This window comes from Oncorhynchus clarkii, chromosome 23 (assembly GCF_045791955.1).
Source record: "Oncorhynchus clarkii lewisi isolate Uvic-CL-2024 chromosome 23, UVic_Ocla_1.0, whole genome shotgun sequence".
Taxonomy (NCBI): Eukaryota; Metazoa; Chordata; class Actinopteri; order Salmoniformes; family Salmonidae; genus Oncorhynchus; species Oncorhynchus clarkii.
The window spans coordinates 17,960,349-18,032,164 of record NC_092169.1 but is presented as its reverse complement, the minus strand read 5'-3'; the positions used below and the strand labels follow the sequence as shown (position 1 = coordinate 18,032,164).

The 71,816-nt window shown below is 41.5% G+C and overlaps 4 protein-coding genes and 1 pseudogene across 6 annotated transcripts in view; 1 reads left to right on the top strand and 4 right to left on the bottom strand.

The window, feature by feature from the left end:
* Positions 1–5,172, bottom strand: part of LOC139381366 (solute carrier family 22 member 15) — a 10,348-nt gene extending 5,176 nt beyond the window's left edge. For 2 of the 3 annotated variants that reach the window (XR_011628547.1, XM_071124839.1), the window contains exons 1-6: positions 5,011–5,172; positions 3,110–3,253; positions 2,813–2,945; positions 2,354–2,518; positions 415–544; positions 1–232 (exon numbers count right to left, since the gene is read on the bottom strand). The exon at positions 1–232 is cut by the window's left edge and continues 5 nt beyond it. Coding sequence is in view for 1 of the 3 variants with exons in the window: in XM_071124839.1 (XP_070980940.1) it covers positions 1–232; positions 415–544; positions 2,354–2,518; positions 2,813–2,945; positions 3,110–3,253; positions 5,011–5,094 (888 nt within the window). In the remaining 2 variants the exon portion in view is untranslated. The remainder of the gene's footprint in view (positions 233–414; positions 545–2,353; positions 2,519–2,812; positions 2,946–3,109; positions 3,254–5,010) is intronic. The other variant, XR_011628548.1, reaches the window with a different exon arrangement.
* A 10,250-nt stretch (positions 5,173–15,422) lies between these two features.
* LOC139381472 (kinesin-like protein KIF11) lies at positions 15,423–33,875 on the bottom strand. Its single transcript, XM_071125038.1, has 23 exons — positions 33,790–33,875; positions 33,451–33,561; positions 31,771–31,903; positions 31,563–31,660; positions 28,159–28,237; positions 27,880–28,065; positions 27,601–27,725; positions 27,416–27,506; positions 27,027–27,269; positions 26,827–26,922; positions 26,620–26,708; positions 26,403–26,490; positions 26,103–26,291; positions 25,742–25,949; positions 25,477–25,649; positions 25,225–25,350; positions 24,969–25,127; positions 24,560–24,699; positions 23,072–23,345; positions 17,444–17,666; positions 17,187–17,344; positions 15,829–15,939; positions 15,423–15,731 (listed from the first exon to the last, which is right to left on the bottom strand). Exons 2-23 carry the CDS (start codon positions 33,525–33,527, stop codon positions 15,615–15,617), a joined length of 3,183 nt encoding a protein of 1,060 aa, XP_070981139.1. The 5' UTR covers positions 33,528–33,561; positions 33,790–33,875; the 3' UTR covers positions 15,423–15,614.
* Positions 33,876–43,212: 9,337 nt separating this feature from the next.
* Positions 43,213–44,677, top strand: LOC139381879 (early growth response protein 2b-like; annotated as a pseudogene).
* Positions 44,678–47,172: 2,495 nt separating this feature from the next.
* LOC139381808 (2-aminoethanethiol dioxygenase-like) lies at positions 47,173–49,591 on the bottom strand. Its single transcript, XM_071125581.1, has one exon. It carries the CDS (start codon positions 49,335–49,337, stop codon positions 48,579–48,581), a length of 759 nt encoding a protein of 252 aa, XP_070981682.1. The 5' UTR covers positions 49,338–49,591; the 3' UTR covers positions 47,173–48,578.
* Positions 49,592–67,032: 17,441 nt separating this feature from the next.
* LOC139381925 (protein ZNF365-like) lies at positions 67,033–71,130 on the bottom strand. Its single transcript, XM_071125786.1, has 5 exons — positions 70,696–71,130; positions 69,149–69,916; positions 68,726–68,897; positions 68,306–68,349; positions 67,033–67,985 (listed from the first exon to the last, which is right to left on the bottom strand). Exons 1-5 carry the CDS (start codon positions 70,716–70,718, stop codon positions 67,805–67,807), a joined length of 1,188 nt encoding a protein of 395 aa, XP_070981887.1. The 5' UTR covers positions 70,719–71,130; the 3' UTR covers positions 67,033–67,804.
* Between the last annotated feature and the right edge of the window lie 686 nt (positions 71,131–71,816).

Here is a 71,816-nt window from a genome sequence, read left to right as displayed (position 1 = left end):
ATACATGAGCACCACGGTTCTCCAGCGGAGCACTGTGTGGGTGAACAGGTCGAGGAAGCCAGGGCCATTGTTGCCCTGGTTACCAGTCTTGACAGAGCCAGGACACATACGGAGCTTTACTTTGGCTGCAGCATTGCTGTTCCCATTCCGCACAGCTATATACTGCAAAATCTCCTCCGCCTTCTCCGTGTAACCACGGGAATACAGCCAGCGTGGAGACTCCGGGAGAGTCCTGCCTCAGCCAGAAAATCAAGAACAAGAAAGAAAAACAGGAGACGAAAAGGTCAACTTGCTATTTGTTTCATCAGCAAACTACAGTCTCACACATGCAGTAAAATGTATTGGGAAGGGTGTCAGTAAAAGTTCTAATGCAATTGCTTTCTTGGAATAATCATCCTAAAAAAAGTGACTTACACACAAAGTAGAAAAAACAGGACGCCAGGAGAATTAGCTGCAGTTGCCAGGGTACGCCATGGTCTGATATAGTAGCCAAGGGCACCAAACAGGGCAATACCCACAGCAAAGGTCATATTAGTCAAGGTCCCTGAAAAACAAAACACCAGACAACTTTTAAATAATTTGGAAAAAAACACTTTCCAATAGTGTCAGACCACTTTCTTACAGTGCCTTGCGAAAGTATTCGGCCCCCTTGAACTTTGTGACCTTTTGCCACATTTCAGGCTTCAAACATAAAGATATAAAACTGTATTTTTTTTGTGAAGAATCAACAACAAGTGGGACACAATCATGAAGTGGAACGACATTTATTGGATATTTCAAACTTTTTTAACAAATCAAAAACTGAAAAATTGGGCGTGCAAAATTATTCAGCCCCTTTAAGTTAATACTTTGTAGCGCCACCTTTTGCTGTGATTACAGCTGTAAGTCGCTTGGGGTATGTCTATCAGTTTTGCACATCGAGAGACTGACATTTTTTCCCATTCCTCCTTGCAAAACAGCTCGAGCTCAGTGAGGTTGGATGGAGAGCATTTGTGAACAGCAGTTTTCAGTTCTTTCCACAGATTCTCGATTGGATTCAGGTCTGGACTTTGACTTGGCCATTCTAACACCTGGATATGTTTATTTTTGAACCATTCCATTGTAGATTTTGCTTTATGTTTTGGATCATTGTCTTGTTGGAAGACAAATCTCCGTCCCAGTCTCAGGTCTTTTGCAGACTCCATCAGGTTCTCTTCCAGAATGGTCCTGTATTTGGCTCCATCCATTTTCCCATCAATTTTAACCATCTTCCCTGTCCCTGCTGAAGAAAAGCAGGCCCAAACCATGATGCTGCCACCACCATGTTTGACAGTGGGGATGGTGTGTTCAGGGTGATGAGCTGTGTTGCTTTTACGCCAAACATAACGTCTTGCATTGTTGCCAAAAAATTCAATTTTGGTTTCATCTGACCAGAGCACCTTCTTCCACATGTTTGGTGTGTCTCCCAGGTGGCTTGTGGCAAACTTTAAACAACACTTTTTATGGATATCTTTAAGAAATGGCTTTCTTGCCACTTTTCCATAAAGGCCAGATTTTTGCAATATACGACTGATTGTTGTCCTATGGACAGAGTCTCCCACCTCAGCTGTAGATCTCTGCAGTTCATCCAGAGTGATCATGGGCCTCTTGGCTGCATCTCTGATCAGTCTTCTCCTTGTATGAGCTGAAAGTTTAGAGGGACGGCCAGGTCTTGGTAGATTTGCAGTGGTCTGATACTTCTTCCATTTCAATATTATCGCTTGCACAGTGCTCCTTGGGATGTTTAAAGCTTGGGAAATATTTTTGTATCCAAATCCGGCTTTAAACTTCTTCACAACAGTATCTCGGACCTGCCTGGTGTGTTCCTTGTTCTTCATGATGCTCTCTGCTCTTTTAACAGACCTCTGAGACTATCACAGTGCAGGTGCATTTATACGGAGACTTGATTACACACAGGTGGATTGTATTCATCATCATTAGTCATTTAGGTCAACATTGGATCATTCAGAGATCCTCACTGAACTTCTGGAGAGAGTTTGCTGCACTGAAAGTAAAGGGGCTGAATAATTTTGCACGCCCAATTTTTCAGTTTTTGATTTGTTAAAAAAGTTTGAACTATCCAATAAATGTCGTTCCACTTCATGATTGTGTCCCACTTGTTGTTGATTCTTCACAAAAAATACAGTTTTATATCTTTATGTTTGAAGCCTGAAATGTGGCAAATGGTCGCAAAGTTCAAGGGGGCCGAATACTTTTGCAAGGCACTGTATGTGGACGGACTGACTACAATTGACCCTTTGTCCAATCCTAGTCCCCCCTTCCTTAGTTACTGTAGCTGGTAAACATTTGTCATTGTCATGATGATTATTTGTACCTGTCATGGCCCAATAGGCCTTGCCCACATACTCCTGGGTGAGCACAAAACAGACGAGGGACATACCCCCATTCATCAGACCCACCAGCAGGCGCGACAACGCAAACACCTCATAGCTGGGAGCAAAGGCTGTGGCATAGCCAAACACCACCTCAAAGAACAGAGCTGAGAGAGAAACAGAGAGCAAAAAAGTTGGTTTGTCAAAGAGAAGGTTGCTTAAAGAGCATGTTATCAATGATGTAGCAGTCCACAAGCAAAAGGTTGTTTTTTTAAATTATGAATGATGAGGCCTAACCATAGCTCTCAGATGTTTACCAGTGACACTATTAGCTGGGCTGAAAAGCAGCCTGCAAGGAAGCAGTTCAGAACAACATTTCCTAACATTTCCTAATGACTGCTATATCATATCAGCCACTCATTAAGATCAAAATATGAAAAGTTATGAACCTCATTTGTCACCTGTTAGGAAGACTGGTTTCCTTCCAATCTTGTCAGAGAGGGGTCCAAAAAACACATTTCCTATCAAGACCCCAGCGAAGAACAAAGAGCCTGCCAAGCTGACCTTGTAAGCCTGTTGCTTTAGAAGGAACCACTAAGAGAAAATGAAGGAAAGAGACAGGAAGATGGCATTCATAAATTATCATTGTGTAGATTATTTTTAAGTGTGTTAAATACCATACACAGGTGTGAATGACGCTACATTCTCAAGCACGGCACATTTTTGCTCCTATTGAATCATGAACGGTGACCGCTCACCTCCGTCACAATGGAGTTGACATCCTCTGTAAATGTAACGTGTTTGATGAGCTCCTCATAGTTGGAGTGGTCACCTTGTTCAATGTGGTATTCTGGTATAGCGCCAATGAGCACAATGAGCATGGACTGGCATGCCATATACACCTGGAAAACAAAACCAAGCTGAGTGCCAAGCAAGTAATAAAGGCCTAGCTACCCAAGTGATCTATCCATCACTGGTATTTAATTAGCTAGCTCCTTTCACACATTCTGCATTGGAACAGCCTGACCTGCTCAAATCCTCTGAAATTCCGGAGATTGGTATGGTAGAGCTGGGGAGCTCGGAAGGTACCGGAACGCATAAAAAAAATAACCCACCTTTATAATAAAGCATTGAATGTATATCAACACATTTGCCGAGTGACATAGGGCAGAAGAGTAGAGCCACTTACAGATGTTACACACATGGGGACATTATTTTTGGGGCCGAAGGTGCCGGAATTGTTGGGGCCTTTTATAGACACATTTCATGCAATTCTTCGTAATTTTACATGAATCTTTTTATAATGCTGCTTTCAAAACTGGGAACGCGGAGCTGGAAAATCTCCAACTTCAGTACAACTGGGAAATAGGGAAAAAAAAGCTCTGACTGTGAAAATTTGTTTGGGACATTCATCTAACTCGGAATTCCAAGTGGGGAACTACCTGAAGATGGATCACTGATGTCATGATTGGACTTCGTTTACTCCCCCTGAGTTACCAGTTGTCTTGAAAGCACCATAATACTGCACAAATGATCGAAATGACAAGCTACTTTGACACCGAAACTGAGATCAGTGAAAACGACCCTGTCTTGAATCCATATCAATAGCCTAGATTTATGGAGACAATGAGGAAATTATATATTTTTAAAATGCTTTCCAGTTTCACCCAATGATATGCAGCTCACTCGCTGGTGATGGCATATTAGTGATGGCGTTAATTCAAATTTTTACATTGCAAAAAGTTAATTATCTTGAGGTAAAGTATTCAGCCAAATAGGTTCCGGAATGACACAGCCACAGGTGTCAGATCCTGTTCCAGCAGTCATTTAGCAAATGCTCTTATCCAAAGCGACTTACAGGAGCAATTAGGGTTAAGTGCCTTGCTCAAGGGCAGAAACATTTTCCACCTAGCCGGCTCAGAGATTCGAACCAGCAACCTTTTGGTTATTGGCCCAACGGTCTTAACCGCTAAATTAACGGTTGTGAAGGAGGTTGTCAAGGAAGTTGTCAAGGTAAGTGAATTTGTGTTTACACAAGTCCTCCCGCCCTCACCTACCGTCCACCAATCATGTCAATGCAGAGCTATATGAGACCTCATTTTTACCAAATTTGAGGCGCAAGGCGATGCGGTATGGTGCTCAATTTGTCCTCTGCGTGCCTCCAGAGACTTGGTAATTGCGTCACACCACCCATACAGCGCCTCCGAAACACATTTTCGGAACAAGCATAAATTGGCTCTTAGATATTGGGTTATAGGATAAACCATTTGTCATATTTCATTTATAAGTTATATTCTTCAAGAACTGAGTAAAATTAATTAAAATGGCCATTGAACAGCGGGAAATATTGCAGACTGTGGCTTTAATGGGTATGCAAATGACGGGAGAGATAGCTTGCTAGGATTCAGCAAGCTACTTCAAAGCTTCTGTGATTTCATTATCTAGCCAACTAACGTTAGCTAAGTAGCTTAGCTATGGCTGGATAACAATAACAGCGACAGACTACTAGCTGGCTTGCCCCACACTAAGTTTGACCACATACTATAATGCATTCAGAAAATATAGTAAATGTATTAGATTGCTAGCTAATACAGCTAGCTAACTAGCTGTGGCTGGCATACGTTTTCCGCGAAAAAAAAGGAAAGTTAATAAAACAAACCTGTAGCAACACAAGAACCAGCACCATCTGCTTCTGATATGATCCGAATTCTCCGACTAGTTGAAATGCCTCTTCTAAATCCATTCCAAGAGGAAACAATATTCAAGCACATCACACCAATTTGACAGACTGCGCAAACATCATTTCGCAGACGTGGATTACTATCACATGTTATCATATAGGGAAGCGTATTGGTCAAGGAGACGAAACAGAATACGGCGCATGCGCAGCAGTAACTAATTGGGCGAATTCGTTCTGAACGTATGGATGGAATGGATACACTGTGATCAATTGGAGGCTAAAGAAATGAGCGTATAGAACTCTGAGATAGCCTCCAGGTAATGGCGATCATTCAGGGCAGGTTTTGAGCCCCACATTTTTAGCATGCTATTTTGTCATTTATACGTGTCACATATCAGTTTGCATTTTTTTTAAAAAATAAAATAAAACATCATTGAGTTAATAAAGCCGCATACAAACTTGGTCACTTTTTTTATTCCTTGAGTAAGCCACCTCAAAATGCTGGTGTTTTAGCCTAGCTCAGTGCTTTCAAATCAAATCAAATTGTATTGGTCACATACACATGTTTAACAAAATGCTTGTAATGCTTTTTCCGAGTTCTGTGGTGATGGGGCAGCCAGCAGAAAATATGGAGCGTAGGGGTTGGTAATGTTCTCTAGTTGCGCCGTGATTGGCTCAGCAAAATCTAAGGGTAGAGCTTAAAAATTCATGCCCCTTCAGTGCTACCATAGAATTACATTAGAAGTGCCCATCGAAGAAGGCACAAGGTCAATGGCCACAGATAAAATTAAGTCAAATCAAGTTATACAGTGGCAAGCAAAAGTATGTGAACCCTACATGAATTGGTCATAGAATTTGATCAGATCTTCATCTAAGTCAAATCAAATCAAATAGTATTGGTCACATTCACATGGTTATCAAATGTTAATGCGAGTGTAGCGAAATGCTTGTGCTTCTAGTTCCGATAGTGCAGTAATATCTAACAAGTAATCTAACAATTTCACAACAACTACCTTATTCACACAAGTGTAAAAGGATGAATAAGAATATGTACATAAATATATGGATGAGCAATGGCCGTGCGGCATAGGCCAGATGCAGTAGATGGTATAGAGTACAGTATATACAGTGGGGCAAAAAAGTATTTAGTCAGCCACCAATTGTGCAAGTTCTCCCACTTAAAAAGATGAGAGAGGCCTGTAATTTTCATCATAGGTACACTTCAACTATGACAGACCAAATGAGAAAAAGAATCCAGAAAATCACATTGTAGGATTTTTAATGAATTTATTTGCGCTGTTGCGCCTTCTTCACCACGCTGTCTGTGTGGGTGGACCATTTCAGTTTGTCCGTGATGTGTACCTTGAGGAACTTAAAACGTTCCACCTTCTCCACTACTGTCCCACGATATGGATAGGGGGGTGTTCCTTCTGCTGTTTCCTGAAGTCCACAATCATCTCCTTTGTTTTGTTGACGTTGAGTGTGAGGTTATTTTCCTGACACCACACTCCGAGGTCCCTCACTTCCTCCGTGTAGGCCGTCTCGGCGTTGTTGGTAATCAAGCCTACCATTGTACTGTCATTTGCAAACCTTATGATTGAGTTGGAAGCGTGCATGGCCACACAGTCATGGGTGAACAGGGAGTACAGGAGAGGGCTGAGAATGCACCCATGTGGGGCCCCACAACAACAGACAAACACAGTCTGCTTAAACCAATAACACACAAACAATTATACGTTTTCATGTCTCTATTGAACACTGTGTAAACATTCACAGTGCAGGGTGGGAAAAGTACATGATCCCTTGGATTTATTAACTGGTTGACCCTCCTTTGGCAGCAATAACCTCTGTATAACCTTCTGTAGTTGCGGATCAGACCTGCACAACGGTCAGGAGGAATTTTGGACCATTCCTCTTTACAAAACTGTTTCACTTCAGCTATATTCTTGGGATGTCTGGTGTGAACCCCTCTTGAGGTCATGCCACAGCATCTCAATTGAGTTGAGGTCAAGACTCTGACTGGGCCACTCCAGAAGGCATATTTTCTTATTTTGAAGCCATTCTGTTGTTGATTTACTTGTGTTGTGGGTTGTTGTCCTGTTGTATCACCCAACTTATGTTGAGCTTCAATTAGCGGACAGATATCCTTACATTCTCCTGCAAAATGTCTTGATAAACTTGGGATTTCATTTTTCCGTCGATGATAGCAAACTTTTCCAGGCCCTGAGACAGCAAAGCAGCCCCAAGCCATGATGCACCCTCCACCATAATTGTACAGTTGGGATGAGGTTTTGATGTTAGAGTGCTGTGCCTTTTTTTCTTTTTTTTTTGTTGTGTGTTCCTTCCAAACAACTGAACTTTAGTTTAATTTTTTTGCCAGTAGCACTGATGAACATCCAGGTGCTATTGCGAACTTCAATCATGCAGAAATTTTTTTTTTTTGGACAGCAGTGGCTTCTTCCGTAATGTTCTCCCATGAACACCATTCTTGTTTAGTGTTTTATGTGTTCCAGAGATTTCTGTAAGTCTTTAGCTGACACTCTATGATTCTTCTTAACCTCATTGAGCATTCTGCGCTGTGCTCTGGCAGTCATCTTTGCAGGAGAGCCCCTCATAGCGAGAGTAGCAACAGTGCTGAACTTTATTTATATACAATTTGTCTTACAGTGGACTGATGAACATCAAGGCTTTTGGAGATACTTTTATAACCCTTTCCAGCTTTATGCAAGTCAATAATTCTTCATCTTAAATCTTCTGAGATCTCTTTTGTTTGAGGCATGGTTCACATCAGGCAATGCCTCTTGTGAATAGCAAACTCTAATTTTGTGAGTGTTTTTTATAGGGCAGGGTAGCTCTAACCAACATCTCCAATCTCATCTCATTGATTGGACTCCAGGATAGCTGACTCCTGACTCCAATTATCTTTTGGAGTCATTACCCTCATTACCCTTTACAACCTACACTGTGAATGTTTAAATTATGTATTCAATATAGACAAGAAAAATACAATAATTGTTGTGTTATTAGTTTAAGCACACTGTGTTTGTCTATTGTTGTGACTTAGATGAAGATCAGATCAAATTGTATGACCAATTTATGCAGAAGTCCAGGTAATACCAAAGGGTTCACATACTTTTTATTGCCACTGTTTCTACAGTATCTTTGATTGGACTGATCATGTCAACATCATACTTTCAAAATCTTTTTTTTTTATTTTTAATTTTTTATTTTTTTTACCCCTTTTTCTCCCCAATTTCGTAGTATCCAATTGTTGTAGTAGCTACTATCTTGTCTCATCGCTACAACTCCCGTACGGGCTCGGGAGAGACGAAGGTTGAAAGTCATGCGTCCTCCAATACACAACCAACCAAGCCGCTGCTTCTTTAACACAGCGCACATCCAACCCGGAAGCCAGCCACACCAATGCGCCGGAGGAAACACCGTGCACCTGGCCACCTTGGCTAGCGTACACTGCGCCCAGCCCGCCACAGGAGTCGCTGGTGCGCGATGAGACAAGGACACCCCTACCGACCAAGCCCTCCCTAACCCGGGCGACGCTAGGCCAATTGTGCGTCGCCCCACGGACCTCCCGGTCGCGGCCGGTTACGACAGAGCCTGGGCGCGAACCCAGGACTCTGATACTTTCAAAATCTTAGCTAGCAAGCTAGCAGTCATCATCATGAATCAAGTCGACAAGTCTACTGGCAAATCCTTTTCATTCTGAAGAGAAATAATGAAGAGAAATTATAGATAAAACGTATCAGTGCTCATCGGCCATTGAACATAAACATTACACAACATGTTGGAAATCGCAAATTCAACAATGAGTGGTTTGGAAGGAATCAGTGGCTAACTGCAAGCATTGCAAAGCAATCACTAGCCTGCTATTCAGTGGAGTTGGTGTGTGGTCCCAAGTCTGGGTTTAAGGGTCTCTTTTCCAAGTTTAAAAAGCTAAATATTCAACATTGGCCATGTTGTCAATCCAGCATGACTTCTGCCGCGCTCAAAACAACTGGAAAGTTGGAACTAGGAAATCTAACTTCAGTGAGTTCAAGACAACGGAGGAGCTCCAACTAGGAAAATACGTTTAACATTCATCCAACTGGGAATTGCAAGTCGGGAACTCTGGCCTCTTTCTAGAGCTCTGTCCTGAAGATCACAGATGTCATCATGATTCAACCTTGTTTTTTCCAAGTTCCCAGTTGTCTTGAAAGCACCATAAATCCAGAGAATGCCAGACTTTGATGACAAAGTGTTAACACAAAATTTCCCCACAAAGGACTGCTGCGCTGTTCAAGTGAGCACAGCAGAAGGTGAGTCCAAAAATGTATTGTATGCTGCTGCATAAATTATGTAATATGCTAGGGGAATACTATCTGTAGCTAGGAAAATAATAGTAAGTGTATGTTGTGTAGTAAGCTGTTAGTAACCCATGTGCCTCACCCTAATAATTTGTTCACTTTTCCCCTCATAATTTCGCCTACTGTTCTGACTTGGTGGTGCACATGAAGTCTATAGCCTGTTTTAGAGAAATGTAATCTTCGATATTTGTAAGAGCTTTCATTGTCTGCTTATATGCCCCATTCATTTATCCAATGGTTCTGACTTGCAATGACTGATTACCTCTTATCCGCTCGTTGTGACCTTATGCCATAGTTTGTCCATCTAAATTATTAATAGAAACCACATTTGTTTAAGTAAGTCAGCCATATCAGCGATGTTTTTTTTAAAGGCAGTAACTGAGGCTGAATGAACTGTTTCACTGTCAGACGAGGCTCAGCTGATAGCCAGGTGTAGCAGTGGTAAGGTGTTGGGACTGCTGTTGGGACAGTTTTATTTAGACCCAAACAGTTTGTGGGCACCGTTTGGCACCGTTATAATGCAATTAATGTATTGTTTATTGTTGTGTATTGGTTTTGCTGGCATGCACCCACCCACATTTTTGGGGTAGTTTGCCCCACCAAAGTTTACTAAAGATTTGCTAAAATCAGCGCTGGATCCAGGCACATGCTCATTGCTCACATTGAGCACTCAAAACGATATATATTTTTTGAAATGTTACACAATTCGTAATTGTTATGTAATAAACCAAAAACTTGTTTCTTACAAGTGTAGGAGGTTGTGAACTCCAAAAACAACGTTTCCAGTCCGAGAATGGTAAATGACGAATTAAAACGTGCATTAACAGAAATCAATGTAACCAAATAACGGGGGATTAACAGTACATTTCCTAGGCCTACGAGTGACACATGCAATGGGGAATTGATAAAAAAACAGTGAAAGGGTAAACAATTCACACAATGAAACATGAATGCACAAGAATTGGCGGGAGACAGCTGAGTGCATTTGGAGAGCTGAGTGCATGCATTCCGGAGAGAGACGCACCATATCTTAGCCACACACCCCTGACAGTCACAACTCAATCAGTTAGACCTATTGCCACACTCACGACCCAAATTGCGGTCTTCCCAAGTAGGCATAGGCCAACACATTTGTGATTTGAATCAATTCACAGCAAACATTTTTTAAAGAAGCTAATGATCATCTGTGGCTAAGTAATGCTCCCTGGTGAAGTATTTTGTATGAATTTTATTTAGACAGGAGTAATTATAGCCTATACTTTTGGCGAAATATCAATTCACTTGAGGGGAATCCAGCTACTAACAGTGCACCCGCCAATTGTCCTTTCCAATTCCCAAGAGACTGAAACCAGAGATCTGTATATAATGACGAAATGCTCATATATCCGCAATGGGAGTCTTTGTTCCAAAGGCGGGAAGGCAGGCGACAAGCTTAGGTCTGCATATTATGCACATGGAAACACATTGGGCTTATTCTGGACACATTTTGGCGAGTGAGCTCTCTCGTTTCGCCTTTTCCTCTCTGCTGAAACGACACTACATTACCAAAAGTATGTGGCCACCTGCTCGTCGAACAACCTACTCCAAAATCAAGGGCATTAATATGGAGTTGGTCCCTCTTTTGCTGCTATAACAGCCTCCATTCTTCTGGGAAGGCTTTCCACTAGATGTTGTAACATTGCTGTGGGGACTTGCTTCCATTCAGCCACAAGATAATTAGTGAGGTCGGGTACTGATGTTGGGCGATTAGGCCTGACTTGCTGTCAGAGTCCCAATTCATCCCAAAGGTGTTTTATGGGGTTGAGGTCAGGGCTCTGTGCAGGTCAGTCAAATTCTTCCACACCGATCTCTACAAACCATTTCTGTATGGACCTCACTTTGTGCACGGGGGCATTATCATGCTGAAACAGGAAAGGACCCACACCATTATACAGTTGAAGTCGGAAATTTACATACACCTTAGCCAAATACATTTAAACTCAGTTTTTCCACAATTCCGGACAATAAAAAATCCCTGTTTTCGGAAAATTTGGATCACCACATTATTTTAAGAATGTGAATGTCAGAATAATAGTAGAAATAATGATTTACTTCAGCTTTTATTTCTTTCATCACATTCCCAGTGGGTCAGAAGTTTACATACACTCAATTAGTATTTGGTAGCACTGCCTTTAAATGGTTTAACTTGGGTAAAAATGTTTCAGGTAGCCTTCCAGAAGCTTCCCACAATAAGTTGGGTGAATTTTGGGCCATTTCTCCTGACAGAGCTGGTGTAACTGAGTGAGGTTTGTAGGCCTCCTTGCTCGCACACGCTTTTTCAGTTCTGCCCACAAATTTTCTATGGGATTGAGGTCTGGGCTTTGTGATGGCCACTCCAATACCTTGCCTTTGATGTCCTTAAGCCATTTTGCCACAACTTTGGAAGTATGCTTGGGGTCATTGTCCATTTGGAAGACCCATTTGCGACCAAGCTTTCACTTCCTGACTGTTGTCTTGAGATGTTGCTTCAATATATCCACATAATGTTCCTTCCTTATGATGCCATCTATTTTGTGACGTGTACCAGTCCCTCCTGCAGCAAAGCATCCCCACAACATGATGCTGCCGTGCTTCACGGTTGGGATGGTGTTCTTTGGCTTGCAAGCCTCCCCCTTTTTCCTCCAAACATAACAATGGTCATTATGGCCAAACAGTTCTATTTTAGTTTCATCAAACCAGAGGCAGGAAACTGACTTGTTGGAAAGGTGCCAACCTATGAGGGTGCCACGTTGTAAGTCACTTAGCTCTTTAGTAAGGCCATTCTACTGCCAATGTTTGTCTATGGAGATCAAATGGCTGTGTGTTCGATTTAACACACCTGTCACTAACGGGTGTGGCTGAAATAGTCTAATCCACTAATTGGAAGGGGTGTCCAAATAATGTTGTATATGCAGTGCATTCAGAAATTATTCAGACTGATTGCCTTTTCCCACATTTTGTTACGTTACAGCCTTACTCTAAAATTGATGAAATTGTTGTCCTCAGCAATCTATTCACAATAGCTCATAATGACAAAAATTACTTGCTGTTTGGGGTTTTAGGCTGGGTTTCTGTACAGCACTTTGAGATATCAGCTGATGTACGAAGGGCTATATAAATAAATTTGATTTGATGAGACTCCAAATTGAGCTAAGGTGCATCCTGTTTCCATTGATTATCCTTGATAGTTTAGAAAACTATGATAAGAATCCACCTGTGGTAAATTCAATTGATTGTACATGATTTGGAAAGGCACATACCTGTCTATATAAGGTCCCACAGCTGACAGCTTGGTTTTTACCTAGACATGCACTATGAGGTTGAAGGAATAATCCGTAGAGCTCCGAGACAGGATTGTGTCGAGGCACAGATCTGGGGAAGGGTACCAAAATAATTCTGCAGCATTGAAGCGCCCTAAGAACAGTCACCTCCATTATTCTTAAATGGAAGAAGTTTGGAACCACCAAGACTCCTCCTAGAACTGGCCAAACTTAGCAATCAGGGGAGAACGGCCTTGGTCAGGGAGGTGACCAATAACCCGATGGTCACTCTGACAGAGTTCTTCTGTGGAGGTGGGAGTACCTTCCAGAAGGACAGCCATCTCTGCAGCACTCCACCAATCAGGCCTTTATCATAGAGTGGCCAGATGGAAGCCATTCCTCAGTAAAAGGCACATGATAGCCCGCTTAGAGTTTGCCAAAAGGCACCTAAAATATTCTCAGGCCATGAGAAACAAGATTCTCTGGTCTGATGAAACCAAGATTGAACTGTCTGGAGGAAAGCTGGCACCATCCCTACAGTGAAAAATGGTGGTGGCAACATAATCATGCTGTGGGGATGTTTTTCAGCGGCAGGGACTGGGAGACTTGTCAGGATTGAGGCAAAGATGAACGGAGCAAAGTACAGAGATCCTTGATGAAGTCCTGAACGCTCTGGAGCAGGTTCTCAGACTGAGGCAAATGTTCACCTTCCAACAAGACAATGACCTTAAGCACACAGCCAAGACAAGGCAGCAGTGGCTTTGGGACAAGTCTCTGAATGTCATTGAGTGGCAGAGCCAGAGACCGGACTTGAACCTGATCGTACATCTCTGGAGAGACCTGAAAAACAGGAAACAGCAAAGAGAACACGCCTAGCCACATTGACGGGACCGCAGTTGAGAAGGTGAAAAGCTTTTAAGTTCCTCTGCGTACACGTCACCGACAATCTGAAATGGTCCACCCACACAGATCATGTGGTGAAGGCGCAACAGCGTCTCTTCAACCTCAGGAGGCTCACAAACGTTTACAGATGCACAACTGAGAGCATCCTGTCGGGCTCCATCCCCACCCGCAACCGTAGGGCTCTCCAGAGGGTGGTGCGGTCTGCCCAACGCATCACCGGGGGCACACTGCCTGCACTCCAGGACACCTACAGCACCAGATGTCACAGGGAGACCAAAAAGATCAAAGGCATCAACCACCCGAACCACAGCCTGTTCACCCCGCTACCATCCAGAAGCCAAGGCCAGTACAGGTACATCAAAGCTGGGACTGCGAGACTAAAATAAACAGCTTTTATCTCAAGGCCATCAGACTGTTAAATAGCCACCACTAGCCAGCTACCACCCGGTTACTCAACCCTGCTCCTTTGAGGCTGCCGCCCTATATACATATACATGGAATCACTGGTCACTTTAATAATGTTTACATACTGCTTTACTCATTTCATAGGTACTGTATTCTATTCTACTGTATTTTGGCCAATGCCTCTGACATTGCTTGTCCTAATATTCATATATTTCTTAACTCCATTATTTTACTTTAGATTTGTGTATTGTAGTGAATTGTTCGATATTACTGCACTGTTGGAGCGAGGAACACAAGCATGTCACTACACCCACAATAGCATCTGCTAAATATATTTTGCAAAAATGTGTTTTTGCTTTGCTATTATGGGGTCGTGTGTAGATTCTTGAGGGGAAAAAAACTATTTCACCAATTTTAGAATAAGGCTGTAATTTAACAAAATGTGTAAAAAGTCAAGTGGTCGGAATACTTTTCCAATGCACTGTAGTGTGTATCCAAGAAAGCATCCGAGTGAGCAAAACAGAGCCCCACTTTTGCCCATTTATCTGATGCAGTCTGGCCAGAAATATACTGAACAAAAATATAAACACAAGTAAAGTTTTGGTCCCACGCTTCAAGAGCCGAAATAAACTCCAGAAATTTTCAATAAGCACAATTGTATTTAGTAGTCAATAATATACTATAGATATTGCCTCCTAATATTGTACAATCGGTGTGTCGCTTCACTGGCCTGGGATATTGTTTGAATTCAAGACCAGATTGATCTCAAATTGTCAGTATCAAAGTAGCCACTCATTTCAGTCGTGTGTGGGTTTAAAAAATATTCAGCTAATATCTATCATGTCAATGATGTGGAAACAAAATATGCCTACAAAGAAATGCTAGTTTGTTAACACCACCTGCTTTAAGTCACAAGCGTAAGTTACTCAAGATTTGAATGCAGATTCCCATTCAAATTATTGGTATGCAGTTTGACATTTCAACAGCAAAACGTGAAGAATTATCGAGACACGGTGTGGGCATATAGGTGGAGTATGCATTTTAAGCACCTAGTCTAGAATTAAGGAAGGCACAAGGGGGGTGTGATATATGGCTAATATACCACAGCCAAGGGCTGTTCTAAGGCACGACCCAACGCGGTGTGCCTGGGTACAGCCCTTAGCCGTGGTATATTGGCAATAAGAATTTGTTCTTAACTGACTTGCCTAGTTAAATAAAGGTAAAAAAAAAAAAAAAAAAAAATTTATTGGCTGACAGCCATTGTATATGAGACCATATGCCACAGGTATGACAAAACATGTATTTTTATTTCCATATACCACACCTCCTCGGGCCTTATTGTTTAATTATAGAAATGCTACATTTATTTTTCCAATTATGGGCTTGTGGTGCAGTTAACTAAGTGAAAGTAATAAAGTGGTGTATATTTCAGAGGACGCTGACATCTTTAAAAATATGTTTAATACAGACAAACGAACATTAAATGTTCTAGCTCATTCATGTCAGTCAATCCTTTTAAGACTGCATAATAGGAAAATAAAACATTACCAACAGAACCGATTAAGAGAATATTAAAAACCGACTCAAGACAGGTAAAATATTAAATAGTTAAGAAATGTAAAAGGAAAGTCACATTCTACAAGTTCTGACACCTGAGTGGTAATATGGACCCGAGTGGGGTATCGTGAGTGTCATTTTCTGCCATCTTGGAACGATTGAGGGATTTGTTTTCCTTCTTGCCTGCCTTCTTTTGCTGAAAGGAGAAAACATTACATTCAAACAAAGCCATAGCTGGGGCTAGGAGCGAGAGATGACAGTACATTAACAAAGAAACACTGGGGCAATCTTACCTTGAAGAATGGCACTCTTCCATTCTCGTAGCACATGAGGTTTTCGTCGATATAAGATGGCTCAGTGACATAGCTGTCGTTGTAGACGCTCAACTCGTCCTCCAGAGAGTCCTATGGCAACAGATGTCATAACATCTATTCTGTACACTGAACTTCACCCTTTCCAATGTCATTATTGCCTATTACATGCTGAATAGTCTAGATCAGTCAGTATTCGTAGTCCGTGTATCCAGTAGAGGTTGACCAATTAAAATCGGAATAACCGATTAATTAGGGCCGATTTCAAGTTCATAGCAATCGCAATCTGCATTTTTGGACTCAGATTATATTGCAATCTTTGAGGAGACTGCGTGGCAGGCTGACCACCTGTTACGTGAGTGCAGGCAGCAAGGAGCCATGGTAAGTTGCTACCTAGCATTAAACTTAATCTTATAAAAATATATAATTTTTTAAAATCAAGCTTAACATAATCACTAGTTAACTACACATGGTTGAAAGATATTACCAGTTTAACTAGCTTGTCCTGCGTTGCATATAATCAACACAGTGCCTGTTCTCTTGCATTCAGTGTAAGCAGAGTCAGGGTATATGTAGCAGTTTAGGTTGTCTGGCTTGTTGAACTGTGTGAAGACCATTTACTTTAGATTTGTGTGTTAGTGAAATGCTTGTGTTCCTCACTCCAACAGTGCAGCAATACAAGCATTTCACTACACCCACAATAACATCTGCTAAATATATGATATTTTGCAAAAATGTTTAAACCAGCTCTTCGCAATACTTGAAGCACAGCGATGTTATTGACTTCAAGCCCATCAACTCCCGAGATTAGACTGGCAATACTACAGTGCCTATAAGAACATCCAATAGTCAAAGGTCTATGAAATACAAAATGGTATAGAGAGAAATAGCCCTATAATAACTACAACCTAAAACTTCTTAACTGGGAATATTGAAGACCCATGTTAAAAAGGAACCACCAGCTTTCATATGTTCTCATGTTCTGAGCAAGGAACTTAAACGTTAGCTTTTTTTTACATGGCACATATTGCAATTTTACTTTCTTTTCCAACACTGTTTTTGCATTAAATAATGAAACATGTTCAATTTGGGTTTATTTGAGACTAAATTGATTGATTTATGTATTATATTAAGTAAACAATACTGTTCATTCAGTATGGTTGTAATTGTCATTACTACACATAAAAAAAAGGGAAAAAAAAGAAATCGGTATTGGTGTTAAAATCATAAATCGGTCAACCTCTGGTATACAGTTCCCTTAACGTAACCGTGACAGTAATCTGCGATACTTCCCCAAACCGACATGACCCAACCAGGTAAAATTGGGATCTAATGTGTACCTGATCGACCTGCTTCTCCTCCTCTACTGTGTCACACTGGAACAGGGCTGCCTGCAGCTCCTCCTGCTGGTGGCGGAAGCTGTCCAGCAGTTCAGCTCTGCTCTTCGACTTGGCCAGGAGACATGGGTACACAAACTCCCTCCTCTGAGGAGTTGTACCTGCCAGAACAAAACAATGTCAGTGACTCAGACTATACATGTAGAAGAAAAAAAGCCAATTTAACATTTTAGATGGCATTACATCCGCGTCAGGCTCACCAGTTGGGACATCCTGTTTGAGCTGCTCACTGAGGAAACTGTGGACACTGACCACGCCACCCTCCACGTGGGCCTTGAGTTCTATGTGGTGGTGTTCCAGAGTGTTCTGGTCCAGTGACGTCTGCTCCTTCAAGGCACCCAGACCCTCCTCCACCAGCCCTTGCTGCTGCTGCAGTTGACCACTCACCTCCTGGACCCTCTCCTCACAGCTCTGCTCCACCCTCTGATTCACACCACAGAGAAACACCGGTCAGGATTTCAGTTATGATGAATACTGACATGTAAGGAGCTGCTCAGGGATTTCGAAGCTAATCATTTTTGTAAAACTGAACAGTGTGGTACCAGACTAATATTTTCCGGCACTGAGCAAATTTCAGGTCTGCTGAGCGCAAACTTAAACCGTGTGCAACTTCCAGCACGTGTTTACTGTGAACAGAGGCTTTAATTTACTGTTTCAGTGGCCAAATAACCTACTGTGACTATTTGACCATAAATGTACACCTATCAGAGTGGCTTACCATAAAAAAAAATATTTATTTTAGAAAACGCATCATGTAAAATTAACATGGAAATTGGTTATATCATTCAGCCTACAGTAGCAGCCAATGTATAGTGTTTAATGTAGGCCTACATTCCATGAAACTTTTCCTTCAGACAAGGTGGAGACTGAACATTGTGTTTAATACAAGAAAAAAAAAAAAAAAAGGCATAGTTATTCCCATATCATTATTAAAGACAATCAGACAAGTTATGCTACTCTGTGCCTATTGGCTACTTAGCTTATTCAGACTCGTCTCAAAATAAAACACTTCCCCTTAAGACAAAGAAAAGCTCTTTACCTGGCACGCTTTTCAAAGATGGCTAGAAAATGTACACGTTTTGTGATCTTGTAGGAAGCACAAATTTGCTGTAACTGGGTTAATAATTTACTAACTAGCAAATAATATGAACAAAATGTGCACACGGTGCTACATGCGATTGTTTTGAGATCAAAGCGTGAGCTGCATAAATCACAACCGCTCATGCTGTAAAACAGTCCAGTTCAAAGTGAATGGCACAAATCCATATGGCAATTGTCTACTTGCACATAGGCCTACTGCAGTTGTGATTGGTTATGCCACACTGGTCTGTGTAAAGGAATACAATAGAATCCTACTCTGATGCGCGCAAATGTCGGTCGACCGAGAATAACCCGTTTGTTCTTCCAATCTGAAAAAAAAGGTGTACTTTTCCATATATAGACACCCTACACGCCGAGCTGGTCTGATGCTTTAAGTGCACTCTTAGATAAAATTACTCGTAACGGGCGAATGTTTACTGGTTGCTCAGGAGGGAAAGTCAGATCTGTGGAAGACATCGGAGATAAAGAGGGTATAGGAGCAAGCGTTGCGTGAGTATTATGTGCCAAACGGGTGCGATTAGAATACAATATTTTTTCTTATAATTTGGAAAAGTGCACACTAAATAAGTGTACCAGAGTGTTAAGGAAAAAATATGAAGCCTTTAAAACAGCAAAGACAAAAACAGTTGCATGCATTTGTGATTTGCAGTTTATTTATCGCTTAGGAAAATTATTCAAAGCTCCCTTTCTTATTCCGTTTTAAAACTAAAAGTTTGATTGCATTTCAAAGCATGAATGACTCGTATGCTGTGTCATGACATGAAGGACTGATACATACAGTAGCATACAGTGCCTTTGGAAAGTTCAGACCCCTTGACTTTCTCCACATTGTTAGCCTTATTCTAAAATGTATATTTTTTTAAAATAAAATAATCCTCAGCAATCTACACACAATACCCTATAATGACAAAGCAAAAACCAGTTTAGAAATTTGAGAAAATTATTATTATTAAAAATGGGGGGGGAAGAAAACATACCTTTACATAAGTATTCAAACCCGTTGCGATGAGACTCGAAATTGAGCTAAGGTACATCCTGTTTCATTGATCATCCTTGAGATGTTTCTACAACTTGATTGGACTCCCCCTGTGGTAAATGCAATTGATTGGCCATGATTTGGAAAGGCACACACGTCTATATAAGGTCCCACAGTTGACAGTGCGTATCAGAGCAAAAACCAAGCAATGAGGTCGAAGGAGTTGTCCGTAGAGCTCCAAGACAGGATTGTGTAGAGGCACAGATCTGGGGAAGGGTACCAACATATTTCTGCAGCACTGAAGGTCCAAGAACACAGTGGTCTCCATCATTCTTAAAATGGAATTAGTTTGGAACCACCAAGACTCTTCCTAGAGCTGGCCCGCACAGCCAAACTGAGAAATCGGGGGAGAAAAGCCTTGGTCAGAGAGATGACCAAGAACCCAATGGTCACCGACAGAGCTCTATAGGTCCTCTGGAAATGGGAGAAACTTCCAGAAGGACAACCATCTCTGCAGCACTCCACCAATCAGTCCTTTATGGTAGTGACCAGACAGAAGCCACTCCTCAGTTAAAGGCACATGACAGCGCACTTGGAATTTGCCAAAAGTCAAACACTCAGAACATAAAAACAAGATTCTCTGGTCTGATGAAACCAAGATCAAATGCCAAGCTTCATATCTGTAGGAAAACTGGCACTATCTACACAGTGACGAATGGTGGTGGCAGCATCATCCTGTGTGGATGTTTGTCAGCTGCAGGGTCTGAGAGACTAGTCAGAATCGAGGCAAAGATGAATGGAAAAAAATTACAGAGAGATCGTTGATGAAAACCTGCTCCAGAGCACTCAGGAGCACAAACTGGGGCGAAGGTTCACTTGCCAACAGGACAATGACCCTAGACACATAGCCAAGAATGCAGGAGTGGCTTCGGGACAAGTCTGAATGTCCTTGAGTGGCCCAGCCAGAGACCAGACATGAACATCTCTGGAGAGACCTGAAAATAGCTGTGAAGCAACACTCCCCATCCAACCGGAGAGCTTCAGAGGGATCTACAGAGAAAAATGGGATAAACTCCCCAAATACAGGTGTGCCAAGCTTGTAGCGTCATACCCAAGAAGATTCGAGGCTGTAATCTCTGCCGAAGGTGCTTCAAAGTACTGAGTAAAGGGTCTGAACACTTATGTAAATAGGATATTTCAGTTTTTTTTTGCTTTGTCATTATGGAGTATTGTGTGTAGATTGATTTAAATGTATGTTTTACTCATCAATTTTAGAATAAGACTGTTACGTATCAAAATATGGAAAAAGTAAAGGGTTCTGAATACTTTCCAAATGCACTGTATGCATGTATACACGCACACACACAGTACAGGTCAAAAGTAGACACCTACTCATTCCAGGGTTTCTTTTTTCCTATATTGTAGAATAGTGAAGACATTAAATCTAAGAAACATACGAAATCATGTAGTAACCAAAAGTATTAAATCAAAGTAACTGATTCTTCAAAGTAGCCACCCTTTGCATTCTCTCAACCAGTTTCATGAGGTAGTCACCTGGAATGCATTTCAATTAACAGGTGTGCCTAGTTAAAAGTTAATTTGTGGAATTTCTTGTGGAATTTCTTAACATCTTAATGCGTTTGAGCCAATCAGTTGTGTTGTGACAAGGTAGAGGTGGTATACAGAAGATAGCCCTATTTGGAAAAAGACAAGTTCATATTATGGCAAGAACAGCTCAAATAAGCAAAGAGAAACAGTCCATCATTTCTTTAAGACATGAAGGTCAGTCAATCCAGGACATTTCAAGTAACTTGAAAGTTTCTTCAAGTGCAGTCGCAAAAACCATCAAGCGCTATGATGAAACTGGCTCCCATGAGGACCGCCACAGGAAAGGAAGACCCAGAGTTACCAATGCTGCAGAGGCTCAGTTCATTAGAGTTAACTGCACCTCAGATTGCAGCCCAAATAAATGCTTCAGAGTTGAACAGACATCAAAATCAACTGTTCAGAGGAGACTGCATGAATTAGGCCTTCATGGTCAAATTGCTGCAAAGAAACCACTATTAAAAAGGATACTAATCATAAAGAAGAGACTTGCTTGGGGCAAGAAACACAAGCAATGGACATTAGACCGGTGGAAATGTGTCCTTTCGTCTGAGTCCAAATTTTTGGTTCCAACAGCTGTGTCTTTGTGAGATGCAGAGTAGGTGAACAGATGATCTCTGCTTGCATGGTTCCCACCGTGAAGCATGGAGGAAGGGGTGTAAATTGCTGGTGACACAGTCAGTGATTTATTTAGAATTCAAGTCACACTTGAGCAGGATAGCTAACAGCATTCTGTAGCGATACGCCATCCCATCTGGTTTGCACTTAGTGGCACTATCATTTGGTTTTTCAACAGGACAATGGCCCAACACACCTCCAGGATGTATAAGGGCTATTTGGCCAAGAAAGAGTGGAGTGCTGCTTCAGATGACCTGGCCTCCACAATCACCAAGCTCAACCCAATTGAGATGTTTTGGGATGAGTTGGACCGCAAAGTGAAAGAAAAGCAGCCAACAAGCTCTCAGCATATGTGGGAACTCCTTCAAGACCGTTGGAAAAGCATTCCAGGTGGAGCTGGTTGAGAGAATGACAAGAGTACGCAAAGCTGTCAAGGCAAAGGGAGGCTACTTTGAAGAATCTAAAATATTATTAGATTTGTTTAACACTTTTGTTACGACATGATTCCATGTGTTATTTCATAGTTGATGTCTTCACTATTATTCTACAATGTAGAAAATAGTACAAATAAAGAAAAGCCCTTTTAATGAATAGGTGTCCAAACTCCTGACTGGTACTAATATGAAATTCAATCTCCTACATTTTCTTAAACAATTAATAGGCAAGAACTGTTTCCTCATTCCGCTGCTGCCTCCGCCACATTGTTCTCAACACCAATACGCTGGTTAACTTTGCTATTATGTATATAGCAACATAGGGAAAGGCGCCAATTCAACGGCACACTGAAGATTGTTTCAGAACCGTGGACAGCGACCTCTATCCAACACAGGAGAAAGCGCATGTTACAAAATATTATTTATTAGTGGTGCATAATTATTTTCACATAATATAACCATGTACAATTTCAGGTATCACATGTTTTTGAGTAAAGACTGTGCCATCCCCGTGGCCACCGCAATTGTTTTGTCTACCGAAACAGGGGTGAATCAGACAGCCCGTGCACCATGAAAAAACGATTTGCGATTGCTCGACCAACAGCCTATTGACCAGTTAACTAAATGGGGTTAGTCCTAATGAGGTCTGATAAAAAGGTCTGATCCTGTTGGTATCCAACATGCCATAGGACTGCTGAACACTTGAACTGGACTGCAGACTCTACAAACCTTAGAGCACACATACAGTACATTCATGACACACACACACACACAACTAATGATTGCTAAATACTGCACAATATAAAACACTGCCACCCCCCCCCCCCCCCCCAATCCCTGCCTTCCCCAAAACACATGAACATATTGGACTATAAATTGTGCCTTCCTGTATTATAATAAAAAGTGAATTCTATTCTACTAAGCTATTTACTTTGTTTGTATTCTTATATTTTATCATTTCTTACAACTGAAACTTCTAGGCCAAGAAAATTGGCAAAATAGCAATGTTATGTTAGTACTCCATTTCATAAAGTACCACCAAGTCCCTGTTTGAGGTAAAACTGCACAATATTCTGTCTGAGTGTATAGTTTACCTGTAGCAGGGTCTGAGCAGAGGCGGTGTTCTCTCTCATCAGGGTGAGCTGAGCATGGGAGTCAGTGCTGTCCTTGGTAGAGGCACACCATTGCAGACTCCTCTTACACAGTTGGGTCAGCGAGCTGTGCAGGTGGCTGCAGTAGACGGAGCACTCCTCCATCGTATGCTGGGCCTCCTGGGCAGTCTGCTGGACCTCAGAGATAAGGCTGGCGGTGGAGGACGCTAGACGCTCCTTTTGGGTTGCGGTCTGGTTCTCAGCTGCACTGCATCTCCTGGAAGACAGAATCAAATGAATTAGAGGCTATGCACTGGCAAACATCAAGTGAAAAGAGTAATATGCAGATTCAATGGACAAAGTCAACGACATGGTAGGGCTGACTCCAATTAGTCAACCGGTCGATTGTTTGGTCGTTAGGCTGTTGGTCGACCGAGATTGTGTGTTACTGCTTTACTAAAACACACACCCAACTCAGTGAACTAATCCATTGGAGGCCAAGACTAAAAGCCAATTTATGTTTGATCCGAAAATGTGGTTTGAGGCTCCATATGGAGAGATTAACGCAATTGCGGAGCCTCCAGAGGCAAAATCAAGCTCTGTACTGCATCGCCATGCGCGTCCCAAATGTTGTAACAATGAGAAGGGATCTGTACAGCTCCGCATTGACATGACATTGGTTGACGGTAGGTGGGGGAGGTACATCCTGTATAAACACAAACTCACTTCTTTGAGAACAGCTGTGCATTGCGCCGTTAAGCGCAAGAAGTATGAATGCCCTGACATCTGATGACACACATACATATATACATATATATAACTAAATGCTGCATGGCCAATGCAGACGTCAGATTGTGCGTGCTCAATGCGCTCTCTCCCGCAGATTTGTGCACATTCATAACTTCATTGTGTGAATTGTTTGCATATATCACCAGTAGTATATTTAAGCAATAAGGCCCGAGGAGGTGTGTTATATGGCCAATATACCACAGCTAAGGGCTGTTCATAAGCGCAACGCAGAGTGCCTGGACACAGCCCATAGCCATATATCACAGACACATTGTTCGCTGAGTGCACAACCTATGCTACAGTTTGTTTATTTCATTCCATTTTACAAATTGTCAATTTAGTAGTCTTTTGTTTGGAGCTCTGCGGTCGATGTTGATTAAGGACACGCACGCATAGAAGTAGGCCTACAAGCTACCGTGAAAATGTAGGCACAAAAAGTGTTTATTTGGGGATATGATAGTATTTCTGATTGGCTTGACGCACCATCACTAATGACCTGTGGAGCTTCTCAAAGTAATCTTTTCACCTCAAACGGCAATCAAACAGCAGCTGTTTTTACATCCATTGAGAATTACAATAGACGACTTTCGGTCAACCACAAAAAATATATATATTTGAGTCGGGACAGCCCTAACGCCATGGACAGGTATATCACATCACATTAGGCCAATGGCCCAGTTAAGACAGCCCAGTTGCACTTACGTTTGCAGGGTCTGCTGAAGGGACTGGACAGGGACCTGCAGGGCGTCGGAGGCACTCATCAGGCCAGCGTAGTTATTCTGGGTCTCCATGGCCAGGAGGTTGAGCTGGTTCTGCAGACACTGGATCACTTGGGTCATGCCCTGTAGGGGAGGTGATGTCACAAGGTCAGATCAAAAAGCACACTTGTTGCCCAAACAGCCTCGATAGTGAAGTTTTTTTTATTTTTGTCAACATCCAGATGTCTAACAGGGACTGGACCAATGGTATAAAAGCAGAGTAGACATTGCCAGAGCAACCCTATTGTGCATATCAAAGTGTATTACTTTGACATCTTGTTTTTTCAGATAATTGCAGAGGGTGATAAGAGAAGACACTTTATAGACCACTCCAAATCGATCCCAGGCCGTACCGTCTGATGCTCCTTGTCTGCTCTGCTGATCTGTTTCTTCAGGTTGTTGTGCTCAGTCTTTAGGGAGCCGAGACCTGCTGTGGCAGTCTCCCTCAGGGCAGCCAGGTCCTGGGCATGGCCACTGAAGAACGACGTCATCTCCACCTTCATGGACGCCATCTGGGAAAAAGGAAAGCATTCATTAAATTGTCTAACACATGCATAAGCAAAGTATTTAGAGTATATACAATGCATTATTTCAGCCAGCTTCACTTACCTTAGCTGCCAGGGCATGGTGGCTCCCCAGTGTCTTCTTCAGGCTGTCATTCATGGCCATGATGGCACTGAAACCAGGCAACATCTGGGCCACCAGGACCTCCTCAAGCTCCAACTTGTGCTCCTCCTGTTAAAACAGGATCATATTAATCAATAAATATCACACACACACACACACCTCTTTATACAGATGTATACAAAAACAGAAAAAACACCAGAAAAAGAACCGACATGGCTTAATTTCTACCCTTACCAAAACCTGGTGCAGAGTGTTTTTGGCCTCCGCACACAGAGTCTCTTGCGCCATCAACTTAGCCTGACACTTGGTCATGCCATCAGTAAACAGGTTATTGATGCCGCAGAAGGACGCGGCTACAGTAGCCATGGCACCTTTGAAGGCTTTGTCGTTGACTGTAAGAAGACCCTCTGAGGGAGCAAAAGACATTCAATCAGATATTAATTCCTATGATGCACTCATATCACTCTTGTAAACTACCGGTCCATTTCAAGCTGCTCACCAACTGAGGTTTTGTAGGAGTCCAGCATGCTCTGGTGCTTGTTGCGCTGGTCTTCCACAGAGTTCTGCATCTGGCTGAACATAGCATCCATGTGGTCGGTAAAACTAATCTGGATTTCAGAGTTGTGCTCCTCAACTTTCTTCTTCCTCTCTAGCTTAGCATGCAGGTCAGATACATCTTTGGTGCTCACATCAACAGTTGTCAGCAACTGGAGAAAAAAAATGTTAAATCTTAAAAACAGACAGTCATACAGTACATGCTCAAATGTCATTTTAGTCATTTAGACTGAACTGTTAACCAGAGCGAATTACAGCAGTGCGTGTATACATTTTCGTACTGGCCGTAACGTCGTCACCCTAACCTTGTCTGCAGTGGTGTACAGTTTCTCCTCAGTGGTGGCCAGCTCAGACACTATAAACGCCTCCTCAGTGAGCTTCTGTTTGGTCTCCTGCAGGTCCTTGTGAGTCTCCTCCAGCTTATGGTTCTTCTCCTCCAGATCATTGATGCACTGGTCCAGCTTATCCTTGCTATCCTCAAACAGCTCAAAGACCTGGGAATGAGGGACGATCACAATATTATTGGATTAGTCATGTGGAGCCAGTAGCCATTGTTCAGCTCATCCAAAAACAGGAAGTAAAATGACATTTTTAAACATGCTTACTCTCTTCAGCTCCTCCTCCACTGATGCAATCTTCTCGGTGTATTCTGTTATATGCTCCTCTTGGGAAGATATCAGGCCCGCCATGCTCCTGTGGGGTGATAAATTAAAATGTTAAACTCCTGTACTTTCTCCTTTTGAAATTATTAAATTCCAATACAGATTTTAGTAAAAACGTGAAACATTAACAAAATATGCGTGTTGTACAATGGGCAATTACTCATAGTTCTCAGACGACAAATACACTCCATTCTTGTCACGAGTGGCAGCCAAATCCCGTTTTAGACGCTCAATTTCCTCTGTGTATTCCTGATAAAATACAATATTTTAGTACAAACATTTCACCAAATAAGATATTCTTAAAAACATACATAAAGTAAACAGAATTCTCCAAATTTCAATTTAGAGTTTCAGTTCTTATATTCACCTTGATAAGAGTTCTCTTTGTCAACTTCTGGTTCACCTCAGGCTTGTTCATGATGTTCTTGGCCCTGTTGGCATATTCCAGCGTGCTCAGAGTTTCCTGGGGATTTCACGAAATGAAAAGTTAGAGTATTGAGGCATTGCTAAAAACTAGACATCAATCTAGACACACGTGCCAAGAGACAATAAGACAGCCAGACACACCTCCAGGTTTATTGAGGCTGGGGAAACGGTGGCGATGATGGAGGTCTTGGTGCGGCCTCCCAGTGAGTCCTGGAGGATACGGGTGAGTTTGGACTCCCTGTAGGGCACGTGGGGCCTCTTCTCCACCAGTGCAGTGATCACCCTGCCCAGTGTCAACAGAGACTGGTTGATGTTGCCGGCCTCGCGCGCCCGCTTGTCCACAGCCCCCGATCGGCCGATGTTCTCACTGCCAGCAAGGTCCACCTACAAGATGAGGTCACATTAGCGAGAATTCCTGGTGGGCATCACAAGCAGGTGCACATACAGGACAAATATGTGATCTTTCTTTGTAAGTCACAGGGAGAGGATATGTGACAATGATATTTGTAGGTAATACCAGTTAACCGTACCAAATTCAGTTTTCCAATCTTGACCAGTTCCTCTCCTTCAATGGTGATCTCCTTCATATGAATCGTGACAGAGAACACAGAGTGAGAGCGGCTGAAAAACAAAAAGGGGCAGATCAATATTACACTATTCAAACGCTATAACGCCTTGCTATGAGAAGTTTAGCTGGTTAGACATGCAGGTTTACCTGGAGTAGGCATTCATAAGAGTGGAGGCAGTTTTTCTCTTGGCAGATCCACGCTCCAGAATCTGGTAAATCTCATTTTTGTTGTGTACCGTGATTTCCTCCAGGCCCTTGATTATGACACCCCTCTGATGGACAGAAAGTACATTTAAACATCATAACTAGTTTAAGAACATCACCCCATTTGGTGGAATAGCAGGTTGTCTATGGAAACAGTGACGTGTTGACACTTGTGGAATTCAACTAATTAGGAACGTACATAAACGTGAGAGTGAGTACTACCTTATTACGTGGATCATCAAACAATTGAAGGCGTTCAGTGACATCGGGACAAGGACTTAGCAGGTCAAACAGCTCTTCATTGTAAATCTCCAGCAAGGAAACCTTGACAGAAAACTCTGTCCCATTCTCAGACAGCTTCTCAAATATCTGATGAAGTGTCCGGGGAATGATACCAGCAAGAGGGTCCTGAAAGAGTAGATTCAAATCACACATTAGTACACATACAGAGGACAATAACAAAAACAGTCAACTGACAAATCTGACACAATTATGTTATACCTCTTCCCATGTAAATTCTTCATTCGGAGATCTTTCTCCTTCCATTGTGAAGGTCTTTCCTGTTCCAGTTTGGCCATATCTACATGACAAAAGCCATTTAAATCAAAAATATTTTAGAAAAACAGACAGACAAGTCTTCAGTGGCCAATGTCAGCTTCTTTTTTTTTGGGGGGGGGGGGGCACTCGGTGTTTGGTCGCTGCTCAGGTTTTTGTTTGTTAATTTGTGGATTGCGCTGTACTCTGCCACTAAATGTTGTCTATTGCTTGCTAGTGAAGGGGAATATATACATTTTAGAATAAGGCTGTAATGTAACAAAATGTGGGGAGTCGAGGAGTCTATACTTTCCGAATGCACTGTAACTGCCTTAATGCTGCTGGACCCTGCGAAGAGCCTTAATAAATAAACATATTGCTCACCATATGTCTGCTGCAGAGGGACAAGAGCCATGAGAAAACAAGTTTAGATGAGTTTTGGAAATAAGTTAATTATTTAACAATATCACACCGTTTGTACACTGACGAAATGTTATTCTTGCACCAGTTCAGTACTTTTATTTCCATGACTCATCTAAACTTGTTCTCATGGCTCTTGTCCCTCTGCAGCAGACATATGGTGAGCAATATGTTTATATTTATTAAGGCTCTTCGCAGGGTCCAGCAGCATTAAGGCAGTTACAGTGCATTCGGAAAGTATACAGACACCTACACTCCCCACATTTTGTTACGTTACAGCCATACTCTAAAATGGATTCAATATTATTTTTCTTAATCTACAAACAATACCCCAGAATGACAAAGCAAAATCAGGTTTAGACATTTTTGCAAATGTATTAAAAAACTGAAAAACTTTATTTACATACAGTTGAAGTCAGAAGATAAACTTAGGTTGGGGTCATTAAAACTCAAACTACAAACTGTAGTTTTGGCAAGTCGGTTAGAACATCTACTTTGTGCATGACAAGTTATTTTTTCAACAACTGTTTAAATACAGATTATTTCACTGTATGACAATGTCAATGGGTCAGAAGTTTACATACACTAAACTGACAGTGCCTTTAAACAGCTTGGAATATTCCAGAAAATGTCAGGGCTTTAGAAGCCTCTGATAGGCTAATTGACGTCATTTGGAGATGTACCTGTGGATGTATTTCAAGGCCTACCGTCAAACTCAGTGCCTCTGCTTTACATCAGGGGGGGCAAAAAAAATCAAAAGAAATTAGCCAAAACCTCAGAAGAAAAGTTGTAGAACTCCACAAGTCTGGTTCATCCTTGGGAGACACCTGAAGGTACCACGTTCATCTGTACAAACAATAGTATGCAAGTAGAAACACCATGGGACCACGCAGCATTCATACCACTCAGGAAGGAGACGTGTACTGTCTCCTAGAGATGAAAGGACTGGTGCGAAAAGTGCAAATCAACCCCAGAACAGCAGCAAAGGACCTTGTGAAGATGCTGGAGGAAACAGGTACAAAAGTATCTATATCCAGAGTAAAATGAGTCCAATAACAACATAACCTGAAAGGCCGCTCAGCAAGGAAGAAGCCACTGCTCCAAAACCAACATAAAAAAGCCAGACTAAGGTTTGCAACTGCACATGGGGACAAAGATGGTACTTTTCTGAGAAATGTCCTCTGGTCTGATGAAACAAAAAATAGAACTGTTTGGTCATAATGACCATTGTTATGTTTGGAGGAAAAAGGGGGAGGCTTGCAAGCCAAAGAACACAATCCCAACTGTGAAGCGCGGGGGTGGCAGCATTATGTTGTGGGGGTGCTTTGCAGCAGGAGGGACTGGTATACTTCACAAAATAGATAGCATCATAAGAGAGGAAAATTGTAGCTATGTTGAAGCAACATCAAGACAACAATCAGGAAGTTAAAGCTTGGTCGCAAATGGGTCTTCCAAATGGACAATGACCCCAAGCATACTTCCAAAGTTGTGGCAAAATGGCTTACGGACAACAATGTCAAGGTATTGGAGAGACCATCATAAAGCCAAAACCTAATTCCTATAGAAGATTTGTGGGCAGAACTGAAAAACCATGTGCGAGGAAGGAGGCCTACAAACCTGACTCAGTTACACCAGCTCTGTCAGGAGGAATGGGCCTAAATTCACCCAACTTATTGTGGGAAGCTTGTGGAAGGCTACCCGAACCATTTGAACCAAGTTAAACAATTAAAAGGAAAAGCTACCAAATACTAATTGAGTGTATGTAAACTTCTGACCCACTGGGAATGTGATGAAAGAAATAAAAGCTGAAATTCTCCACTATCATTCTGACATTTCACATTCTTAAAATAAAGTAGTGATCCTAACTGACCCGAGTTAGGGACTTTTTACTAGGATTAAATGTCAGGAATTATGAAAAACTGAGTTTAAATGTATTCGGCTTAGGTGTATATAAACTTCTGAATTCAACTGTAAGTATTCAGACCCCGTTTCCATTGATCATCCTTCTACAACTTGGGAGTCCACCTGTGGCAAATTCAATTAGACATGATTTGAAAAGGCACACACCTGTCTATATAAAGGCCCCACAGTTGACAGTGCATGTCAAAGCAAAAACCAAGACATGAGGTCGAAGGAATTGTCCATAGAGCTCAGAGACAGGATTGTGTCGAGGCACAGATCTGGGGAAGGGTTCCATGTAGCCATGGCTCTGTGGTACTGCCTTGTTCCGAGCCAATTGTAATTTGTGGCACCTGACCACACGACTGGACAGTAGTCAAGGTGTGACAAAACTATGGCCTGTAGGACCTGCCTTGATAGTGTTGAAGCAGAGCAGCGCTTTATTATAAAAACAGACTTCTCGCCATCTTAGCTACTGTTGCATCAACATGTTATGACCATGACAGGTCACAATCCAGGTTTACTCCAAGCAGTTTAGTAATCTCAAATTGCTCAATTTCCATACTCATTACAAGAGTCGCTTGAGGTTTAGTGAAAGGTACAAATCATTCACAATGCTTTTAGTTTGAAAGATTTAGGACTAACTTATTTCGAACCATTCTGAAACAGACTGCAGGTCTTTGATAAGTGTTGAAGTAATTTAACTTGCTGTAGTAGCTGACGTGCAGTTTTGAGTCATCCGCATACATAGACACACTTTACTGAAAGCCAGTGGCATGTCATTAGTCAAGAAATAAAAAAGTAAAAGGGCCTAGACAGCTGCCCTGGGGAATTCCTGATTCTAGCTGGATTACGTTGGAGAGGCTTCCATTAAAGAACACCCTCTGCTATAGTGTGGATAAAGTGTTACTTGTTGTTAGACAACATCAGATGGTATCATGAGGTCCCTGGCAATTCCCAGCCCTATGGCTAACAGCAAGTAAAATTCGGAGTATGAGTAAATGTACTTGGCAAATAAAGATGATTGATGTCAGTTATTACTTAGTACTTACGCAAAAACTGTACAGTTGTATCCACTTATCACTTCATCCAAAATGGGACAGACAACACTCTTGTAGACGTCGATTTGCTTTGCAGCTGGACCGAAAACCTGAGGGTTTGATAACATGTAACTTAAATGTCCAACCTTACAGATGGCCTTCCAACCCAAGTAGATATTGGTGTTAGTCCATTTTACACAACATTAGCTACATTAGTTACCATATCAAAAGTGTACATTTTCCTAGCTGCCTTGTCGCCAATCCCTCCCGTTCGCACATTGATCTCTTTTCTGTTTTCAACCGTATCAATGACTCCATGGGAGGCAGACTTGCGTTCCGCGTTGTTGAAGGGTCTGAAAAGGCAAGGGTAGAGAAGTTAACGAGACATTAGTTAAGCCTAGATACAGTGCATTCTTAAAGTATTCAGACCCCTGGACTTTTCCCACATTTTATTACGTTACAGTTCCCCCCCCCAAACAAACACCCCATAATGACAAAGCAAAAAAGTTGACAATTTTGCAGGACAACGCTCCCCATCCAACCTGACCGAGCTAGAGAGAATCTGCAGAGAAGATTGGGAGAAACTACCCAAATACAGATATTTCTCCCAATCTTCTCTGCAGATTCTCTCTAGCTCAGTCAGGTTGGATGGGGAGCGTCGCTGCACAGCTATTTTCAGGTCTCTCCAGAGATGTTCGATAGGCTTCAAGTCCGGCTCTGGCTGGGCCACTCAAGGACATTGAGACTTGTCCTGAAGCGAATCCTGAGTTGTCTTGGCTGTGTGCTTAGGGTTGTCCTGTTGGAAGGTGAATCTTAAACCCAGCCTGAGGTCCGGATGGCACTGGAGCAAGTTATCAACGATCTCTGTACTTTGCTCCATTCATCTTTCCCTCAATCCTGACTAGTCTCCCTGCCGATGAAAAACATCCCCACATATGGTGGTGGCAGCATCATTTTTTCACCGTAGGGATGGTGCCAGGTTTCCTCCAGACATGACACTTGGCATTCAGGCCAAAGAGTTCAATCTTGGTTTCATCAAACCAGAGAATCTGGTTTCTCATGGTCTGAGAGTCCTTTAGGTTCCGTTTGGCAAACTCCAAGCGGGCTGTCATGTGCCTTTTACTAAGGAGTGGTTTCCATCTGGCCACTACCATAAAGGCCTGATTGGTGGAGTGCTGCTGAGATTGTTGTCCTTCTGGAAGGTTCTTCCATCTCCACAGACAAAACTCAGTCAGAAAGGTGACCAAAACCCGATGGTCACGCTAACAAAGGCTGTTATCCTCCGATTGCGCAGTTTGGCCGTGCAGCCAGCTCTAGGATGAGTTCTTGGTGGTTCCAAACTTCTTCCAATTAAGAATCATGGATGCCACTTCTTGGGGACCTTCAATGCTGCAGACATTGAAAGTGCCTCGACACAATCCTGTCTCGGTGCTCTACGGACAATTAATTTGACCTCATAGCTTGGTTTTTCCTCTGACATGCACTGTCAACTGTGGCACCTTACAGACTGGTGTGTGCCTTTCCAAATCATGTCCAATCAATTTACAACAGGTGGACTCAAATCCAGTTGTAGAACAATCTCAAGGATGAGCAATGGAAACAGGATGCACCCGAGCTCAATTTCGAGTCCCATGAAGGGTCTGAATACTTCCGTAAATAAGGTGTTTTCTTTAATTTTTAATACATTTGCAAAAAATGTCTAAAACCATGTTTTTCCATTGTCATTATGGGGTATTGTGTGTAGAACGATAATGTTTTTATTTAAGCAATTTTAGAATAACGCGCAAGAAGTGTGAATACTTTCCAAATGCACTGTATCTGGCAAGTGTTGCTGTGACACCATGTCCAAATGTTTGTATTTAAGTCCCAACTGGTTTCATACAAGTCACGTTTAGCTTACCTGCATCTCACAACGACTTGAATATTTCTCCCCTTCTCATCCTTTTTGGCAACATTGAACAAGTTGTTCGAAGCCATGTTTGCAGAACACTCAAAATCTTGCCAACGTCAACTGTAACAAATAACGTTACCGTTTTTCAATTGAAAAACGCAAATGTTGTATTAGTTAGCTAACATAACGTTACTGTTATTCTAACTAGGCAATTAGGTAGTTAATTAACGGTAGCTATCTACTGTTACTAACTAGCGATTATCACTTCAATATATTTGCTAACGTTATCTTGCTTAGTTAGCTTGTTTACATAGGTTACATAGGCAACCAATCCAAATTTGTCATTACCAAATCTTTGCTCTCGGATTTCTCTCGAACAATTATCTTGTAGATGGCTAGCTAATTTTAACAAAAACAACTTGATTTGATTGCTAGCGCTCTTTCGTACGGACTGTGTAGTATTTGAAACGTTAAATACTTTCATCCGAGTTCAGCCAATCGCTAAATCGGAATGTCTCAAACGCGATTTTATTGGCAGTCTGTGGTCACATGAAAAATGGAGGAGTGATGCATCACGGGAACTAAGCTATACATTGGGACACATGCTAAAATACACTGCATGACCAAAAGTATGTGGACATCTGCTAACAGCTTATTCCAAAATCATGGGCATTAATATGGGATAGAGGTGAGGGCTCTGTGCAGGCCACTCTCATGCCATATTCCTATTGCTAACGTTATAGTTATTGCTATTCTATTACTTCAGTTCCATTTCTATAGTTTATGTAGTCCGGTGGCCAGTTAGTATATGAAAAGATAAAGATTTCCATTCTTCTCATCACGGACTGGTAAGAGTTGGGACACCAGGAGGGTGCAATAATGATCAAGTAGAACAGAAAAATGACAGTTCTCACAATCTCCATACACGGACCTCTAGCTACTGTCCTCTTAAATTCCACGAGTACAAAATTACTAGTTGATAACACAATTCATGTTTGTATTTACATCATTTAATGTAGTGCTTAGTAGAAAGTATATTTATTGTTAAATTGTAACTAGGTTTTCCCCAATAGTTCCTCTAGCTAGCAAGTGATTGTGAAAATCAAGTCGTCTGCTGTAAAACTCGTTGCTGTGTAATACGCAAAATATCGTTGTAGTGAACGGGAATATGACGTCATTACAAAATCTGTATCCCTTCTAGCCATGCTATTTTTTGGGTGGGAGGAATTATCACATTTGGGTTGGCATTGTGGCTCAAGCAGAGTTTCTAACGCAGAAATGCAACATCGCGAAATTTACGGGACCGCTTGCTGAACAGACCAAGCAGACCAGGCTGGGATTTTGGGTTTACAAAATCAGCGAGAAAATAATTTTTTCTTCCTTAGTTCATTTTCTCGAAATCTGAAGGCACAACGTAGATTCGAACCAATGTCTTAAGTACTTGAACATGTTATTACCCCAACCTCTTGAAAGAGACAAACTGACACGTTTTAATTGACGTCAAAAACAACTTTATATCAAAGGAGTGCCTTTGATTTGACGGCCGGAACATGCGCCGTTTGACTTGAGACAATCATTAGACCCGATGATTTATTTCTACGCATGAGTTTAGCTAGCCAACAGGGATTTATTTTGGAGAAGCAGTTTCTGCCTATCTTTATACTGTACTGTCTTTGATTCAAGGCAAATAACATTTACATGACAAACATTGCACGGGAAGTCAATGTCATTTTTTTTCTCCCCACATTTTGTAAAATTTGCCATTCACAACGTAAGTCGACTATTTGTTTAAAAAACAGTTGTTTGAAACACACTGTGGTCAATACAGATCCATCAGTTGTCAATTCAACCATAGTAAGTGTCTCAATTATTGATAACAAAAAATGTAGGTGGAAGTTGCAATGTGTTGTAAATTGACCAAAGGTATGGACTTTATCATACAAAGTGAGAGACACACTTTAAAATAACTCATAGATATTACCTGTTCAACAAAAGTATTTGTTAGGATATCACCTTTCCAACAAGTCAGTTTGTCAAATTCCTGTCCTGCTAGAGCTGCCCCAGTCAACTGTAAGTGCTGTTATTGTGAAGTGAAGACATCTAGGAGCAACAATGCCACACAAGCTCACGGAACGGGACCACCGAGTGCTGAAGCTGTCCTCGGTTGCAACACTCACTGCCGAGGTCCAAACTGCCTCTAGAAGCAACATCAGCACAATAACTGTTAGTCCGTAGTTTCATGAAATGGGTTTCCATGGCACACAAGCCTAAGATCACCATGCACAATGCCAAGCATAAGCTGGAGTGGTGTAAAGCTCACTGCCATTGGACTCTGGAGCAGTGGAAGCAAGTTTTCTGGAGTGGTGAACGTTTCACCACCTGGCAGTCCGTAGGGAAATCTGGGTTTGGTGGATGCCAGGAGAACGCTACCTGCGTAAATGTATATTGCCAACTGTATGGAGTGCATACAGAAATGGTTTTTTTGAGATCGATGTGGAAGAACTTGAGTGGCCTGCACAGAACCCTCACCTCAACCCCATCAAACACCTTTGGGATGAATTGGAATGCTGACTGCGAGCCAGGCCTAATCACCCAACATCAGTGCCCGACCTCACCAATGTTCTTGTGGCTAAATGGAAGCAAGTCAATGATCCAACATCTAGTGGAACGCCTTCCCAAAAGAGTGGATGCTGGTATAAAGAGCAAAAGGGGGACCAACTCCATATTAATGCCCATGATTTTGGAATGAGATGTTATACGAACAGGTGACCGCATACTTTTGCTCATGTAGTGTATATTTGAAATGTTCATGAGAAATTTACATTTTGTTGATCTGTTTATGTGACTATGTTCTGGGTGGATCTTCGGCTAGACTTGGGTAAAAAAAGATTTGGTAGGGACATCGATCTGCAAGCTTGATGTTCTTTTTCGTTTTGATAGTCCAAGGTATTCCACTGAGGAAAAGTATGTGTAATTTGATTATAATTCTTGCTAAATTTTACACCCATAAAAAATTAAAAATGATCCTATTCAGGTAGATTTAAATCATTACTTTGCCAGATACTATGCGCTATGAGAATAAGAAGGTAATGAAATCAGTACTCTTAACCTTTTCACATTTCTTTAAATGTAAAAACCTGTTATGCGTTTCTGTTTTTGTGTTTCTGTTTGTTTGATGTTTACATGATCAATTCATCAGTTATGTCACCCTACAGACTTGAAGCTGACCAAATAGCTCAGAACATAATTTCTGTTATCTCAGTGGCTACTTGACTGACTGGTGGAGGGAATCTGTATAAAAAACTATCAGGAATTTTGACACTCAACTCTTTATCACATCATTTTTTTTGCCCTTATAAACCAGGTTTCATTACAGGCCTGATGGAAACAGAACATTTTGGGGTCAACTTTCCAAGGTGGATCTTTTTGTGTCGGTTAAATTAATTATGTGAGAAATGGCAGTGCACAAATATCGATTTAGTAACCATCCATCATATTAAAGTAAAACTTGTAGTCACACTATGATATGGTGTGTGGTCCTTCCACTGTGATTATGGAAACCATGCAGTTTATTTGGCTACAAATGAAATAGCTGGCTGTTGGGCTGCAACCTGGTCTCAGAGCATTTCGTATTATTCTGCTCCTAAATATGACACACTCCATTTAGTATGATATGGTATTACGTATGGTATGTATTAAGGTGTGGATGTCATTCACCCATTTCGTGAGATATGTTCTGAATTACAATTGGCATTAAATGTTACGAATTTACAAAACGTATGATATGTTACGAATTCTAGTAAGCCAGCTAACATTAGGCACCTAAAGTTAGCTATGCTCAGGGTTAAGTTATGGCTAGCTAAAAGTTTTTTTTTTTACCTTTATTTAACTAGGCAAGTCTTATTTTCAATGACAGCCTAAGAACAGTGGGTTAACTGCCTGTTCAGGGGCAGAACGAGGGCCTTGTCAGTTCGGAGATTTGACCTTGCAACCTTTCGGTTATTAGTCCAACGCTCTAACCACTAGGTTACCCTGCCGCCGGTTTAGGGGAAGGCTTAGCTAATATGCTAAGTAGCTAAAAATTAGTAAGTAGTTGCTAATTAGCTACAATACTAAAGTTGTTTGTGATGAGATTCGAACTCACATCCAGCCACCCTACTTTCGTTTTTGCCTTAAGTAACAATCTTTCTAATGTAAACATACCAGACAAAATTTGGCAGTCACTAATGTACGTTTACTATGTTACGTCTAGTGTATGAGACCAGGCTGCAACAATTTATGACGTACTTCCCTGGATGGTGAAAGTGCACTGTGATCTTGATGCTCCTTTCCAATAAATATCTAGGGTCTGATTGTGGTGACATAAGATTTGTACCTTGTCAGGTACATGCTTGACTGCCGTTTGACAAATATTCTGGCTCTCAACCATAATCTCATCATGTAGACTAGCCTATACACACTATTTGCGAGCTGTTGGGTAGAGCACATGTGCCAAGACCATTTGGAATTCACTATTTAACCCAACAGTTTTTGTGACAAAACTATTGGTAGAGTTAAAAACTGCGATAGAAACACATTATTTCATGTACCAAATAAATATCCAAAGTGATAAAGTACATGTTGTGTGCACTACGTCATCACGCACAGTTTTTTCTATCTGCCACAAGTAGGTTTGGTGGAAACACCACCGGTGAAAAAATGTGCATATTTTATTTATGCATATTTTAGAATATTCGCATGGAAATTTGTCCCCAATTTGATGGAAACCTAGCTATAGAAACACAATATGAGCCATTTGAGGAGCACACTTCCATTCAGTGCCAATATCCTTGAACAGACATTTAGTAGGTCGTCATACAGCTATCATATTGAGGTAGATGAACAACTGTTTGAGATGAAATTTGTTATAAGCACATGCACTGGACTGGTGAAGTGTACCATTGAAAACAAGAGCCTAGTCTCTGTGCTTAATTCATGTGATAAACCTCAGCAAGAAAATAACCCATCCTTCTGTGCTTGCTCAATAATTTGCCTTCAACAGAGTTTATTTCTTGTTTGTTATGTCTGACTGTTGAAATACAACATGATTATGAATAATAGAGAAAATAGATTGGATATTCTAGAAGGGACAAGATGTATAGGACAATGTTTGATATAATTGTTTTCAATAATTAATTGTTCTAGTATTTGATCATGTTTCCCAACAATAAGTTAAAGTAACTAGCTGTGAGTCAATTCAGTTCTGCCCTACACCTCTGTCAACAGATTCTTTGTTTTACTTGCCAAGAGAAACCTCCTCTCCCTGCAATCTTTGTCTCATATTTTATGACATAACACCACCCATCAGCCTTGCAGAGCAGTCATCCATCTCCAGTGGGGCATCCACCCACTCAACCTAGGGGGGGGGGGGGGGGGGGTATTCCCTCATTTTGCTCTCTCTCTCTCTCTCTCTCTCTCTCTCTCTCTCTCTCTCTCTCTCACCACACACACACAATTTTCCTACCCCGGTGTGACTACTCAGCAATTAAGCACTTTCTTAAATAATCTGAGCCTGTGTTTATAAACGATGGCGGAAAAGGGCAACTCATCCCAGTCCTCAATGATCACACAGTCCACTGATTTACTCACTTTTAGTACAATAATAAACACATTATCTAGGTAATCAAAAGGGGGAAAACTAATAAAAGCACATTGCATGCATCTTCTGTTTTTCCTATCCAAAATCACATGGGCAGCTGGTGGAGGATATGAAGAGAATGAGGGTATATCATGAACACATGAGCACATACCCCAATTATAATGTAGCTAAATGGAGGAATCTAAAACTGTGTTGTTTGGATATGAATCCTGCATAGATGGTCGCTGGGTCTCTGAGATGAGCCTCTCCTGGAGTTTCGTCGTCATGAGAGCAGCTGTCCCCCAAGCCACGCCCCAGGCATGGGGTTTGAGTGACCCAAACACCTCCGGTTCCTCCGATCAAAGAGACCTTTTCTTTTACAATCTGCTGGGTCTAACAAATCCACTTCATTATCATAACAATTTTAACTGTGAGGGTGGAAGCAAAGTGAAGTGGGAACAATCCTATTGTTTCTTTTTTCCATCAGTCAGAGGAATAAGGAGTGATCTAGTCGGTAACTTTGGTTGATCAGACGTTAGGGGACTGCCACAGCAGAAGCATCTCTCTCTCCATCTATCTGAGGCTCTGCTATCACTGTCTCGGAGGCTATTACAGGTAAGCAATTGAGGGGCTGTTTCAGCTGTTTTTTTGTTTGTTTGTTTTGTCTCCTATTTTCTTGAACATGCAGAAATCTTAGGGCCAGTTTCCCCAGACATAGATGAAATGTAGTCCTGGACTAAAATGCTATGGAGAATCTCAATCTGTGTCCAGGAAACTGGCCCATAGTAACAGTATCGTTGTTTTATGCTTGTAAAAAAAAAGAAAGTAGAATAGATCACTTTTAAAATGCACATGTAATCAACACCTTTACAATATATACTCTATAATGTAAACTGTTAGGTATGAAATTAAGGTAGTATCATCAGGATCTATTACAAATACAACTCACTCTTGACGAAGCACAGTATGTCACTGTACACATACTACTTATCACGAGTGCCACTATGTATTGGTAGGCTGCATGGTAATAGACTATCATTCGAATGTTGTAGTTTATTGATGCTCAAAATACTTGACAAACAATCAGGCCTCAATTTCACAATAAAGGGTTCTGAAAGTAAATGTAAATGTAAATGATGTACAATAACAATACTGTACTATAAAAGATTCAAGTCATGGGTGATTCAAACACATCAAGACATACATTCATCCCATTTTCAATACATGCATTTATGAATGGATATTCTCTGGTCTGTTTTTAATATATAAGAAATTTTACTGCAAACCTCAAACATATCTTCAAATCAAATTCGTCACGCATGTATTACCTATTTTACAAAAAAAGTGTTATAAAACAAAGATTCATAATAACAAAAACCACACATGACATTTGATTAATCGTCATGCAGGGGTCTCCAGACCCCTAGGTGACACAGGCATAGGCAACACAAAACGCCCCCCCCTCTAAATCCCACTCAATGTGGCGGGGCGTGGGCGTGGGGTGCAGGGAGGGCACCATTCCCCATGGAGGCACACTGTGCAGAGTAACGACCGGACACTGGACCTGGAAAAACTCCCATCTGCCAGAGGGAAGAGGCATTCACCCAATACACTAACATTTTTGTAACTGTGGGCGTTAAAAAGGGAACTTTTGGGTTAATTTCCCCCACTGCAAGGGGAAAGGGGAGTTAGGTAGGGAAGACCGTTCCTAAACTACCCACTAGTCATTGGGATGTCTTATTTAAGTAGGTCTATCATTTTTAGGTGGACAAGTTGTTGCCTGTGTTACAGGCAACATGAAAAAGCCTATGGACAATTGTTTTTGTGTTTCCTACATAGTCATATGTGCTATAACAAATGACATACACTAACTAGCCTATTGTGGAATATGTTGAAGGTTTCACAAATAGGAATACACATAGATGATGTCATTAGGAACATGTCAGACACATTTTGTATAAGAAAAAAAGTGGGTCTAGGATGTCAGGTAAAGTAGTGGTGATATGATCCTTAACTAGACTCTCAAAGCACTTCATGATGACAGAAGTGAGTGCTATGGGGCGATAGTAATTTAGTTCAGTTACCTTTGCTCTCTTGGGTACAGGAACGGTGGGCATCTTGAAGCAAGAGGCGACAGCAGACTGGGATAGGGAGAGATTGAATATGTCTGGAGACACTCCAGCCAGCTGGTCTGCACATCCTCTGAGGACGGGGCTATGGATGTCGTCTGGGCCAGCAGCCTTGCGAGGGTTAACACGTTTCAAAGTCTTACTCACGCCGGCCACGAAGGAGAGCCCACAGTCCTAGGCAGCGGGCCGCGTTGGTGGCACTGTGTTATCCTCAAAGCGGGCGAAGAAGATGTTTAGCTTGTCAGGGTGCAAGACATCAGTGTCCGCGACATGGTTGGTTTTCCCTTTGTAGTCCGTGATTGTCTGTAGATCCTGCCACATGTCTTGTGTCTGAGCCGTTGAATTGCGACTCCACTTTGTCTCTGTACTGACGTTTTTCCTGTTTGATTGCCTTACGGAGGGAATAACTACACTGTTTGTATTCGGCCATATTCACAGTCACCTTGCCATTGTTAAATTCGGTGGTTCTCGCTTTCAGTTTTGCGAGGATGCTGCCATTTATCCACGGTTTCTGGTTTGGGTAGGTTTTGATAGTCACAGTGGATACAACATCTCCTATACACTTCCTGATGAACTCAGTCACCATATCTGTGTATTCGTCAATGTTATTCTCAGAGGCTACCCTGAACATATCCCAGTCCGTGTGATCAAAACAATCTTGAAGCATGGATTCTGATTGGTCAGACCAGCGTTGAATAGACTTTAGCATGGGTACTTCCTGTTTAGGTTTCTGCCTATAGGAAGGAGAAGAAAAATGGAGTCATGATCAGATTTGCCGAAGGGAGGGCAGGGGAGGGCCTTGTAGGCATTTCGAAAAGTTGAGTAGCAGTGGTCCAATGTTTTTCCAGCACAAGTACTACGGTCAATATGTTGGTAGATTTTCGGTAGTGTTTTCCTCAAATTTGCTTGGTTAAAATCCCCAGCTACAATAAATGCGGCCTCAGGATTATCTACTTGTGTAAGGAGAAGTCTCATTACCTGTGTGTCATAGTGGACGTGCAGGCATTTTGTTTAAAGGGCCTCCTCTTGCTTTGTTACTAACTGCCACAGCCCTTGGATCAACAACCTTGTCACATGCACAGTATGCCTACAGACATCAGCCATATGTAATTTACACTGAATGAGGGCAGCTTGATGAGAAGAGAGGAAGGAGTCCCAAGATGATCCCTTCAATAGTGTGGGATGTAGAGTAGGTGCAGCTATGTCATACATACTTTCAGTCCATAGTCTATCTAATGACCATCCTGTTCACTGGGTACAAATGTTCCAACTTTATGGGGTGATATGAAGCACATGCCTTATAAAGCATTCTAAAGCATATACCTTCATACATTTTTTGTTTATCCTACACTGATTATTTCCCCAAAAAATGTTTTAGGTAGCTATAGAACTTTGACCAATTCAAATTTCAATTGTTGCACATAAAATCGCTCTTATCATATACCTCTGTGTGTGCTTCTTCCTTCCCACGACTCTATATTTCATGTATGCAATTTACCGGATGTATTTAATATCAGTAGAAAGTGGGTGTCATCTATTACACCAGTTGAATCCATTTTTGGTGAAGTGTTACCAGAGTTCCTGTAAGCTTTTGTCAGCATGCCGATTATTATATAGACAATAAAATGGGAAATAAACTTTACATGGTAATATTTACTCAACTGAACCAGGCTAACGAATACCATGCAAAAAGAAAACTAATTTGTCGTGTATTTTTTAAATTAATTGACAAGTGTTCTTTGATGCTGTAATCAAGCTTGAGGCCTAATCCTAGCCCGGTTTTTTTCCCCGTTTTAATCACCTAGTCCTTGGATGGCCAGTGACGTCAAGAGACATTATTAAGAGACTCCCTTCAAATTCAAACTACAATATTGAATCCCCATAATACAACGATATTATATTATATTTGTCATGCGTAGGCGACACTATAGGCTATGGCAGAGAATACATCACTGGATTTGAAGGCTATATATTGAGTGCGTAAAGGCACGTAAAGGCTTGAAGCGCATACTCTTGGTAAAATAAATGACAGCTAAAACCATGGATAAAATTTGGGTACCAATCTGTGTTTTTTTTACACGACATTCACGAGGGAATTTACTCAAAGGAAGAGGTAATATCCGTATCATTGCCAGAGACGGAACTGGGTTAAAAGTTGAGTCATTGTAGAAACAGCACAGCCAATTAGATAAAGCTTATTTAGAAAATATTCATTTCTATTTCGCTGCTCTAGCCAATGGAAGGGAAGCCAGGTGTTCTCATCAACCTTACTGAAATGTCAGTATTCAAATGCATTATTAGTCATTTGAGATGATCGTAAATTGAGGAGAATAATCCAAATTATTGGTCAATATTAATCCAATAGATTCATTGTCTGCTATAGTAAGCCAATGTATTTTTTAGAAAGCACTATGTGACATGAAACTTAATTCGTACCCATTACAAAACCACAAATTGGTGCTCAACCGCAAGCGAAAAACCCATGCATAAAATGAAAAACCCGTCCGTAAAAGTCACAATAAAAAATTTTTGGCCACATATCTAACAGTACTTTTTCTTTGCTCCGCAGGTGATCGTTTGAGTGAAGAAAAGGACAATTTCGAGTTGTCTTTCCAGAGCAACTTTACGCAGCCCCCGCGCACTCAGCCTGTTGCATACAAGGACACCGGAATCCCAGGGGCTTCAATAAGTCGTTTGTGATTTAACGACAGCAGCTTCCTCCCCGGTGTCTGCCTCGCCCTCGCCTGAACCACAGAACCTTTACGCATGAACCGTGAGCTGCACCATGGCGCAGAGTCAACATGATATAAACCACATGTACGCTCCATCATCTTACTCTTGTAGCAGGGAAATGTACCAGGACCAATCAACCTACCTGGCAACCTCGACCTGCCCCATGTCCTACCAACAGCCGTCCCACTCATACACGTCACCAAAGTCGACAGTGGACAGTGCGCTCTTAACCATCATGCCTGACTACAGCGGGTTCTACCAGCCAAATTGCCAACGAGACATCCAGGCTTTTCCTGACAGGAAAGTGTTACCATATTCACTGACACCTCTGAACACAATAAGGAATTTTACACGTGTGGGACCTGCGACAGAGGGCCCTTGTCAACCCAATCCCTACAACACTCCAAATGTACCCCTGAGGCCAATACCGAGGCCGAGAAAGTATCCAAATCGCTCGAGCAAAACGCCTGTCCATGAGCGACCATACCCTTGCCCGGCAGAGAGCTGCGACAGGAGGTTTTCTCGGTCGGACGAGCTGAGCAGACACGTCAGAATCCACACAGGGCACAAACCCTTCCCATGTCGGGTCTGCATGCGCAGTTTCAGTCGCAGCGACCACCTCACTACGCACATCCGCACACACACTGGAGAAAAACCATTTTCTTGTGACCACTGTGGAAGAAAGTTCGCCAGGAGTGATGAAAGAAGGAGACATACGAAAATCCACTTAAGACAGAAAGAGAAAAAGCAATCATAATGACCCTGGCATAATTGGTTTGAACAATGTTTCCATGCAGTCCAAAAATAATTTTATAACATCCAAATCACATTCATGCTGAATTTAGCAGACATGGTTAACTAGGGCGACTACTGAATGTGGATATAAGGTGCTGAATGAATAACATCATAAATGGACAGGGCTATCACGTGTATATTATAGAAGTTAGGCATAGAGCCAGTTAGCCATAACTTAACTGTAAATGTGCACAAACACTAGTGCTCAAGATAGAACGTGTTTCAATAGAGCAAGTTAGGAAACAGTCATAGAGATGCTGAATAGCAGGCAAGGAGTAAGATTCAACGCCAATACTAAAGGGTATCAGCCGGCAAGTAGATTCTCTTTTGCCAGTGTTTAAAGAGCAGCTGAAAAAAAGATGATACCACAATAGATGAGACTGTGATGGGCATCCCTGCATTTTAGCTGGAAAGGAGTGCAATGACCAATATCACAGAGTCTAGAGGTCTGTTCTGTTCTGCTGAATATCATCACCATTCTGAGAGTGGGGGCTTGACTCCCATGTGTGCAAAAACTGGAAGCTTTGTACAGTGTCTGTCAAGAGAGACAATTAACTGAATTGATTAACCTGCTGTTTGATAACTTTTTAAAATCTCCTGTTACTTGTTGGATAAAGATGACAGTCACAAACAATTGATGCCACTTAGCCTCTCAGCTGTAAGATCATTACAGACCGTAACAAAGTAGAAAAACTTTGATACTTTTATTTTACGTGTGTTTTACACACTGAGTATTGTTATTTAACTGACTTGATGCTTCTTACAATAAATGTAGAATATTTTGACGTTGTTGGCATAAAGAAAACTGCTTGTGCAGTGCTTGTGCATTGTTCCACAAATGTATTCTTAATTAGCCTAGTACAAATTAAATTACTGGACAAAGGACATGGTTGAATATTTTAAACAACAATGAAATCCACTTTGTGTTGTAGAATATGTATTTTTGTCTTATTTTGGTCCTTTGACAGTAGGCAATAGGCTATTGTATATAAACTCAGCAACAACAGAAGAACATCCTCTCACTGTCAAATGTGTTTATTTTCAGCAAACTTAACGTGTAAATATTTGTATGAACATAAACAAGATTCAAAAACTGAGACATAAACTGAACAAGATTCACAGACATGTGACTAACAAAAATGGAAAAATGTGTCCCTGAACAAAGCGGGGTCACAAAGGGGGGGGTAACAGTCAGTATCTGGTGTGGCCACCAGCTGCATTTAGTACTGCAGTGCATTTCTCCTCATGGACTGCACCAGATTTGCCCGTTCTTGCTGTGAGATGTTACCCCGCTCTTCCACCAAGGCACCTGCAAGTTCCCGGACATTTCTGGGGGGAATGGCCCTAGCCCTCACTCTCCGATCCAACAGGTCCAAGACGTGCTCAAAGGGATTGAGATCCAGGCTTTTGCTGGCCATAGCAGAACACTGACATTCCTGTCTTGCAGGAAATCACGCACAGAATGAGCAGTATGGCTGGTGGCATTGTCATGCTGGAGGGTCATGTCAGGATGAGCCTGCAGGAAGGGTACCACATGAGGGAGGAGGATGTCTTCCCTGTAATGCACAGCGTTGAGATAACTTGTTGTCATTGCAGGCAGTCCGATGATGCTGTGACACACTGCCCCAGACCATGACGGACCCTCCACCTCGATCCCGCTCCAGACTACAGGCTTCGGTGTAACGCTCATTCCTTCAACGATAAACGCGAATCTGACCATCACCCCTGGTGAGACAAAACCGCGACTCGTCAAATAGCACTTTTTGCCATTCCTGTCTGGTCCAGTGACGGTGGGTTTGTGCCCAAAAGGTGACGTTGTTGCCGGTGATGTCTGGTGAGGTCCTGCCTTACAACAGGCCTACAAGCCCTCAGTCCAGCCTCTCTCAGCCTATTGCGGACAGTCTGAGCACTGATGGGAGTGATTGTGCGTTCCTGGTGTAACTCGGGCAGTTGTTGTTGCCATCCTGTACCTGTACCCCAGGTGTGATGTTCGGATATACCGATCCTGTGCAGGTGTTGTTACACGTGGTCTGCCAGTGCGAGGATGATCAGCTGTCCGTCCTGTCTCCCTGCAGCGCTATCTTAGGCGTCTCACAGCACGGACATTGCAATATATTGCCCTGACCACATCTGCAGTCCTCATCCTTCCGTGCAGCATGCCTAAGGCACGTTCACACAGATGAGCAGGGATCCTGAGCATCTTTATTTTGGTGTTTTTCAGTCAGTAGAAAAGCCTTTTTAGTGTCCTAAGTTTTCATAACTGTGACCTTAATTGCCTACCATCTGTAAGCTGTTTGTGTCTTAACGACCATTCCACAGTTGCATGTTCATTAAATGTGTGTGGTTCAATGAACAAGCATGGGAAACAGTGTTTAAACCCTTTACAATGAAGATCTGTGAAGTTATTTGGATTTTTACAAATTATTTTTTGAAAGACAGGGTCCTGAAATAGGGACGTTTCTTTTTTTTTGCAGAGTTTAGGTCAAGGGAGGCCTATACTGTATACAGTATTCTACTAGTCACATTGTCCTTCTCAGGTAATACTCAGTATGTCCACAAGAGGCCCCTAAGCCGCAAGCAATGAACTCAATAGCACTCTGCCAAATATGAGCTAAATTCCCAAATTGATGAAGCAAGCAAAGTTATTATGGGGATTAAGTTTAATTGGTGAAGTTTGATTAACTAACCAATGTTTAAGATAATTATTCAGTAACCCATGTCCCAATCTCAAAGAATGTAGTTTGATCCAATCAAAACATACCTATAGTAAATGATGACTTTTTTCATTTGTAAAGTCTGATTAATTCAGGCTGTAATACACAATTGGTATATACAACCTGAAAGTAATGACTTCAAAATCATGTAAATGTTCCATAGAAGCCAGAATGTTTAATAAAGTTACATTTAAACTTACTTTACTGCTTGTCTGTTAGGTTTGTCTTTCAGTTGCTTAACCAATCTTTTTAGAGAGCCAGTATATGGTTCAGTTTGGCATAGAGGTAAAGTTAGGCACTGAAAATTATATATTATGAATCAGGGGAGGATGGAGGACATTGCACACTGTATTTTTGTTGCTGAATATGAATTAATAAAAATCTCACAAAGGTGTGGATTGTTCTCCATCCTCCAAATTCAGAATATAATTTTAATTATCATGGCATGCTTGGTTCAACAGCTATTGACTAAATAAAATGTAAAATTCAATATAAACTTTTTATCTCAGTGCCTGGAACTGAACAATATACCTTCCAGCTCTTTAACAAGTTGGGTAAACAAAATTTTCCTTGGGATATTTTGTTTCAAATTTAGAGCAGCCAAAGAATAAACCACAGACAACTGGTAGAGTAATTTTAAATGTTATTTGAGTCAACATTCTGGCTTGTAAGGAACACTTACACGATTCTTCAGGCATTAGTTTCAGGTTGTATATACCAATTAATTGTGTATTACAGCGTACCCCATTTAGTGAATTCTTGTGTCCCTCAATATTGTTCTTCTTAGAAATGTTATGTTTAATGTATGGTTTCAATTCATTTTAAGACATGATAAACTTGGTGTAATTTCAAATACATTAGAGATGATGTACAATTTATCAACTGAGTAACTACTTTCATTACAGGCTAAATGCATTGTGACTGGCCAACCCCCAAACTGAAGAGACGATTGTGAGCATTTGTCCAACTTTAGTATAAGTGCTTTTAGTTCACACAACATGTTTTCCCATTCCATTACACACCACAGTGACATATCCATTCCATAATACTCCATCATTGTAGGAATTATGACCATCATACATTTATACCATGTTGTGACACAGCCCTGAGAATCAATGGTTCACATCAATTCAGCGTTCATAGTGCGCTTCAGATATTGACTTCAGGGCCGGGGTAAGGTTCACCACCACACCAAAAATCAGAAGGTTGCGGTACTTCCATGAGCCAAACTTCCTTTTGCCCCTGAGCCTCAGCCTTTTTGTCCTCCGAGTCCGTGGCAGACTCCAGAACTTTGTAATAATGACAGTCTCTACCGTCATCTGGATCATATGGTGGTGCCAGAATATCGAGGAAAGCAGTGGGTCCATCGACTGCGTCGATTTGATGAAGGTTGTCTCGGTCAGGGGTCAAAATACACGGGCCACTCTCTTCTGTAAACTCACCGACCGACCGGAGTATTGACCTCCTCAGCGTATCTCTCTGGAAAGGTAGCAGGGGCGGCTTGAATTGCGTGTCACTGGCCACGTTAGTTGATTTGTCCAACCTGTCAAAACAGGTGATCCTGACCTTGCCATACATAACTTTTAACATGCCGTACATTCCCGGGTGGTCGTGCAAGGGGATGGAAGCGCCGCTCTTCAGCAAAAACACCCCCATGCTGAATTGGTCTGTCTCGCATATGTGCATGTATGTGACCGGGGGGTTGTGTGGCAGAGGTGTAGACGCGCAGTCAACTTTCCTTGGAGCAATCTTCAGATCCGCAGCTCTGATTTCGGTCATGAGGGTTTGGAGTTTACCTTGATTATCCAGAAACGCTTTATCACCTACCAAAGATGGGTTTCTAAAAGTTACAAGCGCCTGTCTACCAATTTTCTGAACGAGGGAGGTCATGTTGTCGCGAGGCATCATTAAGCCCGTGAAGTACTGTTCTGTAATTCCACACTAGCCTCGCGTTTGCTAGCTAGCGTTTTGCAGGCTGGGCTTCAAGCACAGCTGCCGTTGATCCTGCCTGTCCCTCTCTCGGTGAGAATGATTGTTTACACCTGGTGAAATATATATTCCAACTTCACATAAAAATAGAAAGTCGAATTCAATTTTAAGTGAGGGGTACTCTGTATGACACAACATCAAATTTCTCTCCAACTCCCCATTTACGGATATCTTTCACACACGTCCGCAAAGGAAAACGCTTCAGTTCGTGACGCGGGGCATTGTGGGAAATGTGGTTTAATAATGTACAGTTGGTATTTATCTTCACCCAAACACATCGTTATTAGATAAAACATATAAAGCATATGAAATGTGTATAATATTTGTTATGATACTATGTTCAATTACAAGTCTTACATTTCATATCATTGTGAGAGATGATAAACGTATGTATTTATGTACTACAATAACCAAAATACCATTCCTCACCTCCTTAAAGGGGAACAGCAGTGAGGTTGTTGACCTTTTCATACTTGAGTCTACTGATTCTACAGAGCGCAGCAGTGAGTAGGCCTACCATATAAGACTAAACTCGTTTATTATTCTATCAATTGAAAAAGCAGAGCAGCATTAGGTTTAAAATAATGGCAGGACTTTGAAAGAATGGTAGAATTTTCTCTGAAACATAAGAGGGTCTATCAATCTCACCGAGCAGCAAGCCCAATGCACATTTTAATTTGAGTAATTTAGCTGACACTTATCCAGAGCAACAAGAGTTAAGTGCCTTGCTCAAGGGTACAACTACAGATTTTTCACTGAGCCAGCTCAATGATTCGAACCAGCAACCTTTCGGTTACGCTCTAAACACACTTTACCACTAGGCTACCTGCCATCTCAATGTATGTTACGGCAGCCTAATTTCCTTTAACAATTTGGCCACCAAAAAATAATTAATGAATCATGAGTGATCTGTCATATGGAAGCTATTAAGCATGTTATCTAAAAAGAGTGACAGATGGTTCCACATTTGGTAATCGTTCCTCATCAGGTTGTTTTTCTGTTATTTTTTCCCCACAATTCTCCATCATCACGCACGCACGCACGCACGCACACACACACACACACAAAGGATACACTCGTGCAAGAAATGACACCAACTCCCCCGTCCATTCCTTTGTTCCTCTTATTCTTGGCTCCCGGTAAAGTGTATTTCTGCTACAGATAATTTGAGGCATAGCATAACCACATTTATAAATGTGTTTTGCAAACTTGATTAATTAGGTGGGTTCATGTGAAATACAACTGGATGACAGCAGGTGGAAACTCTGGAGCTAAATTGAAAGTAAAGCTTAGCAAGAAGCATAGCTAAAGCAAGAGGACTCTGTCCTGCCTCCTTAATTCTATTGTGGTGCTTCTGTCGAAACAAAACAAACAAGATTTTTATCTGCAAGAAGCTGTTTATTTGTGGCCTTGGTTCACCAGCAAACCCCACAAACCACTTGTATATTTATCACTGTGTCTTAGAAATTCCTCGAGAGCAGCAGTAGTATCTTTCAAAACATCATGGAGTTTGTATGCTGCTGGGCCTGCAATGAGCTGTAGAGCACTCCTCCATTACTCAGGGAGTCAGCTTGATTTCTTGTGAAACAGCAGTATGGTAATAGGGCATTGTTGCAGTTAAATTACATAGAGATATTTTGGGTTTGATCTTAAAACGGATATCCACTGTGCTTTGGAGCTAGGCAAGACAAGCCTATTTCCACCCCCCACCCCCCAAATTCTTCACATCGAATGCTACGCATGGCCAGTAAACAGGATTTATGTTTTCCAGAATCACTCTCAAGGTCATGATGGATATAATATGCTTAGAGTTGTCGGGTCTCTCAACCCAGAGTCATTGTGTGCTCTCCCGACACTCCGCTGGGTATTTGCAGGAAGCAAGGCTGTTGTACAGTCCCCCCCACATGCTATCTTATCCCTAGGGATCCATAAGGAGTGGCTAACGGCTAGCTAACACAGTCTTTTTTAAATTTTATTTTTTACTTCTGCTTATAGCCATAATCTTTATTACTAAACAGTTGGTCCTCCCAACTAAAGTAACATCGGTTTTCTGTCTCCTGTCACCACACTTTATATGGAGCGTATATCAATTGTGGATATACCAAATTAAAAACAACTAATTGATAACAAAATATTCTAGGTAAAGGGTCCCAAAATGTTGCATGCATATCATTCTGTCAACAGAGAAACATAAAAAAAAAGTCATATTTGGCATCACTGATGTCGTTTCAAGTTTAAGAATCTAGCTCACTGATTTCATAAAGCCACAATGTATTTGCACAGCTTCCAAGGAAAACAAAGGTTCTGGCTGGAGCCTTTGATTCAAGCTGGCCTTTCAGGGATAAAAAGAGGAATAGAGAGAGGGTGGCGGGGAGAAGAGTGAGCTTAGGCATTGGCTTGCAAGTGCAGGGCCTCATGGCCCCCATCCACTAACAGCCCATCCTCTCTGCTTGTTTCCTATCGACATAGGGTCCCTGCACTGTGAACAGGGGACTCAGAGGACTTGGGTTCTGTTGATAATGGGCCCTGTTTCTCCTTTGAGAAGTTTATTATCTCTGGCAGAGGAATCTTCAAAAATTCTCTCTGGCCAGGCCTGGGCCCACTGACTTCATATGCTAGATTTCATATTGTCAGTTTGAGTTTGTGTTGCTGGGTGAAAAGTTATGATTTAACAGATAATTCATATCTTAACCAAGGTGGCTTTATGAATGCTATATTCAAGGAGCCATACAGTATAGATAAAATGATCAATACAGAGCCAAAGAGATACTGATTTAAATAGTTATGTGGCTGGGCACCCAAATTCAGGTCAATCTGTTGAGATTTGTTTATCTTCTCAAGGAAAGATAAAAACATGCTACATGCAGTATTATTGCATTGTAATGCAGCTTTGTGAATCATAAAGTATGGTGAGGTGTTGTCTATATCAAAGATGAAGATTCTAAAGCAGAGTGGAGGATGTTTGGATTATCACTTCCAAATGGACTACAAGAGTCGCAGCGGGGACGGGACATGTACACAATTCAAGTCCCAGTATAAAGCAGAGTAGAGTTGATGTCAACAGCAGGCATGTGGTATACAAGACTGTAAAGGTCCAGTGATAAATGGTTATATATTATGGCACCACAATTTACTTTTGTCAAGCAATGTGCAGAAACATAACCTATTTATATCTTATTCCTGTCAACGATGAGGAACATTATTTATCATTGGGAATGTTATTATTTGTTACAGTTAGCCAATGTGTTGGTACATAATTTGTGTGTGTTGTGTGTGTGTGTGTGTGTGTGTGTGGGGGGGGGGGGGGGGGGCATTATGCAAAAATTTGCATTGTGGCATCACTGGTGTTTGGTAAGTAATCAGCCACCCGATGCACCTCAAACAAATCAAATCAAACAGCAAGTGAACAAAGTCTGTTTTTACATCCATTGAGAACGACAATAGTTCCTCAACGTAGCCTATTTGAAAAACCTTTCCAGCTCTCTCCCTTTGACAACCACTTGTCATGAAAGGAAATAAAATGTAATGCTCTGATCTGGTGGAAACATCATAAAATAGGCCTACCTGATTACTTCTTATCCCTTGCGCAAATACAGCTGTGTCTGTCCAGAGCTCACTGGTAGCAGGAAACTGCTGTTTCCTGCTGGTCCAGAATATTCTATACAATGTTGTAAGTTTGTTAGCACAAGCTTTGGGCTGCACCAAGTTGATAGTTGATACAATGTTTCAAGTTTCTGCAGACAGGCCATGAGTAACCAATGTGATTCATTTTTATCTGGATATTTTCTACCTGCAGGCTGCAATGTTGTTATTTGTTGGCTTTATGTAGGCTATTTTGACTAGTTGGCGATGGCAATAGAAGTTACTTTTAGATTTGTATTATTTTCATTTAGATTTAGATATAATTTTTATTAATCTCATGACAATGATTTTAAGATATGAAGACTTGATTATAAAATAAAATGTGCATATGAAAATCCTAACTGGCACACAGATCGGTAGAAATGGCGCTCCAAATGGAAAAGGTTTGCCGACCCCTGATGTAGCCTATAACCGGCAACTTCGGGAACATAAAGGCAGAATCTGTGAAGGCCAGCAGCAGCTGGAGGGTAAGGAACAGGTTTTTGTCTTCCAGTTAGGCTATCTTGATCTCTGGCTCCCTCTTGAGTCAATTGTGTGTTTTAATTATTGAATCACAGTGTGCTTAAAGCATCAGACAAGCTCAGTAGCCTACATATACTGTAGTTGATTTTAATAAAACACATAAGGTGTTTCTATATATGGAAAAATAAACATTTTAAAATCGAAATGGTCGGACTCTTGGTCGACCAGTATTGTTTTCAGTCGGGGACATCCCTAATCCATCCACAACACTTTTGTTGATTATGAGATGTTTGAACTTGGCAACCTTTTCATAGGAACTGAGAGAAAGGAGAGGGGACTGTCTCACCCATTGCTACCCAGAGGTACAAGGCAGCCCCTCATAAGAGTCTCATTCAAAATGCAGTTTTGTGAATGGATCAACAATTATACAGAATTCAAGGGTACATTTGGAGACAGTGTAGACAGAGATTAATCAAATAGCAAAAGTCTACAAAGGACTTGTCTACCATGCATCTGATTATGTTCTGGCAATGTTGGCAGTATTGCAATTACAGTGTAACAACTACAGTGCATGTTGTATTATTTTATGGGGGATGGATATATATTTTTCATTTTTTTATTATTTTTATTTTTACAGTCAGTAACACTTTATTTGGACAGTCCATCTGTAGATGCTCTACAGACTATCAGTAACATTTCAACTACACTGAACAAAAATATAAATGCAACATGTAAAGTGTTGGTCCCATGTTTTATGAGCTGAAATAAATGATCCCAGAAATGTTCCTATACGCACAAAAAGCTTATTTCTGTTTACATTTGTGAGCATTCTCCTTTGCCAAGATAATTAATCCACCTGACAGGTGTGGCATATCAAGAAGCTGATTAAACAGCATGATCATTACACAGGTGCATCTTGTGCTGGGGACAATTAAAAGGCCCATCTAAAATGTGCAGTTTTGTCACACAACACAATGCCACTGATGTCTAAAGTTGAGGAAGCATGCAATTGGCATGCTGACTGCAGGAATGTCCACCAGAGCTATTGCCAGAGAATGTAATGTTAATTTGGCAGTATGTCCAACCGGCCTCATAACCGCAGACCGCGTGTAACCACACCATCCCACATCCAGCTTCTTCACCTGCGTGATCGTCTGAGACCAGCCACCCGGACAGCTGATGAAACGGTGGGTTTACACAACCTAAGAATTTCTACACAAACTGTCAGTAACTATCTCAGGGAAGCTTATCTTCGTGCTCGCCATCCTCATCAGGGTCTTGACTAGAGGTCAACCGATTATGATTTTTCAACGGCGATACGATACCGATTATTGGAGGACCAAAAAAAGCCGATACCGATTAAACGGACGATTTTTTAAAATATTTTTATTTGTAATAATGACAATTACAACAATACTGAATGAACACTTATTTTAACTTAATATAATACATAAATAAAATCAATTTAGGCACAAATAAATAATGAAACATGTTCAATTTGGTTTAAATAATGCAAAAACAAAGTGTTGGAGAAGAAAGTAAAAGTGCAATATGTGCCATGTAAGAAAGCTAACGTTTAAGTTCCTTGCTCACAACATGAGAACATATGAAAGCTGGTGGTTCCTTTTAACATGAGTCTTCAATATTTCCAGGTAATAAGTTTTAGGTTGTAGTTATTATAGGACTATTTCTCTCTATACGATTTGTATTTCATATACCTTTGACTATTGGATGAACTTATAGGCACTTAATATTGCCAGTGTAACAGTATAGCTTCCGTCCCTCTCGTCGCCCCTACCTGGGCTCGAACCAGGAACACATCGACAACAGCCACCCTCGAAGCAGCGTTACCCATGCAGAGCAGGGGGGGAAAACTACTCCAAATCTCAGAGCGAGTGATGTTTGAAACGCTATGAGCGCGCACCCCGCTAACTAGCAAGCCATTTCACATCGGTTACACCAGCCTAATCTCGGGAGTTGATAGGATTGAAGTCATAAACAGCGCAATGCGAGCTGCTGGCAAAACGCACGAAAGTGCTGTTTGAATGAATGCTTACGAGCCTGCTGGTGCCTACCATCGCTCAGTCAGACTGCTCTATCAAATCATATACTTAATTATAAAATAATAACACATAAAAATACGAGCCTTCGGTCATTAATATGGTCGAATCCGGAAATATCATTTCGAAAACAAAACGTTTATTATTTCAGTGAAATACGGAACCGTTTCGTATTTTATCTAACGGGTGGCATCCATAAGTCTAAATATTCCTGTTACATTGCACAACCTTCAATGTTATGTCATAATTACGTAAAATTCTGGCAAATTAGTTTGCAATGAGCCAGGCGGCCCAAACTGATGCATATACCCTGACTCTGCGTGCAATGAACGCAAGAGAAGTGACACAATTTCACCTGGTTAATATTGCCTGCTAACCTGGATTTCTTTTAGCTAAATATGCAGGTTTAAAAATATATACTTCTGTGTATTGATTTTAAGAAAGGCATTGATGTTTATGGTTAGGTACACGTTGGAGCAACGAGTCCTTTCTCGCAATTGCGCACCGCATCGATTATATGCAACACAGGACACGCTAAATAAACTAGTAATATCATCAACCATGTGAAGTTATAACTAGTGATTATGATTGATTGTTTTTTATAAGATAAGTTTAATGCTAGCTAGCAACTTACCTTGGCTTCTTACTGCATTCGCGTAACAGGCAGGCTCCTCGTGAGGCAGGTGGTTAGAGCGTTGGACTAGTTAACCGTAAGGTTGCAAGATTGAATCCCTGAGCTGACAAGGTAAAAATCTGTCGTTCTGCCCCTGAACAAGGCAGTTAACCCACCGTTCCTAGGCCTTCATTGAAAATAAGAATGTGTTAACTGACTTGCCTAGTTAAATAAAGGTGTACATTTTTTTACATTTTTAATCGGCCCTAATTAATCGGCCATTCCGATTAATCGGTCGACCTCTAGTCTTGACCTGACTGCAGGTAGGCATCGTAACTGACTTCAGTGGGCAAATGCTCACCTTCAATGGCCACTGGAGAAGTGTGTTCTTCACAGATGAATCCTGGTTTCAATTATACCTGGCAGATGATGGTATGATTTGATTAATTAGGATCCCCATTAGCCGACGCCAATGGCGACAGCTAGTCTTACTGGTGTCCGACGCATAACGAAAAAGACATTACAGACAAAAGGCAATTTACATACATTTAAAAACATGAACATGTAGTGTGTGTGTGTATCAAGTAGGTGTATGGCGTCGTGTTTTGCTGATGTCAACGTTATGAACAGAGTGCCCCATGGTGGAGGTGGGGTTATGGTATGGGCAGGCATAAGCTACGGACCTTGAACACAATTTCATTTTATCAATTTGAATGCACAGAGATACGGTAACGAGATCTTGAGGCCCATTGTCATGTCTTTTATTCACCGCTATCATCTCATGTTTCAGAATGATAATGCACAGCCCCATGTCTTAAAGATCTATACACAATTCCTAGAAGCTGAAAACTTCCCAGTTCTTCCATGGCCTGCACACTCAGCAGACATGCTACCCATTGAGCACGTTTCGGATGCTCTGGATCGACGAGTACAACAGCGTGTTCCAGTTCCCGACAATATCCAGCAACTTTGCACAGCCATTGAAAAGGAGTGGGATAACATTCCATAGGCCACAATCAACAGCCTGATTAACTCTATAGCGAAAGAGATGTGGGGCGCTGCATGAGGCGCGCTGGTGGTCACACCAGATACAGACTGGTTTTCTGATCCACACCCATACCTTTAAAAAAAAAAAAAAACATGCATATCTGTACTCCCAGTCATGTAAATTCCATAGATTAAGGCCTAATGAAATCATTTCAACAGACTGATTTCCTTACATGAACTGTAACTCAGTAAAATCTTTCAAATTGTTGCATGTTGTTTATATTTTTTTGTTCATTGTAACTATCTCTAACCCTAAACCTTACTATTATTATAAACCTACTCCTAGCAAGCAGTTGCTTATCAACAGATGGTCATACTATCAACAAACTATATAGAGCATCTACAGACGGAAAATCCAGTCTATCCAAATAGTGACACATTATTATAACTGTAGCAGGGGAGACACTGAGTGGCCATCAGTGAGTATTGCACTTTTTTGTGGCACGTGTGTGTTATAGGCTCCAGTATTATATATTCCCAAATAAGTTCTGATAAATTGACATCAAGGTCTAATACATTCATTTCATGTTTTTAATTAATTATTAAATAAGTTAGTGACCTCTCACTACCTTTGGTCAAGTAGTGGTTGACCAAAGCTCCAACTACTCACCGGATATGAAAGGGCACTAGATAAAGGGCTGACGTCAAATGAACAGAAATCTGACGCACTGTTAAAGTGAGATGAGAGCAACCCATTCATTCTCAAAAAGACAAGCCTGTCCTCTCCATTGTCAAACCTACTCAAAAATATGCATGACAGATTAAGGATTTCAATGTCCACTATACACATTTGTGAATAATCAAACTTTAAGTTAGGTACTTCACTAATGTAGAGTAATATGGTGTTTGAAGTACAGTAGAAGTAGCTTAATATACAACCATCAATAATGCTCGAGTCTCTAAATGTCACAAAAGATGACTGAAAAGACAGCAATAAATACACACTACAAAAAATTGTTGTTCTCTCCATGCACATATGCACACAGGTTATTATTTTTACATTTGAATAATGAAACAAAAAATGAGATTTTTTTGTATTTTGTTCTTTACTCATGTCACACAGGCCAGCAAGTTTAAACAAAAGTAGTATAATTGTTCACAGTATTGCATTTTGCACAGTGTTATACAGACTACAGTGTTTCAAGTGAAGGCACAAAACAAGAGGTTATTCTTGCAAATAAACCCCACCTACAAACATAAACCAGGGAGACTAAACTTGTAGATATAAGAGTAACACATAATTAAACTAACTTTATCTCTGGTCACATCAACACCTTAATCCTCCTCTCTCTTTCTGATTGTCCAGTGTTAACAATGTCCTGATGAAACCCATAAGCCCCAAAGTGCTCTTTTGCTCAATTATGCAACTCTCTGCTACCATTAAAATATACCTCGCTCCGCTACAAAACTACAAGTTACATCATTTTAACACGTTGTATTTGCTATATAAAGGAGCATGCTCTCACAAAAGCTATGCACCTCATGCATCTAAGTCCAATTACTTCCACAATGCAAAGACAGACAAAGGTAGTGAACTGATTACCTGCGACAAAAACGTACTTGAAGCACACACATAAAATCATTAAAATCTGATTCAAAGTACTGTATAAACATTCCGTTAACCACTTTTGGTAACAGGGCCCTCTATGCATTGTATAGTCGTGGCCAAAAGTTTTGAGAATGACACAAATATCAATTTCCAAAGTTTGCTGCTTCTCTGTCTTTAGATATTTTTGTCAGATGTTACTATGGAATACTGTCAAAGGCTTTTATTGACAATTACATGAAGTTGAAGCAAAAACTGAATATTTGCAGTGTTGACACTTCTTTTTTAAGACCTCTGCAATCCACCCTAGTATGCTGTCAATTAACTTCTGGGCCACATCCTGACTGATGGCAACCCATTCTTGCATAATCAATGCTTGGAGTTTGTCAGAATTTGTGGGGTTTTGTTTGTCCACACGCCTCTTGAGTTCTCAATGGGATTAAGGTCTGGGGAGTTTCCTGGCCATGGACCCAAAATATCAATGTTTTGTTCCCCGAACCACTTAGTTGTCACTTTTCCCTTATGGCAAGGTGCTCCATCATGCTGGAAAAGGCATTGTTCGTCACCAAACTGGATGGTTGGTTGGGAGAAGTTGCTCTCGGAGGATGTGTTGGTACCATTCTTTATTCATGGCTGTGTTCTTAGGCAAAATTGTGAGTGAGCCCACTCCCTTGGCTGAGAAGCAACCCCACACATGAATGGTCTCAGGATGCTTTACTGTTGGCATGACACAGGACTGATGGTACCTCGTCTTCTCCGGACAAGCTTTTTTCTGAGTGCCCCAAACAATCGGAAAGGAGATTAATCAGAGAAAATTACTTTACCCCAGTCCTCAGCAGTCCAATCCCTGTACCTTTTTGCAGAATATCAGTATGTCCCTGATGTTTTTCCTGGAGAGAAGTGGCTTCTTTGCTGCCCTTCTTTACACCAGGCCATCCCCCAAAAGTCTTCACCTCACTGTGCGTGCAGATGCACTCACACCTGCCTGCTGCCATTCCTGAGCAAGCTCTGTACTGGTGGTGCCCCGATCCCGCAGCTGAATAAACTATAGGAGACAGTCCTGGCGCTTGCTGGACTTTCTTGGGCACCCTGAAGCCTTCTTCACAACAATTGAACCGCTCTCCTTGAAGTTCTTGATGATCCGATAAACGGTTGATTTAGGTGCAATCTTACTGGCAGCAATATCCTTGCCTGTGAAGCCCTTTTTGTGCAAAGCAATGATGACTGCACATGTTTCCTTGCAGGTAAGCATGGTTGACAGAGGAAGAACAATGATTCCAAGCACCACCCTCCTTTTGAAGTTTCCAGTCTGTTATTCAAACTCAATCAGCATGACAGAGTGATGTCCAGCCTTGTCAACACTCACACCTGTGTTAACGAGAGAATCACTGACATGATGTCAGCTGGTCCTTTTGTGGCAGGGCTGAAATGCAGTGGAAATGTTTTGGGGTGATTCAGTTCATTTGCATGGCAAAGAGGGACTTAGCAGTTACTTGCAATTCACCTGATCACTCTTCGTAACATTCTGGAGTATATGCAAATTGCCATCATACAAACTGTGGCAACGGACTTTGAAAATTAATATTTGTGTCATTCTCAAAACATTTGGCCACAACTGTAGATAATTAACATATTAGGCTTTGATCTTGTCCCATCGACATCCCCATGATCCATGAAAACTTCCCGTGAGAAAGGCTGTTTGGTCACGGTTTCATTGTGAAATGTCAGAAAAATAACCTAATAAAAAGTTATACTTAGCCACAAAGCACAGTATTGTTCAACATTCAATATCAATGCCAGAAGGGGACTTGGTCTACATAAGGGTTGGTGACAATTCTATTTAAATTTCAGTCAATTCAGGAGTTCTGCTTTAGAAATCCAATTATTTTCCTGAATTTTAACTTGTAATTGACTTCAACCCTGGTCTATACAGCAGCACCATGTAAATAAATAAATAACTATAAAAAGATTGGGTATATTCATTTGTTTGCTACATTGCCTTAATTTCATAAAACTACATTTCACTTTGAGACATACAGTAGCTCTATACAAAATATCAATCAACACCAATAACAAAATATACAGTTACAACAAATACCAAAAGAGACATTTGTTTTATATTGATTTCCATTCGAATACATTCTCATGGTTTGATGGAGTGGATTGACTTGTAAACATAGATACATCACCACAGCAAATAAGGATGCACAATTTCATTCAAATTTACCCCCACGTTTCGCTACATTCACAGAGTTTCCATTTATTTTTACCAGAGAAAGGATGACCCATCACACATACATTTAAATGAAAGGACATATCTGTTATCTGTGCTTGTTAGGCCTAGAAAAAAATGACGTGTTTTGGTTAAAAATCACGGCCTTTGATTCAAAGTATGCATCTCTGTACATTAAAAAAGAGGAATGTGACATGGAACCTTAAAGCCCATTATGAAATATGACATAGCAAGCATGATGAGCCTGTTCTTGATGACCACAGCTTTAGGCTATGTGCTTGACAGATACAGCTGCATGCTCAGGATACCAGAATGTTTTTATTCCATAGATTTCTATTGCAAATCACTACTGCTCCTCGGTTTTTGCAAAGCTAGGCATACTGTATATGATTTGTTAATACTTAAATTACACTAGTATTATGATTATGTGCAGAAGCGCAATATAGATCTGAATACCAGGGCTGGAATAAAATACTTAGCTTTGTATTAGCTGTTTTGCGCTCCTAGAGGCAGTGCAGTAAAAAAAACTAAACAAAAATGATATATATAGATATATATAGATATATATATATATATACATACACTGCTCAAAAAAATAAAGGGAACACAAACAACACAATGTAACTCCAAGTCAATCACACTTCTGTGAAATCAAACTGTAAATTTCACATGCTGTTGTGCAAATGGAAGATACAACAGGTGGAAATTATAGGCAATTAGCAAGACACCCCCAATAAAGGAGTGGTTCTGCAGGTGGTGACCACAGACCACTTCTCAGTTCCTATGCTTCCTGGCTGATGTTTTGGTCACTTTTGAATGCTGGCGGTGCTTTCACTCTAGTGGTAGCATGAGACGGAGTCTACAACCCACACAATTGGATCAGGTAGTGCAGCTCATCCAGGATGGCACATCAATGCGAGCTGTGGCAAGAAGGTTTGCTGTGTCTGTCAGCGTAGTGTCCAGAGCATGGAGGCGCTACCATGAGACAGGCCAGTACATCAGGAGACGTGGAGGAAGCCGTAGGAGGGCAACAACCCAGCAGCAGGACCGCTACCTCCGCCTTTGTGCAAGGAGGAGCAGGAGGAGCACTGCCAGAGCCCTGCAAAATGACCTCCAGCAGGCCACAAATGTGCATGTGTCTGCTCAAACAGTCAGAAACAGACTCCATGAGGGTGGTATGAGGGCCCAACGTCCACAGGTGGGGGTTGTGCTTACAGCCCAACACCGTGCAGGACGTTTGGCATTTGCCAGAGAACACCCAAGATCGGCAAATTTGCCACTGGCGCCCTGTGCTCTTCACAGATGAAAGCAGACGTGACAGAGTCTGGAGACCCCGTGGAGAACGTTCTGCTGCCTGCAACATCCTCCAGCATGACCGGTTTGGCGGTGGGTCAGTCATGGTGTGGGGTGGCATTTCTTTGGGGGGGCCGCACAGCCCTCCATGTGCTCGCCAGAGGTAGCCTGACTGCCATTAGGTACCGAGATGAGATCCTCAGACCCTTTGTGAGGCCATATGCTGGTGCGGTTGGCCCTCGGTTCCTCCTAATGCAAGACAATGCTAGACCTCATGTGGCTGGACTGTGTCAGCAGTTCCTGCAAGAGGAAGGCATTGATGCTATGGACTGGCCCGCCCGTTCCCAAGACCTGAATCCAATTGAGCACATCTGGGACATCATGTCTCGCTCCATCCACCAACAGACTGCACTACAGACTGTCCAGGAGTTGGCGGATGCTTTAGTCCAGGTCTGGGAGGAGATCCCTCAGGAGACCATCCGCCACCTCATCAGGAGCATGCGTTGTAGGGAGGTCATACAAGCACGTGGAGGCCACACACACTACTGAGCCTCATTTTGACTTGTTTTAAGGACATTAGATCAAAGTTGGATCAGCCTGTAGTGTGGTTTTCCACTTTAATTTTGAGTGTCACTCCAATTCCAGACCTCCATGGGTTGATAAACTTGATTTCCATTGATAATTTGTGTGATTTTGTTGTCAGCACATTCAACTATGTAAAGAAAAAAGTATTTAATAAGAATATTTCATTCATTCAGATCTAGGATGTGTTATTTTAGTGTTTCCTTTAATTTTTTGGGCAGTATGTATATATACAGTGCCTTGCGAAAGTATTCGGCCCCCTTGAACTTTGCGACCTTTTGCCACATTTCAGGCTTCAAACAGAAAGATATAAAACTATTTTTTTGTGAAGAATCAACAACAAGTGGGACACAATCATGAAGTGGAACGACATTTATTGGATATTTCAAACTTTTTTAACAAATCAAAAACTGAAAAATTGGGCGTGCAAAATTATTCAGCCCCTTTACTTTCAGTGCAGCCAACTCTCTCCAGAAGTTCAGTGAGGATCTCTGAATGATCCAATGTTGACCTAAATGACTAATGATGATAAATACAATCCACCTGTGTGTAATCAAGTCTCCGTATAAATGCACCTGCACTGTGATAGTCTCAGAGGTCCGTTAAAAGCGCAGAGAGCATCATGAAGAACAAGGAACACACCAGGCAGGTCCGAGATACTGTTGTGAAGAAGTTTAAAGCCGGATTTGGATTCGCCCAATTTCCCAAGCTTTAAACATCCCAAGGAGCACTGTGCAAGCGATAATATTGAAATGGAAGGAGTATCAGACCACTGCAAATCTACCAAGACCTAGCCGTCCCTCTAAACTTTCAGCTCATACAAGGAGAAGACTGATCAGAGATGCAGCCAAGAGGCCCATGATCACTCTGGATGAACTGCAGAGATCTACAGCTGAGGTGGGAGACTCTGTCCATAGGACAACAATCAGTCGTATATTTCACAAATCTGGCCTTTATGGAAGAGTGGCAAGAAGAAATCCATTTCTTAAAGATATCCATAAAAAGTGTTGTTTAAAGTTTGCCACAAGCCACCTGGGAGACACACCAAACATGTGGAAGAAGGTGCTCTGGTCAGATGAAACCAAAATTGAACTTTTTGGCAGCAATGCAAAACGTTATGTTTGGCGTAAAAGCAACACAGCTGAACACACCATCCCCACTGTCAAACATGGTGGTGGCAGCATCATGGTTTGGGCCTGCTTTTCTTCAGCAGGGACAGGGAAGATGGTTAAAATTGATGGGAAGATGGATGGAGCCAAATACAGGACCATTCTGGAAGAGAACCTGATGGAGTCTGCAAAAGACCTGAGACTGGGACGGAGATTTGTCTTCCAACAAGACAATGATCCAAAACATAAAGCAAAATCTACAATGGAATGGTTCAAAAATAAACATATCCAGGTGTTAGAATGGCCAAGTCAAAGTCCAGACCTGAATCCAATCGAGAATCTGTGGAAAGAACTGAAAACTACTGTTCACAAATGCTCTCCATCCAACCTCACTGAGCTCGAGCTGTTTTGCAAGGAGGAATGGGAAAAAATTTCAGTCTCTCGATGTGCAAAACTGATAGACATACCCCAAGCGACTTACAGCTGTAATCGCAGCAAAAGGTGGCGCTACAAAGTATTAATTTAAGGGGGCTGAATAATTTTGCACGCCCAATTTTTCAGTTTTTGATTTGTTAAAAAAGTTTGAAATATCCAATAAATGTCGTTCCACTTCATGATTGTGTCCCACTTGTTGTTGATTCCTCACAAAAAAATAAAGTTTTATATCTTTATGTTTGAAGCCTGAAATGTGGCAAAAGGTCGCAAAGTTCAAGGGGGCTGAATACTTTCGCAAGGCACTGTATATATATATATACACACACACACACACACACACACACACACACACATACGTTCAAAAGTTTGGGGTCACTTAGAAATGTCCTTACTTTTTAGAGAAAAGCAAATTTTTTGCCCATTAGAATAACATCAAATTGATCAAAAATACAGTGTATTTGTAGCTGGAAATGGCACATTTTTTATGGAATATTTACATAGGCCCATTATCAGCAACCAATACTCCTGTGTTCCAATGGCAAATTATGTTAGCTAATCCAAGTTTATAATTTTAAAAGGCTAATTGATCATTAGAAAACCCATTTGCAATTATGTTAGCACAGCTGAAAATGGTTGTCCTTATTAAAGAAGCAATAAGACTGGCCTTCTTTAGACTAGTTGAGTATCTGGAGTATCAGCATTTGTGGGTTCGATTACATGCTCAAAATGGCCAGAAACAAAGAACTTTCTTCTGAAACACGTCAGTCTATTCTTGTTCTATTCCATGCGAGAAATTGCCAAAAAACTGAAGATCTCGTACAACGCTTGTGTACTACTCCCTTCACAGGACAGCTCAAACTGGCCCTAACCAGAATAGAAAGAAGTGGGAGGCCCCGGTGCACAACTGAGCAAGAGGACAAGTAAATGAGAGTGTCTAGTTCGAGAAACAGATGCCTCACAAGTCCTCAACTGGCAGCTCCATTAAATAGTACCCGCAAAACACCAGTCTCAACGTCAACAGTGAAGAGGCGACTCCGGGAAGCTGGCCTTCTAGGCAGAGTTCCTCTGTCCAGTGTCTGTGTTCTTTTGCCCATCTTAATCTTTTCTTTTTATTGGCCAGTCTGAGATATGGCTTTTTCTTTGAAACTCTGCATAGAAGGCCAACATCCCGGAGTTGCATCTTCGACGTTGAGACTGGTGTTTTGCGGGTACTATCTAATGAAGCTGCCAGTTGAGGACTTGTGAGGCTTCAGTTTCTCAAACTAGACACTCTAATTTACTTGTTCTCTTGCTCAGTTGTGCACCGGGGCCTTCCACTCCTCTTTCCATTCTGGTTAGAGCCAGTCGCCCCCCCCCCCCCAGAGGAAGGTAGTATATCTTTCACACACACTACAAGGTTGGAATAATACTGTGAAAATTATGAAAGAGCTGTTCGAAAAGGTCGCATGAACTTTCAGCTCGTTTTGCATGGGTGGAGTTTGGCCTACCAGGCGGTATAAGTTAATAGACCTCTCTGCCAATAACATCTAGTTCAGGTTACATATCCCTTCCATTCGGCTTCTCCCATTATCCCATTAGGTCCTTCACTCAGACCAGACAGTTTTAGCAAAAGTCTTACTTATAAAATGGCTTTTTGCTCAGAAGCAATTTGTTAGTTTTTTTTACCATTTTAATTGAAAACAGTCACATTGACATACTTAATCGTTACTGATAGATGATTTGATATTGAGATAAATGTCTGCATTTAAAAGGACCCCCCCTCTCCCCCCCAAAGGAAGTTGCCGCCACTATATCGACGTAATCTCCTGTCCTAGAAAGGAAATACACATTAGGTTCCTCCAAAGAATGACAAAATATATATAGATTTTTTTAAACTATTAACTATTTTTTAACTATTCAAAAGATTAGCCAGCTGGCTCTATGGCTGGTTCTGGACCTGGATTTGTCATAAGCAATGATTTATGGAAAACTTTGCCACAGACGGAAACCACTGGCCTATTTTTGACTTCACCATCTATTGTTATCTCCAAAGTTTTGGCATCTTCCATAATTTGCGTCCGCGAATCCACGATAGAAATAGAAAGAATAAGACGAAGCACTGCTAATATGTATAAATATAGAAAGATAGCCGATATGCGTTTTTCTACATTGTAATAGACACAGTGCAACCTTTAGTAGGAACTTTAGGCTGCTAGCAGGCTTCAGTACAGCAAAGCCATGTCAGCCCATGCTCATAAAGTGAAGTGATAGGCTACAATGACATGAAACTATAAATTCCTTTAATTTTATTTTGCGGGTGCATTTCATTATCTGGATAGTAATTGTGGTTTATTATGCTATTATATCACGCAATTATACCATTTATAAAATGGTCCAGTTTTAAATACAGACTAGCTAAAAAATATATTTAAAAAAAGTTAAAATGTACAAATTATACAATGGATTATGATAGTTTTCTGGTAAAAAAAAAAAAAAAAAGTGGTGTAAAAACGTTTGTACCCCTATTTAAATTTGCTCAATGGCTCAGCCAGCCAATTGGACACAATACTGTTTAGCTCATCTCAGTCACAAAGAGGAATAACTTTGCAGCGGTTTCTGATTAATACAAATAAATGTTTTTATTGTCATATACACCAGATAGGTGCAGTGAAATGTGTTGTTTTACAGGGTCAGTCATAGTAGTACGGTGCCCCTGGAGCAAATTAGGGTTAAGTGCCTTGTTCAAGGGCACAGACAGGTTTTTCACCTGGCCGGCTCGGGTATTTGAACCAGCGACCTTTTGGTTCTGGCCAAAGCTCTAAACAATGCCATGCTAGTGGGTGGTAACATTCAAATAAAACCCAGCCCTGAAACATAGGCTGAAAATAATTTGTATGTCATATCACAGGAAGAGATACCACATTCACAAAGATTTGCAAGAAGTGGGAAGTTTGGATGTGTCACTTAAAGCCCAAATATATCGTACTTTGACTAATATGATGACTTATTGACTTAACTTGTTGTGCAACATCTTGGGTAAGCTCTGGCCATCTTTCACCTCAAAAGTGGATTTCTACTGGAGTGGGCATTTAACAATTACACCATCTAGTTTTTTTTGTATACAATTCTATATTTTATTAGATCTACACCCATCAATAATATGATTTAATAGTAATTAAAACACCAATGAGGGTCAGAAATACCTATCCATCAAGTTACTACAGTACTTCCAAAATTGAAACTAGGACAGTAGCAACCTCTAGGACAGAATGGAGCAAAAACTAGCGTACACATGGCCATAAAGCATCCCCTGCTCAGTATTATCTATACATTCAGTAAATACTTATCATATATACATTCATTTGTCGGGCCCTGGTCAGGTTACCTAGTCCTCAAATCCAGCTGATCTGCGGCGCTGGGTCCAGGCTTCATCCCTGCGGTCAGGTCTGAAGTAGCCAGAGTTACCCACTCTCTCATTAGGGCCTTTGGGGAACGCCCGTCCTAACTGGGAGGGGTGCGTTCTACCCTCCTGGGGACAGGACTGTGACAGCTGATAACCTGCTGACCTAGAATCAGGGGACAGTGCAACAAACCTCAGACACAAAACCAATGCTTCAACAGGCAGCAGGTAACGATGACAGACTCAGGATTAGTGGAGAAGATACAACTCAGAATCATTACTAATGAATGAGGACACAAAATCTCATTTGCGACAAGGGATCCCTATGTATAATTTATATGTAACCATGTCCTAACCTTTGAAACTGGAAACTCAGCATTGTAATCAAAGTGAGACACTAAGGCACAGCCCAAAGCTCATGGGCCCAACTATGGAAAACGTAGATCATGTATAGCAACAGTAAAAAAATGAAGTTCACAAACTCGCCTGCTTTTGGTTATTCTATGAGGTCCATTTTCAGCTGTCTGGTGCTGCAGGGGAGATGAAAAGATGTCAGTTATTTATACTGTTTACACCAAAACTCAAAAGCTGATATTATCCAGTTCTGGAATGTTTGGAAGGCTATCATGTTTCCCTTTTCTACATAAATACGGAGGAAGAAAACATATCTGCATAGGCTTCCTCTCAACTCCACAACTGAATCTGGGAGGCCAGTTACGATCGGCAGGTCTCACGAGGGTTCAAATGTGTAACAATTATGATATTCACTAATCTCTCCCTAACCGTCTTTCCGTTGCCATCTAAAAACAAGTAAGAGCAGCTGCCAGAAAATACTTTGAAAAGGAATCTGTCATTGTAAACACATTGCTGTCAGTAGTAGGAAACAGGCTTGATATTGTACAGTACCATGTAATCGGTGTAGGTTGGTGGACTGGGTGAGCTCTGATAGTACTCCAGTAGCCTCTCAGCCAGGGCGATGCGTTTGAGCAGGTTCTCAATGAAACGTTGGATCCGAACTTTACCACATATCTCATGCTGGGCTGCAGCCTCCAGAAAATTCTGAATGGTGATGACTTCTCTGAAAAAAAAAAAAAACAGATATACAAATTCAAGACTTGGAGGGGGAACGGACAATGGGGGGGCGTATCTAGTAACATGCTAAAGAATATTGCTACTGACAAAATTACAATAACTCCATTAGCAACAGCAACAATCTAAGGAGTTACCAGATTAGTGTACTGTCTGCCATTTGACCTCATGATTATGATTTTGACTAACAATACCGTAAGGAAATGTTAAGACTGAGTTACTGGCTCAGACACTACTCACTGTTCTCTCCTCTCCAGCTCGTACTCTGACTCGTTCAGCTGCTCCTTTAGTGTGGCGATCACCATCACGGCCATGTCCACCTGGTGGCTCAGCGCCCTCTCCCGCTCCTGAACCTCCTGCCTCTCCTGGGCCAGGTGCTGGGAGTGGGCACGCTCACACAGCAGCTCTGTGTCCGTCTGGGCCAGCTCTGTGCTGACCCTGTGCAGCCTCCTCTGCATGGTGCTGTCCGCTGCCAGCAGGACCTTGGCAAGCCTGCGCCTGACCGACACCTCCCCAGCACAGACACTCCACTCTGGGGACACCGCCTCAGGCTTGCTGCCTGGGTCTGGAGGGTTGTCAAATGGAAATGGGATATGACCTGTCCCAGGGCTGGACTTGTGGAATTTTAAATCATCTTTACGGGCCTCTTCTTCAGTTTGTATCTCCTCCGCTGCCTGCGTCCCCACACTATGGGTACGACACCTCTCTATGCAGCTAGTGACCTCTCGTGTGTCACTCAGGGAGCGCACATGCAGGACTCTCTCTGGGTGAGAGTGCCCCCTGCGGGTCGGGAGGCTCAGCTCGTGCATGGTGTGATAGTAGCTGTGGCTGTATTCCAGGTGGTCTCTCAAGGAGGCCAGGCTATTGAACCTCTCACGCTCTCCACACCGAGGGCACCTAAATGGGAGCTGGGAGTCCGCAGATGCCCCACAAGCCTGCCCATTCTCAGTGATGAGAGAGGTCCTCCTGGCGCATACCTTCGCCTGCATTTCACCTACAACCTGGAAGCTAAACACACAATGGTTACAGTCAGCTGATATATGACTGATATTGGTAATCCAACTACAGTAGACTTACGACGGCAGGTAGCCTAGTGGTTAGAGCATATGACTAGTAACTGAAAGGTTGCAAGATCGAATCCCCGAGCTGATAAGGTAAAAATCTGTCGTTCTGCCCCTGAACAAGGCAGTTAACCCACTGTTCATAGGCTGTCATTGAAAATAATAATTTGTTCTTAAATAAAGGTCAAATAAAAAAAAAATAAAACGACAAGACTGATATCTCATGCATATATTACTACAATTGATTAATATTCAACAATAGGTTATTCAATCAAGCATACATTTGTTTAAATCAAAACCAATTGGCTGTTTCATTTATTCAATATGTCACCTTACTGACAACTAAGGTTGCAAAAGCCTACCTTCGTAAAACGAAGTGGCCTGCAGATCCTTACCAACAACCAGCCAACAATAGATGAATATGGCAATATGGTTGACGGCAGAATCATGTAAATACAATTAAAGTATTTAGCTAAGCGATGGCACATAAGGGCTCTCGATATTAGCAGCTTGTTGTAAATGTAACAGGTCATTTTTAAAAGGCTAACTATTAGCTAACGCTGCTAGAATTTCTTCCTACCCCATGCATGGCTCATCACCACTAACGTTAGCTAGCTAGTTAGCCAGGCTGCTGCTCCCAATACACAGCTCCATTGTGTTTTATATTACACCATGATCTATTTCGAGCTACTGATGCATGTAATCTCGCATAAATATATAGTTTACCTGTATTTGCATGATGATGTCATGCAAAATAGCAAGAATTCCCCCACACAAATTTCCTGCGTAGGGTTGTGAAAATGTTAGTCAGCTGAGAGCAATGAACACAGCCTCCCCTACTGTAGGCCTACCTGGGAATGGTTATGTATAAACTAGTGACGATGAGCAACCAAATATCAATGGAATGTTGCTAATTCAGTAAAATAGCTACAATATCGCGTTTCCTGGCTACCAATTCGAACCAGAACAGTGTCTTCATTGGGCATGGTAATCAGCGTTGCACATGATGGCATACATATTATTCGCCGTCAAATACATTTTTGAATGGAATTTAAAATAGTCATAATTTCCAACTAAATTAATAATAAATGATATGTTATTAACTGTCAGACCGTTAAAATCGTATTTTTGTCATTGAACTCAATAATGTGCATCTCAGACAGTGGTGAGGAGGAGTCTACCGTGTCCGGAAGCGACCCTTAATTTTCTGGATTCCGACAGTGCGGAAGAGGCGAAGGAAGTGGCCCAACTCGACGGAAAATCGGTTTCCCTCCAGCAGGTGGCGTTTTTTTTTTTTTTTTTTTTTTACCTCTCAAGGAAGGATAGAAGTTTCGTAACGCTTTAGGATGTTTAAAAAATATATATAAAGTGGGGCAAAAAAGTATTTAGTCAGCCACCAATTGTGCAAGTTCTCCCACTTAAAAATATGAGAGAGGCCTGTAACTTTCATTATAGGTACACTTCAACTATGACAGACCAAATGAGAAGAAAAATAATCCAGAAAATCACATTGTAGGATTTTTTATGAATTTATTTGCAAATTATGGTGGAAAATAAGTATTTGGTCACCTACAAACAAGCAAGATTTCTGGCTCTCACAGACCTGTAACTTCTTATTTAAGAGGCTCCTCTGTCCTCCACTTGTTACCTGTATTAATGGCACCTGTTTGAACTTGTTATCAGTATAAAAGACACCTGTCCACAACCTCAAACAGCCCAAACTCCACTATGGCCAAGACCAAAGAGCTGTCAAAGGACACCAGAAACAAAATTGTAGACCTGCACCAGGCTGGGAAGACTGAATCTGCAATAGGTAAGCAGCTTGGTTTGAAGAAATCAACTGTGGG

What these genes read in the sequence shown, in the direction of transcription:
- LOC139381472 (XM_071125038.1), bottom strand. Translation starts at nt 33,527, where the DNA reads ATGGCTTCGAACAACTTGTTCAATGTTGCCAAAAAGGATGAGAAGGGG. An exon ending in TACAACTGTACAGTTTTTGC is followed by an intron (nt 28,238 to 31,562) that starts GTAAGTACTAAG and finishes TTTGTCATGTAG; the next exon opens with ATATGGCCAAACTGGAACAG. An exon ending in AAGAATTTACATGGGAAGAG is followed by an intron (nt 28,066 to 28,158) that starts GTATAACATAAT and finishes CTACTCTTTCAG; the next exon opens with GACCCTCTTGCTGGTATCAT.
- LOC139381808 (XM_071125581.1), bottom strand. Translation starts at nt 49,337, where the DNA reads ATGATGCCTCGCGACAACATGACCTCCCTCGTTCAGAAAATTGGTAGA.
- LOC139381925 (XM_071125786.1), bottom strand. Translation starts at nt 70,718, where the DNA reads ATGACATCATCATGCAAATACAG. An exon ending in ACATCATCATGCAAATACAG is followed by an intron (nt 69,917 to 70,695) that starts GTAAACTATATA and finishes TTGTGTGTTTAG; the next exon opens with CTTCCAGGTTGTAGGTGAAA. An exon ending in CAACCTACACCGATTACATG is followed by an intron (nt 68,350 to 68,725) that starts GTACTGTACAAT and finishes TCTCCCCTGCAG; the next exon opens with CACCAGACAGCTGAAAATGG.